Raw genomic sequence first — 72,089 nt, 5'->3', positions numbered from 1 at the left:
TATTAACTAGGAAGCTTCTAGAAAGTTCCAGGGGATTCCTTTCTAGAAGCTTCTAGAAACTTCTCTTCTAGAAGGTTCCAGAGACTTCCTTTCTAGAAGCTTCTAGAAACTTCTCTCTGAAAAGTTCCAGAGGCTTCTCTTCTAGAAGGTTCAAGAGGCTTGTTTTCTAGAAGGTTCTAGAAACTTCTCTCTAGAAAGTTCTAAGGAATATGTCCCTAACATCACCCCCTCCTTTAGCTTCGAGGTCTCTGAGAAGCAATGTTGTTGATCAGTACCAACGCAAGAAAATGAAGATCTGTCGCATAACTTCTGCTATGAACTCCAACTGTTGTTCACGAGGCAAGTGGTTCATCGATCCTTGAAGCAAACGGTAGTGGTCCACGCCTTCGACTTTTGACCAAGCATCAACTTCCGTGTCCTCATTGTGAAATTGTTCTGCAAATACGCCTTCTAGTTGACCATCGTAAGTAGGCTCGATCTCAAATACGATCACCAGTGATCGGTTACTCGGTATCCTCCGTCGTTATCGTGGTACATGTAGTTCTTCATCTCGGGGTTGCCTTCGTGAGCTACTCGATTGCGATACTCTGACTGGCATAGTATCTATCTCTTGGCTATCCATATCAAAAGACCAAATTACGATCTATCTTGGAGAAAATAACTACATCAATTATGAATTTTGCTGGTGCTCTCCCCTTTTCTTATATTGTTGGGAGAACAAGCTTCAGAAAGAAGCTATCATCGAATTGATTTAGGTTTATCGGGATGTCGTTGATGAAACTCTTGTACCTTTTGTAGCGCATTCGTAAGATTTTCAGTTGGCTCCCACGTTCGCTCATTAATGTCATAGCCACACCAATGAACAAGATATTCTAACTTTTGCCACCTTCGCCGTGAATCCAATACCTTTTCAACCTCGTATTCTTTGTGGTTCTTGATTTCAATACTAGGTGGCGGACATTGCACTCTTCCAGGAAAAGATGACTCTCGATAAGGTTCCAACAGAGAAACATAAAAGACTGGATGTACCTTCATAGAAGCCGGTAACTCCAGCCGGTATGCCACTGGATTAATTTGCTTTTGGATGATAAATGGTCCCAATCTTTGATAGTCCAACTTATCACATTGTCGCTTGGTCTTGATATTTCGTCGAAGAAGCCAAGCTTTGTCTCCAACTTTGAAAGTAAGTGCAAGATTCCGAAATCTATCTACAGACGTCTTATAGGATTCTTGAGCGGATTGTAATTGAAGCTTCAACATAGTTTGAAGCTCTGATAGTTGCTTTGCAAATCCTTGAGCTGCTGGATTGTTATTTGTTCACGGACTCAATAAATCAAGCTTCGGATGATACCTATAGTTCGAAAAGAATGGTGTTTATTGAATCGACGCATGGAGGATGATGTTATATGCAAACTCGACTAGCGGTAGATATGTAGTCCAATGGTCTTGCTAATAGTTGATGCTGCATCGTAAGTACTGCTCCAAGACTTGGTTCACCCGTTCCGTTTGGCCATCAGTTTGAGGATGAAAAGCTGAAGAAAGCTTGATATCTACCTTCAATATCCCAAAGAGAGATCTCCAAAACTTTGACACGAATTGGGTACCTCGATCTGATTTGATATCATCTGGTAGTCCATGATATCGATACACATTATCGAGAAAGAGCCTTACTGTGACTTCACTGGATGATGTCTTCTTACAAGGAACAAAGTGTGCCATCTTCGTAAGCCGATCTACCACGACAAAGATGCTGTCAAATGAGTTTGATGATGGCAAGTCCGTGATGAAGTCCATAGAAATTGAAGACCATGGTCGACGTGGAATTGGCAATGGCTGTAGAAGTCCATAAGGGCGATGCCGAGGATTCTTAGATCTTGAACAGATGTCACAAGAGAGGACAAAATCTTTCACATCCTTCCACATTTGGGGCCACCAAAAATCTCGGGAAATAAGCTCTAAGGTCTTCTTGAATCCAAAATATCCCGCAGCTGGAAAATCATGGCGAGATTGAAGAACTCGAAGTCGGGCTAGTCCTTTTGGAATGTACAATCGCTCTTCAAAGTATAAAAGATCTCCCTCCACCTTGAACTTGTCGTCATTGGTATGTTGCTTGATATCAATGGCTACTGAATCTTTAATGGTCATAGCACGTACCTGGTTTAGGAAGTCAGCATCAAATGATACAATAGTAGCACAAAGTTAAAATCTCTCTGGCTTCAATAACGTTGTACATTGTTGATCAAACGCTGCTTCTCCAGCCTTTGGTGCAAGATACGATCTCCTTGATAAAGCATCGGATAGTCCTTGCTGCCTTCCAGGTCGATAAGTGATAACAAAATCGAATCTAGATAGCGACATATTCCACCGAGCTTGACGTCGATTTAAAACTCGAGCCATCATGAAATACTCCAAATTCTTGTGATCCGTATGTACGATTACTGGATGTGCAGCTCTTTCAAGAAAGTGACGCCATTCTTCGAAAGAATCCACTATAGCAAGAAGTTCCTTATCGTGGATCTCATAATTGATTTCAGCAGCAGAGAACTTTCGAGAATAGAATGCAACTGGATGGAGCTTCTTATCTTCACTCATTTGTGAAAGCACAGCTCCCAAAGTAAAATCTGAAGCATCAGTTTCTAAATAGAAGGCCTTTGTAAAGTCTGGATGTACCAAAATTGGAGTTGTAGTAAATGCTGTCTTCAAATCTTGAAACGCCTTCTCCGCCAAAGGTCCCCATTCCAACTTATCCTTGCATGTTAATCGAGTGAGAGGAGCAGCAACTTGAGAATAATTCTTGATGAAGATCCGATAGAAGTTAGCAAAACCAAGAAAGCATTGTACGTCTCTAACCGTCTTTGGAACCTCCCAAGACATGATTGCTTCTACTTTCTTGGGGTCCATCTTCAAACCTTCTGTAGTCGCAATGAACCCCAAAAATTCCATCTCCGTCTGGTGAAATAAACACTTTTCTAATTTGGCATATAGTCCTCGCTTGCATAGTTTCTCCAAGACCAAACGAACATGCTCCTCATGCTCTTCCTTGTTTTTAAAGAATATTAGAATATCGTCCAAGTAGATGACAACAAAATTGTCGAGGTGTTCTCGAAAGATGTCATTCATCATATGTTGGAAAACTGCTGGAGCATTGATAAGACCAAAAGGCATGACATTATATTCGAAATGACCATACCTTATACAGAATGCTGTCTTCCACTCATCTCCTTCCTTGATTCATACGAGATTATAAGCTCCCCTTAGATCAATTTTTGTAAAGATCTTCGCACGTCCAAGTTGTTCTAAGAGACTAGAAATCAAGGGTAATGGGTAACGATTTTTCTTTGTTACCTTGTTGAGGCCTCGATAGTCCACACACATCCGTAATGATCCATCTTTCTTCTTCACAAATAAGATGGGTGCTCCAGCTGATGATTTTGAATGACGAATGAAGTTCTTGGCTAGATTCTCGTCGATGTACTTTCATAACTCTGTCAACTCCGTTTGCGATAGATTGTAGATTGGGCCAAAAGGTGGTTGTGCTCCTTCTTGCAAGTCTATGGCACAATCATATGGTCGGTGTTCCGGTAGTATGTCGGCGTTCTTCTTTTGAAACACGTCTTCAAAATCTTTATATTGCTCCGGTATACTTGCTGTTGAGATCTTCTCCTCGGTAGTTGGAGCCGCATAAATGACAAATGGAGTGCCTTCTTTAGATGATCTTATAAACGCTCTTGCTCCAATGAATAAGGATTTCTTTTTTCGAGGTTTTTTACTAGGTTTTTTCCTGGGTGGTTTTGTGGGAAAAGTCATCTTCCGCAACCTCCAATCTATCAATGGATTATGTTTTTCCAACCAAGAAAGACCAAGAATAATAGGATTTGATGGAGTTCTAATAATATTAAAAATAATATGACTACTATGGTCTTTAAACGTTACTTCTATAGGTTTTGATTCATGGGTGATGCTACCAGACAATAAAGGTCGCCCATCTATGACCTCAACATGAACAGGTTTTGATTTTTGTACTAAAGGGATCTTATGACGCTTTACAAATTCTTCGTCTAAAAAACAAGCAGATGCTCCTGAGTCTAGTAGTGCTAAGGTTCTCAGTTTTTGAGGGCCGATAAACAGAGGGATTGTAAAACAAAGTGCAAGTTGGGCAGAAAGAAAGGAACTTGATTGTTGTTGGGATATTTCATTGTCCAGCCGCACGGTTCCTACTGTGGCTGGGCATCCTCGTTTTCCTGAACAAATACTCCCCTATTCTTGACTATGCCTCGATTTTACTTTTTGGGGCAGTTTCCGACTTTGTGGCCTTCTCCACCGCAATACAAGCATAAATTTTCCTCCATAGGTCACTTTTTTTCTTCTATAGTAAGAGATTTGATACGTACCGCATCAATTTACATGTCTTCCACCTCTGAATGCAAATTCACACTGCTTGCCGACATAGTTGGAGCATGGCGAATTGTATGTTGTCTTGAGCATTGGTCTTGGCGACGTTGGAATAGGCGATTATTGTACTTCACAGCTTGGCTAATGGCTTCATTGAGCATTCGTGGATCAGGAAGAGTTAACAACAAATCCTTCACATCATCTCTTAAACCCCAATAGAATTGACTCATCAGCGCTTCTTCATCCCAATTGATGTCGCATATTAATTGCCTGAAATCCGAAGCATAGACTGATGTAGAACGCATCCCTTGTCATAGCGACCGGATCTTTGTTGTAGCCCATCGAACCTTATCGTGTTCACCAAATGCTTCTGCAAATGCTTCCAAAAAGGTTTCGAAGTTGTTTAATATGGATGATCGTTTCTCAAACAAAGGAGCAAACCATGATAGAGCTTGTCCCGTAAGTAAGGTTCCAATAAGCCCAACACGTGACTCCTCCGTTGGATATCGTTCGGGCTGTAAAACTGTTATCAACCTGATTTGATTGACGAATCCTCGAAACTTGGAACGTGTTCCATCAAACTTATCTGGAAGGCTAACTCGAGGCTCCTTATGTTGTAGAATTAGTGGTTCTTGTCGAACCTGAGGTAAAGTTGTTTCTTCAAGTACCAAAATTTGAGGCTGGTGTAGTTTAGATTGTGCTATCCCAGATACTCCATCATTATGAAGCCTTGCCACCACTCCTTCAATCTCTGCAGTTCTTTGTGATAACGTAGCGAGGGCATTCATAATAACACCTAACTTAGACTCCGAACTTTCTGTCATACTAATGTCTTGACCTCCGGCCATTCTAAAAAAAGGACAAAAATGACCCTATAAGAGGCAATATTGGTTTATAGGAGGGTAATCCACAACCTATAAAATGCCTTAAGAATTTCAAGAAGAGGGGTAATCCACTCTCTCCAAGAAGAATAAAACTCCAATATTGTAACAGAAGAAGTATCAGTTTAGAGGAGGGTAATCCACAACCTCTAAAAAATGCTAGTATACCTTCAAGTAGAGGGGTAATCCACACTCTACTAAGAAAGAACTAGCTCTGATATCTCAAGTTAGTGTAGTCTTGACAAACTGTCACGGACACAAAATACAGACTTGAAATCTAACAAGAAGTTCAAAAAGAAGTGGCAGAACTAGATTAAACAGATGAGTACAAGAACAACACCAGAAAGGTGAGCTAGAACTCCATGAGTTGTGTTGTCGAGATTGAAAAACTCTTCAGCCTCGATCCCTATATATACTCCTACTTAGGAAGCTTCTCGAGCTACTTCTATTAACTAGGAAGCTTCTAAAAGGTTCCAGAGGCTTCCTTTCTAGAAGGTTCTAGAAACTTCTCGAGCTACTTCTATTAACTAGGAAGCTTCTAGAAAGTTCCAGGGGATTCCTTTCTAGAAGCTTCTAGAAACTTCTCTTCTAGAAGGTTCCAGAGACTTCCTTTCTAGAAGCTTCTAGAAACTTCTTTCTAAAAGATTCCAGAGGCTTCTCTTCTAGAAGGTTCCAGAGGCTTGTTTTCTAGAAGCTTCTAGAAACTTCTCTCTAGAAAGTTCTAAGGAATATGTCCCTAATACCTTTTTACTATGGTGGAACGCCCTTCCAGTGTTAGAGAATCAAGAATTGTCCTATCCGAGAAGTTTGATGGCACCAGATCTAAGTTTCGAGGATTTATCAATTAAGTACAACTTGTGATTGAACTTCAACCCCAAAGCTATCCAACTCCAAGATCGCAAGTTAGATTCATTGATGCACTTCTTTCAGGTTCAGCACTATCGTGGTTTTCATCTTTTTTTAAATGACGAGATCCAATATTGAATAATCTAGAGGCTTTTCTAGTGGAGTTTTGATCCATGTATGGAGAACATGATGCAGTTCGTGTTGCAACCAATAACATCCATATTTTACGACAAGACAATCGATCAGTAATGTTGTATGCTTCACAATTTTGATAACTTGCAACTGATATCAAATAGGCTGATGTTGCACTTATTAGCCAATTTTTCTATAGATTATAATATGAGGTAAAAAAATTAATGCTCAACTTACCTGATCCTCAAACATTGAGTCAAGAAATTGACTTTGCTATGAAGTGCGATAATCGTCTTTTTAAATTTTGATGTGAAAACCGTATAAGTGGACCTCAACGTTACTATAATTCAATGGTAATACCAACACCTCTTCAACACATACATTCGGAAGTAGAGGATATGCAAATTGATGCACTACATTTCAAACCTCTTACTGAGCAAGAGAAGACTTGTCTTCATTAAGAAAGATTATGTTTATATTGTGGAGAACCAAAGCACACTGCTTAACATTGTCCAAAGAAATGACACAATCACAAAATGAAGAGTATGGCTGTGAAAGAAGATAATATTTTAGAAAACGAGTTTGTCCAGATACAATAAGGACTGTGTGATTGGAACCTTGCACAACATCTAGTAAAGGTCCTATTCTCTCCTCAGAGCCCTCTCCTTGTTTTATATTAAATATTATTTTAGGACCTACACATTACAAAGTCTTTGCCTTATTAGATTCGGGAGCCTCAACGTGTTTTTAGATGAAGAATTTACTAAAAGATATAGCATATCTTTAGTAAAGAAAACTAAACCTGTTCATGTAGAAGTCATAGATGGTCGTCCATTGTCTTCTAGAGATATTACTCACGAAACCCTTCCTATAGAAGTAATAATCAATGGTCATAATAGTTTTGTAGTATTTAATATCATTAGATCTCCCTCTAATTCAGTCATTTTAGATTTATCGTGGTTAGAAAAATACAACCCTCAAATAGATTGAATTTCCCAAATTCTTACTTTCTCTAAAAGTATAGCTAACAATGTAGTTAATCAAATAGAGAGTCATAAGTCCACTTTAATTAAAACCATATTTATAGGTGCAAAAGCTTTCTTACATGCTGCTATGAAAGAATTACCATATATTATTTATGCCACACTTGTTCCTACTGGTGAAAAGACTTCAAGTGGCATTTCAAGCCAATATCAAGAATTTCAAGATGTATTCAAAAAAAAGAATGTGGATATACTCCTGAAACATCATCCCTATGATTGCTCAATTGACCTTCAAGAAGGAGCACAACCGCCATTCGGACCAATCTACAGTTTATCACAAAATGAGTTGACTGAACTCAAGGAGTATATTGAAGAAAATCTAGCCAAAAATTTCATACGCCATTCTAAATCTCCAGCAAGAGCTCCAATTCTATTTGTGAAAAAAAAAGATGGATCATTGCGGATGTGTGTTGATTATCAAGGACTCAACAAGATTACCATCAAAAACAGGTATCCACTACCTTTAATATCTGGACTTCTTGATCAACTGAATCAAGCTAAGATCTATACAAAAATAGATCTTCGGGGAGCATACAATCTAGTACGCATCAAAGAAGAAGATGAATGGAAGACTACGTTTTGAACTAGGTATGGACATTTTGAATACAACGTCATGTCTTTTGGACTTATAAATGAACCAGTAGCTTTTCAACATCTAATGAATGATGTTTTTTGAGAGTTTTTGGACTATTTTGTGGTATGTTATCTAGACGACATATTGATCTATTCTAAGAATTCAGAAGAACATGAACTTCATGTTCATCGTGTGTTACAAAAATTAAGAGATGCAGGACTCTATGCTAAGATAGAAAAGTATATATTCTACACTACTCAAGTCGATTTCTTAGGTTACATCATTTCAAATGATGGACTTATGATGGATCTTAAGAAAGTTCAAACTATTATAAATTGGAAGATCTCAAAAACGGTAAGAGATCTCTAATATTTTTTGGAATTTGCCAACTACTATTAGATCTTCATCAAAGACTTCTCTCGAGTTGCAGCTCGACTTACACGTTTGACTTGTAAAGACAAACTTCAATGGAATCAAGAAGCGGAAGTTGCTTTTGAATCTTTAAAGACAACATTTATTTCTGCACCAATCTTTTATCGTGTTGATTTTTCCAAAGCATTCTTTATGGAAACAGATGCATCAGACTTTGCTCTAGGTGCGGTTTTATCACAAATGGGAACAGATGACAAACTTCATCCAGAAGCCTTTCATTTAAGAAAATTCTCAGCAGCTGAAATCAATTATGAGATCCATGACAAAGAACTTCTTGCAATTATGGATTCTTTTCAAGAATGGCATCATTATCTAGAAGGCACTTCTACTCCAGTCACCATGTACACGGATCATAAGAACCTCGAATATTTTATGTCAACACTCGTATTAAATCGTCGTCAAGCTCGTTGGAGTATGTCTTTATCAAGATTCGAGTTCATATCACTTATCGGCCAAGAAAACAACAAGGTTTGTCTGATGCCTTGTCTAGACGTTCTTATCTTGGACCAAAAGAAGGAGATGCAACTTTTGAGCAATAAAAAACTATTCTCTTGAAGCCGGAGCAATTTCATCTTCGAGCAATAAAATCAACATTGACTGTTGATTTAACTTTTCTTAAGCAAGTCCAGTTAAGTATGTATTCAGACCCTCTTATTCATGATATCAAGAATAATTCTTCTAAATCTAATGATCCCTCTAAATTTGAATTCAAGAACAACCTACTCTATTTCGAAGGACGTGTATATGTTCCAGAAGGAGACGCACGTTTACGTATTCTTCAAGCTTGTCATTACTTCCCAGCAGCAAGACATTTTGGATATAATAAGACTTTGGAGCTGATATCTAAAGATTTTTGGTGGCCTCAAATGTGGAAGGCAGTCAAAGATTTTGTACAATCATGTGATGTTTGCTCAAGATCAAAAATTCCTCATCATCGACCTTTTAGACTTCTTCAGCCATTATCCATTCCATAACAACCATGGTCTTCTATTTCTATGGACTTCATCACGGATCTTCCAATCTCAGGTTCTTATGACTCTATATTCATGATAGTAGATTGTTTTACCAAGATGGCACATTTTGTACCATGTACAAAATCTATCACAGGTGAGGAAATAGCTAAGCTCTTTCTTGACAATATCTATCGCTATCATGGATTACGCAAGGATATTATATTAGATAGGGGAACTCAATTTGTATCAAGATTTTGGCGGACTCTTTTCAAGATTCTAAAAGTGGATATAAAACTATCTTCGATATTCCATCCTCAAACTGATGGACAAACGGAGCGTGTTAATCAAGTTTTGGAGCAATATTTAAGATGTACCATTAACTACCAACAAGATGATTGGACAACTCTTTTGCCATTAGCAGAGTTTGTTTACAATAACACGGTCCATTCTTCTACAAAACAAACACCTTTCTTTGCTAATTATGGTTATCATCCACGACTTGATACTTTTGACTTTTCAAAAGTTGATAATCCTGCTGCAAAAGATTTGGCGATTCATTTATCAAAGCTACATGCAACGATGAAGGCGCAGTTAAAAGAGGCTGAAGAATAAGAAAAGGTCAATGCGGATGTCTATCAAAAGGAACAACCACCATTCCTCTTGGGTGATAAGGTATGGCTACTTTGCCGCAATATCAAGACCACTCGTCCTTGTGACAAGTTGGACTATCGAAAGTTGGGACCATTTTTTATTTCTACACAAATCAATCCAGTTGCATATCGTTTACATCTACCGGAGTCAATGAAAATCCATCCAGTATTCCACATGTTTCTTCTTGAACCATACAAGACAGTGGACATACCAAGAAGACGACAAGCTCCACCTCTTCCTATAGAAGTGGACAATAATGAAGAGTTTGAAGTAGAAGAAGTCTTAGATTCAAGGCGACGTCGAAATAAATTAGAATATCTTGTCCATTGGCGTGGATATGGTATTAGTGAATGCAAATGGGAGCCAATAAAGAATCTTGCAAATACAGCAAAGGCGGTGGAGGCTTTTCATCGACGACATCTATCAAAATCAAGATGAAAATCTTCTTTATTCAAGAAACAACATCTAGGCAAGATAACATTCTATTTTCAATCCTTGTTTGTAGCTTCTTTGTAGTTGTGACGTTTAGGAGATGGAGAACCAACAATTAGTGGATTCGACTCAAGAGCCTTCATTTATTGACTTATTGGATGAGACATTACGATTGTCACAACCTTCAAGATGACGAAATCGAGATGAAGATCTTCAAGAACGACATGTTCTTCCTCGAATAGATGGCGAGATACAATGCGTTTGGTATCACAATTTGGGAAGGGACTCCCGACGTTTGGTGATTTTACTAGAGGTAGGAACAACTCCTGATGGTGTTCCAAATGTTCTATACGAAGGAAGTTATGAAGGCCTCAATAATGATCAAATAACTGGGTGGTCTTCCCACCCTAGTATGGGACACTACCAATGGTTGAGAGGCCCTATCAATCATCTTCAAAGAGAACAAAGATGATAGTATGTAGCGAATACAATTTGTCGCATCATAGATTTCCTCAACATATGATGATCGCTCTTCGTGGAACTCTTCTCTAGAAGGGAGGGTAATATCACGGACATACTCATGTAAGCTAGTAATTACATATACAAATAGATAGAAGTAAGTAATAGTAGATAAAAGTAAGTTAATTCTATAGTAATTAATATAGAAGCTTCCTAGAAGCTTCATAGACATTACTTTGACTTCATAGGTGTCTTTAATTGACTTTTTGGTTTAGAAATGTGGTCAACAAGTTGGCCATGTGCCACACATGTTGTTAGCTTGAAGATCAAATTAACTATGTAGCACACACATAGAAAAATTTGCCTTGTAAGTCAAGGCATGTGTCCTATAAAGTCAACACATATTGAAGGTCCTATAGAACGTCACCACGTAGCCCCTAGTTAAATAGTATATATATAGAGACAAGAGTGAAGCCTTCTTCATTCTTGTTAACTCTTTTCTTGTTTCTAATCTAGTTTCGAGGGTCTCTAGTTTTCTTGTCTTTTGGCAATAGCCATTCTAGTTTCTCTTTCAATATACATACTTAATTATTGTTATCTTTTTTTGAGTGAAGACTCACTTATCTGGATTGTTTTTTCATCGAGTTCTTGTCCTTGACAATTACTCCCAAACTTCAACAATTCATATCTTCCAATTAGACTGTTTAAACATACTCAAATTTTACATGAAGTATTGATGTACTTCTAACAACTATCACAATGAATTTCAATTATAAATTTATTATGGATCTTAAGATATCACTAAATCCTAATAATAGCTTCAAATCCTAGTTTTTATACACTTGTATATAATTTTCTTTATATCTCACAAATTAAGTACTTAAATGCTACAAAATTTATATACATAGCTTTTTAATACAATAATCTAGCTTCTTTAAAAGATTTGAGTTAGAAATTTGTCCAAAAACTCAAGATATGACTCCAACCATTACTATGAATAAAATCACTTACTTACTACTTTTGATTTGAATGCACTAACTTCAACTTTCAATTACTTCTTCATTTGAACTTCAAATTCATCAAATAGTATATAAAAAGTATAGTTGAGAAAGTCCTCTCTTCAATCCAAGTTGTTGATCCTTTGTTACTCTCCTTAAATGTATGTTATGCTTCAAAGAGTGACATTTGATATGAAAATAATACCTTAACTTTGAGTGCCAATAACTCCTTCATACAAAGTTTGCATCCAGTCTTTATCCAAAAACCTAAACTTATTGTTTTTAGCTTCTAAAATTAAAATTATATCCAAAACAAAACCCTAATCCTTAATAAGGCCTTCAGTAGTCTGCTTGAAGCCCATTGGATATGGCCTTTGACCAATAGGGATGAAGATCTCCATCCCTTGCCATCATCCAACCATGCCTTGTTTTCTTCTTTGTCAATAAGCCTCTTACTTGTTTAAATTTTTATCTTTAGGCTTTAATCTCTTCTAAAACTTTATACTAAATATCTAAATTCTACATAATATAAACACTATAGTCAAAATAGATAAACCTCCAAATAAATTTTTTTATATCAAATTTCTTTGAATTTATTTATTAACCACTCTAATCTACATCAAGACTTACAATCATAATATATGTTTTAATTAGTTTTTTATATATTATAAGCAAGTACAGTATGAAAACATTCCTACCTTGAACCAGATGGTAAGACTCTTTATTAATAATATCTATCGTTATCACAAGTTACCAAATGATATTATGTCATATTATAGGCCATAATTTTTATCAAAGTTTTAGAAGGCAGTCTTCAAGATTCTTAAGGTTGACATCAATCTTTTTTCTGCCTTCCACCTTCAAATTGATGGCCAAATGGAGTAGGTCAACCAAATTCTTGAGAAATATTTGAGATATACCATCAACTATGAAGAAGATGATTAGACTTCCTATTTGTCATTGATGGAGTTTGCATATAATAATACAATCCATGCATCTACACAACAAATGCTATTCTACTTAAAGTAAAATCACCATCCAAAGTTGGATATGATAGAGCCTTGAAAGTTGACAAATCTAATATTTGTCGTTGGCAGAATTTGCTACGAAGATGGCCTAACTTCAAGCAACCATGAAGACTTACTTAAAAAAGGCTCAACAATGTTATAAGCTACTGGCGGATAAATTGAAGAAAAAACATCTTCCATTCCAAGTTCATAACAAAGCGTGGATTCTTCGGTGTAATATGAAAACCAATAGATCATGTGATAAGTTGGATCACTGAAGGTTGAGACCATTTGTGATTCAAAAATAAATCAATAATGTAACTTATTGCTTAGAGTTATCTTCATGCATGAAGATTCATCTAGTCTTTCATGTTTCACTTTTGAAAAGATATAAATAATTGAATATATCGAGTTGAAGATAACTACTACCTTCTATGATTGAAATCAATGATCATCTTGAATTTGAAGTAGAAGAGATATTAGATTCAAAAATAAGACATGGAAGGCTTGAATATTTAATCCATTAGTGCGGATATGATATCAAAAATTACACGTGGAAATCAATTGGCAACCTTGTAAATATACAAATGAAGGTTCAAAAGTTCCATTGATGACATCCATCTAGACCAAAAGTAGCAAAATAAAGAACAGTAGCTTAGTAAGATGGCTTCACCATAAAGATTCTTAGTTCTTCACTTCATAAAAAAAGAAAGGATACAACTTCTAAAGAGGCAATTTTTTCAAATATTTAGAACAATATAAGTCAATAGTTCAAGTTCACGACCATAGCCTATTTATATTTTTTTGGTCTTGTCTATTTTATGTGATATAGATAGTCAAGATAGACAACCTATCGATCATATCATCTCAATTAAGTAGTTCTTGGAAGTAATCCTAAGATGAAAAGCGACCTAAATCATGAAGACGTCGAAGGATATCCAGTAATAGGTCATTGGTAATTATGTTTGAGGTAGAACTTTCCTATGAAGGATGTCCAAAAGGAGTGTTTGCAAGACAATTCCATAACAAAAATACCAAAGTTCATGTTGGATCATAAGTAGAAGGCTTGAGGCACTATGGATAGCTACAAGGGCCTATGAACTATTTGCCTCGTAAAAAAAAATGGGAATATATAGTAGATATCATGCGATAGGTCTTTAACTTCTTGTGCATATACTGATTTGTAGCAACATTGCTTCTCGGAGACCTCAAAGTTAGAGGAAGAGGTGATGTCATAGACATACAATTGAAGAAGGTTCAAGAAGATTTTAGGAGGTTTTAGAAGGTTCTAAAAAGATTCTTATAGATCCTAGAAGATTTTAAAAGATTCCAAAAGATTCTAAAAGATTCTAATAGATTTTAAGAAGGTTCCAAAAGGTTCCAAAAGATTCTAAGAAAGTTCTAGAAGGTCATAGGAGATCTTGGAAGGTTCTAGGAGGCTTTAGATGATTTAAGAAGTTATCAAAGAAAGATCCTAGGCTTGCTTTGTTGCCAAGCCTTATGAAAACTTTTTAAGAAGCCTCCTAGAATCTAGTATATATAAGAATCGAGGCTAAGGGGATCCTCAATCTCGAAAATTCACTTCTTATGATCTAACTAGGACCTTCTTGCCTTATATCCAATTATTATTCTAATGTCAAACTGTCTCTATTTCTTGGTCTTAAATCCTTGTCTTATATATAGTCACTAATATTTTTTTAGCATTAATTTTAAGTGATTTGGATGTTTGTTGAGTTCTTAAAAGCTTTTAAAATAAAATTTGTATTTAAAGATTTTAGATTTTAAGAAATAAAAATATGCTTATATATTTTTAAAAATTATAAATTTTGTAGTAAATTTATAGGTAAAATTTTTTAATTTTGTTATTGTACTTGTTTTAAAAATAATTTACAAATTTGAGGTTAATTGAATGGTCGAATTAAAAGATATGAGAGTTTTATTAGATTAAAGATTTAGATATTTAAATTTTAGGATCAATGAAGTCTTTTATGAACTTAAGAAGCTTACTTCTTTGGTAAAAGCATTAATTTTTGAGAGCATATTAGATTTTAGTATTTACACATTTGTAAAATCAGAGAGAAATTGAATGATTCAACAAAGATCTATTGTTGTTGAAAGATCAATATTTAGGTAGGAAAATTAAAGGGACCAATATCTAAGGGTTTTAGGAGCTCTTTGTCTCAATTCATGACTTAGATTTTTTTCAAAATATTTGTGCTTGTTACATACTTATGGATTGAAATATAAGTAAAATTTTAATTAAAACTAATAATTCAATTAATAGCCATTGAAATTTTTAAATAGCTGTAGAGATTGGTTAAGATTTATTAAAGATTTATTTAGATTTATTTAGATTTATTTAGATTTATTTAGGATTTTATTATATTTTTTTATAAAAAAAATATTAGAATTATATTAGAATTTATTAATTTTTTATTAATTTTTTTTAGGATTTATTAGGATTTTATTAGGATTTGATATAATTTACTTAAAATTTATATTTTTAATATTTAAAAAGATTCTTTATTATTTTATAGTTTCTATTTTTGATATCTTTATAATTATTTTATAATTTCTTTATTTTTTTAATTTCTTTAAAAATTCTTTTAAATTTGATCAAAATTTAATTATAATTTTTAAGGTTTAATTGGAGTTTATTTAAGATTTTATTAAATTTTTTAGAACCTTTTTGTTCAAATTCCTATTTACTTTTTATAATTAGGTACTCAATGCATTATCAAGTACAGTTTCATATAACACAACAATATGTAGTATATAAACAATAAATATTCCAAACAAAAAATTCTTTATTTCTACTTGTATAGTCCTATGAAAGACCTTAGGATCAAAACAAAAGCTTTGAATAATACAAAATAATTTTAAACATTCAAATAAGTCCCATCTTTCTATTTCGAGATATTACAGTAAATCCTTGACTTTTGCACAAATTGTAAAGTATAAATATCAAAAATAATAATTATGCCATTCAAAAATTGTAACATGAGCACAGACTCATAAGTAAACTGGGTTCAATTAATGCTTATGATTCTTAAAATTAATGTATGCTCATTGTATTTTTAATCCAAAATATCTTTATTTTCTTGTACTATTTGATTACAATTCTATTTTAGTTCTTGTAATTTAACATTCATTATACAATTATAATTTTATAACGTGCCAAATTCAAGTATTAGCACTTTTGATATTCCTATCAATCAATGGGACTATCTTCATGGCAGCAAGCTCTCACCATAGGTGGATTAATAATCTATATATAATAAGATAATATATAGAAGGTAGAGGCAACATATGCAGATTGAACTTAAAGGGTGGAGATGAATCTTAGATTAAAACTTTTCTTCTTAAGATGGAAGAAAAGCAATGCAGGATCAACTTTGATGCGCCATCAATCTTAGTATAGAGTCTAAAAATTTGAGAATTGTGTGTTTTATTTTGCTTTGTTTACTATCATAGGTTGGTCATATCCTATTGTTGTATATAGAAGATATACATTAGTCAGTCAAATCTTAGCCTAATTTTTAGTAATCTTATGATTATAATAGTGATAATAATTAGTAAGACTATGAAATAGGCTTTTCTTATTTTAGATTGGAATTTTAGATTTCAACTAATACTATATTCAAAGTTATTACAAGCAAGTATGTTTTGGTTACTTACTTAAAATCCAAAATTAGCCATAGATATTCTAGCCTTCTTTGGATTCAAATTATACCAAGTTGGAATTCAAGTAGTGTCAAAGCTATTATTGCCAATTAATATTTGTGCTCCTTAATTCACACGTTGTGATATAGATGCTTAATTTGGGCCTTGTTTGATGCTTGCATAAGTTGGTTTTGAGGGATTTGACAAGTTGTTACTAATGTGGATTTTTAATAAAGTATGGCAAAGGAAATTTAGAGGATTTTTATTAGAGTTGTTGATTTTGTAAAGAGATTGTGATGTTGTAGACTAGTCTTTGAGCTTGAGATTGCATTTAATTTGAAGCTTAGAGAAGAACTTAAGGTGTATGGCACAAGAGGGGATACAAGTATAAATTAGAGTATAATAGTTTGAGAGATCTTCTTTCATGTATTTTAGATTTTTTTTTTTTGCATCATCAAGCAAGACGGACTTCTGGAGTATATAGAGTTGTTGTGACATAGAAGCATGTATACAAGAAAGAAATGAAGCCCATTTGAACTAACTACATTAGTTGAATTGCTTTGAAAAAATATATATATATATATATATATATATATATACATATATATATGAGCTCTTAATTAATATGTATTATTTGTAGTTTATAGTAGTGGATTTATATAAGCAACTTTATTTTTTTATATAGATGCAAGCGGATTGTCATTTGAATCTATAGAAGCTCTTGATCTACAAATGATGTAAGCTTGATAAAAGATTGCTTTTCAAATTATTTATTACAGAATAGAGTTGTACAAATATATAAAGTAGATGTTGATTATGGCCAAATAAACGATTGTTGCATATATATGTGGTGGCTGATTTTCTTTGTAAATATGTGCTTGAGTAATGGATATAAACTATGAAATGGCAAAAGAAAATAATATTTGTTTTATGTGCCTTAAAAGAGGTTCTAATTTCAAACTATATTTTTTTCTCACTTTCAATTAGTGTAAGAAGTGCTAATTTTTTAAGTAGAGCTTTATAAAGTTCTTTCTTCTAGAAAGAGATCTATGTATTAAAATCAAGATTTATTACTTAGATCCATTTATGTAAATTAAATTGTTTGATTTATAATCAAGTTGTAAAAAGAAATTGTATTAACCAATATGTTACTATCATTAAGAGAACCAATCTATATTATCTATCAAGTTTTTTTGAATAAGTAGATTTGGTCACTCTTGACCTTTTCTTTATGTTAATCTTACTAATAAAACTTATCATTCACTTAGACTTCCATATTAAATATGCACTTTGACTTGTGCTATGTTTTTTTGTACTATGTTATTTCTAATAGTTTTTTTATTTTTTGTTGATCATGTGAAAGATTTATATACATTTAGAATTGTTAGAAAATATGAAGAAATTAAGTTATCAATTATTAATTATTGAAGGTTTTTTTTATAGTGATATAGGTAATGCAAATAAGTTGCTTTATTATGAAGCCCAAATCATCAATTATATAATCCTCATCAAATCACAATTCAAAGTATGATGTTTTCAGATTTATATCTATGGTAGTATACTTCATGAATTTAATTGTACATATTATTTTTGTTTTTTGTATAAATAGCCTTTATTATTTTGTGTTATACATAGATACCTTACCAAATGAATAGAGTATCTCATTGAACTCATACAACCATCTTTTGGCCTAGATTTGATATTCTAATCTTAGCTGTGTTGTCTATTTAAATTAAGAGAAGGAATATTATAAAGGATCTTTTTGTTCACAAAATTTTTTGTTGAACTAATCCATATACTTGACAAAACACAATTTTTGTATGAACTATTTTTATATCTATTTGGATGAAAATCATCTATAAAATTTAATAACATGTATTTATTTTTTATTTATATTTATTAAGTAAATAACATCATATTCTTCTTACTTATATACTAAATTAGAAGTTTGGTGACATTGATATGATCAATGATGCAAGCTTGATGAAAGGTACACACTTTTTTTTTTAAAAAAAGTAGATAAGATGTGCAAATTTTTTTGTTCTTTCCAACAAAAGTGGTTGGAAGGCAAAATTCTTGTGTAAAAATAATAAATCGATTATTAATGTACATAAAAGGTTCTAGCATCCCAAGTTATGTGCCCTATTGCTTGGTGAGTGGTTTTGACCTATTTACACATACAAATCTCCAATATGCAAGCTACAATATGTATAAAGCATTTGAAGTAAAGGATTTTGAGATGATTATACTTATGTTTGATAATAGTTATTGTGGCTTCAATGACATTACTAAAATAAAGTTTTTTATTAAGTAATTTGTTAGTTACAATCTTCTTTGTAAAGTAGTATGTGTAAGTAGAAATTACATAGAAAGTAATTTTAACTATTTATAGTATATTAATTAATTAAACTTAAATAAATTTAAAAAAATTAGAAAATATTTAAATTTTATTTTAATTGAATGGATAGAGAGACATTAAATTATAAATAGAAGTTTGTATAAGTTATAGCTTATTATGATGATTCTTGGAATATTTTATATTTAAATATTTATATTTTGAATAGAAAAAATAGATGTATTTAAATGATTTAATAAAATAAATTATATAAATTTTATGGTATATAATTTTATTTTGTTTTTGGATTAAATTAATCATATAACAAAGTTTTTAGTGGTGAATTTTTAAGGATGGTGGTCATTTAAGGTTTAAGACTATGATTTAGGTTTTGAAGTGAATTAGAATTGGAAATTATACTTAAGCTTAATAAAATTTACATTATTATTATATATTAGAAATAGATTATTAGAGTATATACAAGGATTAAATATAAGTTCTACGATTATTTAGACTTAAAAGCTTAGTCTTTGAATTTTAAAGAGCTTGAAGAAGAAATAAGTTTAAGGTTGTTTATTACTTATTCTTGTAGATATCGAGATAAGTTGCCTCATGAACTTGCTGAAGTTGGAAAAAAGATTGTAAAAGCTTATAATGGCCTATCATTGAGCTTAAAAGTTATAGATGCATTTTTAAGAAGAAAAAAAGATGTTGAAATGTTGAATACAAGCTTTACAAAGATTAAAAAGAAGAAGAGAGTTAGATAGAATAGAATAGAATAGTAACTATAAGATTTGGAATATATTGAAAATAAATTTTAACAATTTAAAAGTTAAAGAGAAGAATATGTTTTAGGCCATATATTATTTCTTTTGAAATAATATATGTCTACAAGGTATTTTGAAAGAAAGATCATTACAAGTATAGATAAGAAATAAAGAAAAGATATTTAAAGATATAGAATATATGTTTAATATATTAATAAATCAATCATTGATAAAAAAAAAAATAGACAAAGATGGAATTATAAGAGTGCATGATCAGCTATAAGACATGCATAGAAAGATTGTTGAAATGAAAATGGAATATAAAGATACATAAACATAGATTATGAATGTAGAGGCATTTCATGAAATTTCAAAAAAAATGATTGTTCAAAGTCTGAAATCAATTGAATAATAAAATTAAGATATTATTATTTAAAAATATCAACATCAAAGTTGGAAACAGAGGCAATTGATTCCTAAGCAAAGTTAAGGAACGTTCATCTATTTGGTAAGTGTAGTCTTTTTTAAATTTTTTATACTTTTTGCTAATTTAATTATTATAAGGATTGTAAATTTTGAATTAAAATTGATTGTTAAAGCATTCATTATTACAATTTTCAATTTTTTATAAGGTTTTTTAAGAATTTATTTAAGATTTAGAATTTGATTAAAGATTTTTTAGGATTAATTAATATTTATTAGAATTAATTAAGATTTATTAGGATTTATTTAGGAATTAAGATTTGATTGGAATTTTTTTAGGATTTGATTTAAGATTTGATTTAAGATTTAAGTTTTGTTTAGGATTTACTTAGGATTTGATCTAAGATTACGATTTAATAAGGATTTGATTAGGATTTAGGATTTTATTAAGATTTTATTAAGATTTATTTTGGATTTCATTAAAATTTGATTAAAATTTAGGAATTCATTAGGATTTTATCTAAGATTAGTTTTTGAGATTTGATTAGGATTTAATAAAAGTTTAGAAAGGATTTCAGTATAATTTCATTAAAATTTGATTTAAGATTTTATTGGGATTTATTGAAGTTTATATTAAAATTTTATTAAAATTTAATTAATATTTCTATTTTTGATTTTTTAAAAAGATTTTTTTAATATTTTCTAAGATTTTTTTATCATATATATTTTATTAGGGTTAATTTATGATTTTTTTTTCTTTTATAAATTCATGACACTTCTTTTGGATTTAAGTAAAGATTTATTAGTATAGATTTATTTGGGATTTATTTAAAATTCTATTAAAGTTATTAGGGTCATCTTCTTGGAAGTTCTATTTTTTCTTCCATAACTAGGTATCGAGTGCATTCTCAAGCAAACTTTATGTAATACAACAATGTGACATGGGTTGAAGAGTTTTTAGAAAGGAATTTGATGGAATAAGGAGATAGAATAAAAGTAATGAGTCATTTATCAATTTTACTCATGAAGTATGATGTAGATTCTATTAATTCATCTAAAATCATAGCATATCTAAAACATTGTTGGATAGTATATAGAATTTATATTTGTGAATTATTAGTTGATTAATATTATGGATTTATTTTTAAAATATAAATATATATTATATTTGAAGATATTATAAATATTAGAGACATTTATTTTGTATAATATGGAAATTATTTGACATTACATATTAGTACAAATAAATGAAGTCAATGTGGATTTGACTTTATATGCATTTGAAGGTGTTTATTAGGTTGAAAACCTAGCCAAGAAGTTGGCCATGTGGTGCACATGTACAAAACTTGTTTTGCAAATTAGACACATGTTTCATAAGTTGAACATATTTCAAAGGTCCTATAGAATATTACTACATAGTTCGTATTTAGACAATATATATATAGAGGTAAGAATGAGACTATTATCACTTTTATCAATGCCTTTCTTGTTTATAGTCTTGTTTCAAGAACCTGTAGTTTTCTTATTTTTGGAAATAGCCATTCTAATTTCAATATTATACCATCTTTTAGTGACACAAAAATATATTAAGCCTTTAGTTCTTTGTGATTCATGTCTTTGTCAAAACCACCCGTATGTTGTAGATTTGATTGATCACCATGTCTTGTAGCCACTACTTTAATATTACATTATCTATTAATCAAAAGTAACTCAATACTCTAAAAATACCTTTGATAAATATGTCATCTTTCTAAATCTATATTATAATATACATCTATTTTTAATTAATATATTATATTTATAATATATTAATTAAATAATTTAACTCATATTACATAAAATCATCTAATATAAATAAAGCTAATAATAACATTGATCTTTAAAAATAAGAGAGTTTTTCAAATAGTCCATATATACTAATAAACTTAGAGTTAAGATCCATGTATAAACAACAATTGTTACCTACTCAAAAATCATTATTTACAAACTTAATCAATTTTCAAAGCAAAATTTTCACAATAATTTTTAATACTACTTATAGATAATATGACTTATACAACACCATTAACAAACTAAAATATAGAACCAAATTTTAATTTGAGTCATATTGTAGCAAAATATAATAAAAGAAATAAAATGCCATCTAATATTTCATGTGATCTTCTATACAATCACTTTAATAGTGGTCTACTTTGATCACAATTCCAAATGTATATAGAATCCTTTCTCAACCTAAGCAATCATTTGATGAAATCTATAAGACTCTAGAGTCTTTGACAAAACAATCCACTTCTAAAATTAAGGCAATCTAATGCTATTTTTTTTAATCAAAATTTAGAATCATTTCTTATAATTTTTTCTAATTAATAGTGATACAAGATTATTTATTCTATGATCCACAACTAATAGCTTTAGACATAGTCATTTACAAACTTAAGATATACAAGATAGTTTAAGATAGTTGAAATTGGAATATAATTATTCTTTACTACATTAATAATAAAGGCCTAAAGCATCCTCATTCACTCCTTCTTAACATCCAATAAAGAATATTTGACAATTCACTCATTGGCTTCAATAATATAAGGATGATATGGCATCTTACTAGAGAGGCTTGCTTCTAAATTATTTACAAATAATAAAATGATATAATCTATAGATAAGAAATTTAATCAAAGAAAAAAAATAGATTAGTGAAAACATCAAAATTTATTAATTCTGAAAATATCAATTGGTACAAGACATAAATCTTTCTTTCTTTTGGGTAAGAAAAAAAAAAAAAAAAAAAAAAAACTTAAATATCCAAAATATATCAAACAAATTATATTGACCTAGATCAAAGAAGAAAAATTAACAATCATGACGATAGGTAACTTTGTCACATAAAATTACACTCCCCACCAAAAATAAGAATAGGCCGCCATGAATTTAACCAAGAATTCTTCTATGTAACTAATTAGCAAAGAGAGGTATGCCATTATGTTTTAATCATAATAAAATAAAATAAAAATTCAACCAAAATCTCATGGGACAACACATGGCTGTAGGACATCACCCCAGTTGGATAGAATTTACCTCGCATCAAAACAGAAAGTGGGTGAAATGACATCACCCACCGCCGCCACCACAGGAGCTTGTGGGATTATTAAATGATGCACATCGACATCGACCCAGCAGGACCGCATGTCGCGACCAGAAATGGCGGCGGGGCATCCTCGTACTTGTAGGAGGTCGGAATGTACTTGAGAGCCCTCATCAGGTGTGGAGACCCAAACCTAGACCCCGGAGTCTGTAGGCTGTTTCAGTAGGCGACAGCGTCATAAGTTTGCAGCTTCCACCTAATCGACTGTCACAGTTTGCTTCGAGTCTCCGGGTTGCGTTGCTTCAGGTAATGTCGCTGTCGATTCTCCTAATTGTCATTGAGTGAAACATCTGCTTACATAATTCATCCGAGGTCGCGAATATTTGTCATCCACTTAATCTAGATGTACAGATCACTTAGGCCTTACATTCATATAGTCAAAAATTTATCCTACATTATTGTGTATTAAGGCACATTGTGCACGGTTAGTACAACTTGATTATTGCTACAACATCCCAAATATTATATCTCTTTGAGTGTATGTTATTGGTGGTGTGTTATGGGTCGATGTCCTTGACCCTAATGCAACTTGTTAGATCATCATCTCGTTAGTCCAGTTGAAGAGCCGAATGGGATTAGCGCCATTAATATGAGTCTTTCGAAAACCTGACAGGGGTGAGAATGTCAGACCAGCTTGTCACAGCTTTGTTGTTGTTAGCAACGAAGAGGAACTAAGGTGACGGCCGTATTATAAAACGAGCTTGGAAATTACAAGACTTTGTGACTTCTATGGTTTTCTATGCATTGCTGCCTTAATGCATGGCAACACGGTCTCTCTAATTGTTTCTGCCTGTAAAGTTAGGAGTTTAAGCGTGTTCAAGAGCTGATTTTTTGTCAAGAGCGTTTAAGCGGTTACAATGAACGCTGAGAGGAAGGTGCAGCCGGTTCTGCTGTGCTTCGATGCACCGAACTGGCTCCACTGCGAATTCTGGGGAGAGAATGCTGACTTCGAGTTCATGAAGGGTGATCCTTTTGAAGCCTTACGGGCTTCTGACGATGCTGTGGATCGCTTGGTGAGTGCTGCTTCCAATTCGGGTTATGAACTCTTGGTTGTCAGCAAACGCGCCGGACACAGTCTTAACAGAGACAAGAGATTACAACAGCGGCGTGATTCTGAGATACTCAATGAAAAAAAAGGAGTTTGTCTAAATGCCGTTAGTTTCCTGGAGGAGTCGTTCAGTAATCGCGGTGTAAGAGTGGTTATCCCTACTTCTGTAGAATCGACGGACGTGCTGGCAGCGTTCGCAGTTGCCAACGCTGCCAAGTTTGGTGTTGTTGTCAGTAGGAATCGTAATTTTTTGAGGTACAATGTCCCGATTCCCGTATGCCGGAATTTCACGGTAAGGAATGGTAAACTGCTTCTTGAGCTGAGCACAATGGATAATAATGACGACAATTCCTCGAGCAAATCGAATGGAGAGTTTCGTCGAATGTCTCGTCCTGTGCAGCCGCGCCTTGTCTTTAGTAAATGGAGATGGTGTGAGGGATTTTCTAAAAAGTACCGTCCGTCTGCGTTGCCAAATGGAGTGTTAAGTTTCGGCACTAGCAGTTCTTCCGACAGAAGGATGGGGAGCCTCCATGTTCTTGCCCGCCCTCTGCGTGCAGCGCTATATGCTATAATTGGGGAGAAAAAAGCCATCGAGCGGTTACCAGAGTGGAGTGACGAGAAGGAGGAAGTAGTGTGGACCGTGAAAGGTGTGGACGCCGATCCTGCACTCACGGAATTGCTCAACGATCCACTGGCTGTGGTCAATTGGCTAGTGGAACGAGACGTTCCTGTTTTAGACACATTGGAGTCCTGGCGTGCCAAGGAGCGCATATTCAACACATGCGCCCTGGCGGCTGAACTCGTTGCAGTGGCCTCACAAGGCGCATGGACAATGCACAAGTGCATGGAATTGTTTTCAACGACAATTTCCTCCATTAAATGCAAATGTTCGTATGCGCAGTTTTTAGAGTCATCATCAGACAGCATTACCGAGGCAAGTCTCCTCTTACCAGATTTGCAAGATTGAGTCGCAGATTTCGTGCAACGATTTCGATAGGGTCCTTTTCCCTTAACAGAGCGAAGCGCTCACGAAAATTTTGTGCTTCTCGTTTGCATGTGTTTTAAATTGTTCACAACGACAACTCATATGCTTTCGCAGAGCAACGTCATGGAACCACCTTGTTGTAGAATACTCTTCTTGGAGTAAATGACTTACGTATGCGCATGATGCCTACAACCAGGAACCGAGCAAACTCGCGGAGCAAGTGAGTGCACTAGGGGAGTGAATTGAGTCGAAGTTGACCGTGCTGGAACTGGGTTGTGAAACTACAACCTTCTCTGGATCTAAGTCAGAAGCTGACCTACCGAAACACGGACCAGATTAGCAGCAAGCTTCTGCCAAGTCTTCTAAAACAACTACTTCTGCTTACACTGTCGAGTGGGTGAGGGTGTGCAATAGTACCCCATTTTGTAGGATAGCCTGCAGGACAATTTTGCAGAGATTCAAGAGTTTGTTTGAATTCTAGACTATGCCAGATATCGAGCACGTTCTTGCTTCAGGTCGAATGAGTCCACATGAACTGTTCATGGCAAGTAGGTTTGGGTTCAACCTCTGAATCTCCACATTCGAGACCTGAATCTCGCAGATCTCAATCGGTGATGATCAAACAATCTATTGGCCATGGTTTAAGGCATTGTTGCAACTGGCACTTTACAATGCGAAACTGGGAACAGTGCTCGTTGTGTGGGCACAGTCCGTGTTTTATTTTACTTGAAATACCATACTACTTTAAAAGATAATCAGTTTTTGCTTTAACCTCCTTTTGCACCAACCGTATCAACCACTGTGGGGTTTCGAGGGGTGTTTGTGAGATCGTAATATTGAGAAATCATGTCTCCTATTTATTCAGGCAACTCATGTTTTACAAATTTCCTAGAGCGCATACAAAAAACGAGGATTGTGCACGCACTTTCATATTATAACTTTCTCTTTAGTCAATACATGCATTTGGAGTTTTGGGATTTTCTGAGGTGGAGAACACGGTGAACCAAGTCGCGAACTGGTTGAAGCAACGGCGAAGAAGCCCTCTCGGTGATGTCCGAACCTAGTCAGAGTGCAGCAGTGGCTCACGTGGCAGGCTTGCCCATCCTGCGATTCGACCAAGACGCCGCGGAGGCCTTCGTCGCGATTTCCGATGCTTGCTGCGCCAATTCTCGGCATTCTTGATGTCGCGTTTCTACGTGGAGGAGCGAATTCTATAAGCGATCTGGAGCTCAGTAGTCTGTTCGGAGATCAGCTCGTCTACGGCAAGTTGGTTAGTAACGCTCTGGGTATGTGAGAGTTTGGGTGCAGTCCGCATCAGGGTGTGGGAGTTTGGTTTTTGTTGTTGGGATGTGTGCGTTGGAGAAGAGAGATGGCGACATGGATTCGAGCTGTACAGGTGCTGGGGAGGAGGGTGGGAACGAGGCCCATGGTGATGGAGGGGGAACGAGTGACTGTTAGGAGGTTGATTTCACAGTCGGCCAGAAAGGATGGGGCATTGGATGTGGGTGCGGTTGGGGTGATGCAGCAAGGGTGGTCTTTCTCCAACCGGAGTACGTTTGATTCTTTGATGATGTCGCCAGGGCCGCAAAGAGGCGTGCAGCGGCGGGGTGTGTTCATTCGAGTGGAAACTACCCCAAATCCGCAGTCGCTTATGTTTTATCCTGGGAGAGTTGTGATGGAAGTTGGTAGTTCTGACTTTCGTAATGCCCGTGCGGCTATGGCGTCCCCTTTGGCGAAAGCTCTCTTTGATGTAGATGGTGTCGTGAGGGTCTTCTTTGGCGCCGATTTTGTGACAGTGGCGAAAGCCCAGGACGTGTCTTGGGATATTCTGAAGCCTGAGATTTTTGCCGCCATTATGGATTTCTACGCGACTAAGCAGCCTCTGTTTTATGGGTCTCACTTGGGAGCTTCTGACACTGCTACCGATGAGGATGATGATGACACCGTAGCAATGATGAAGGAGTTGCTTGAGACCCGTATCCGCCCCGCTGTGCAAGTTGATGGAGGCGATATTGAGTACTGGGGGTTTGATCCAGAGTCAGGGATAGTGTCGCTGAAGATGCAAGGGGCGTGCAGTGGCTGTCCAAGCTCAGCTGTCAACTTGAAGTCGAATTGAGAACATGTTGCTGCATTATGTGTCAGAGGTGAAAGGTGTTCAAGAAGTCCATGACGAGGACTCAGACGAAGAAGCAAATGTGGTCGGCTGAATTGGATCTTTTCCACTTGCATGCCTTGGAGACGATTACTGTGAACGGTTCCCAGATATCTCTCGTGCTCCTAACAACTTCCTTTTTGAAAGATTAGTGAACGATCTGACTTGTCCTTTTTATCTGTTCCAAGTGGCAAACTTGAAAGTTTGTAGCGTGTACAGTTATGGCAGTACTGCTGTGATCAAACTGCTGAACTCCGGCAGGTTTTAATTTCTCAGGGTAGGATCCAACTTTGTGAATATGCAAGAGCGTCTTTCAGAGTAAATCAGCTTTTGTTGGTCTTACTCTAAAACTAGATTTGCCGAAAAATCTGAATCGATCAGATGTACTGTATATTGAGAAAATGCAGCAGTAGTGCTGCACTAGATCACTATTTCCTACGTAGCTATGGGGTGAAATACAACAAACGAAATAATGTTCAAGGATTTGGGCTTTATCGGCTTGGTGGTAAGCAGGAACCCGTTGCAGATTTGGCAGTAGAAAAATAGATTGGAGGCTAGTTTGTATGGAAAGAGGGGTTTAAATCACTACCCTTTCGAACCTTCTGTAAATGAGTGATTTAACCTAAATATTTTACGCTGATGGCATGCTCTCAGTGTTCTTAATCAATTTTGAGTGAGATATGTTGTGATCGGTATACACTTGAACTAGAGTTCATGTGAATTAAAATTAGAATCATCTCTTATTGTTACAATCGGCTCCAAGTACTTCACAGCAGATGCATAAAATGGTTTTCATTCCCTTTTTTCTGGTTTCTCAAATGGACAAAAAGATATCTATTCCCTCTAGTTCAAGTTCAGTATCATGCAAGGATGCAATGAAGGTTCTCCCAGCGTATGCTTGAACATACTGCAGCTTTTTCTGAATTACTGCTTATTTTGTGCCAATTATACTAACGACCACTCTAACTCTCACATCCTCACACCAGCTTTGAAGCATTTGAAAGTTTTCGAGCTGTAAAACTTTCTTTTTGGTCTTGGTGCTAGCAATATGATTGGGGTCTAAGAGCATCAGACTAACGGAAGACAGAGGAGCAGTCTCTCAGTTTTAAACCTTCCTCTAACGACATGCGTACAGAACATGCACGTTTCACTGCCTGCTCATTGTAATACTTTTCTCCAAACTGGGACGGAATTGTAATCAATTAATCATCATCATCAAGTTTGTGACGATCGTCATGTGGGAATCGCCCTTGCTCACTACTTGTCGTGCACCAGAGTTTCCTCCACCGTGATCGACTCTTGGAAGCTCCTACAGTCAACTGCCATCTTGTCGAATTAACTCTGATGATTCTCGTCGCTACTGTTATCATCTAAGACGAAGGAAAAATAATAATAATAATAATAATCAACTACTTTTCTTACTCAGCATCAAAGATCCATCACCGTGAATACGAACCCAACTGTAGATCGAGAATGTAAGAGATCAACTCAGCTCCAAAATGCCAGACCTACAATTCACGCGATTGGAGATGAGCGTCGTTCCGGTCAATCCAACTTCATTAACAGACTCTCTCAAAGGAAACAGTACAAATTTAGATACAATGAGCAAGATAGAGGTCCACAGCGATGTGCCTCATGAATGGCATCAAAATGTAAAGAAATGAAACAATGGTGAACTAGAATTAAAGCTTCTGATTCAAAGCCATTCAAATATTGTGCGCAACAAAATATGGTGCCATTTGAAGATGGAGAATTTGAAAAAATATCCACTATAGAATATCAAAGCTAATATAATTTAAAAAATACTATAATATTGTACTTACTAGCTAGATGTAAACTTCCTAAAGAACCAAATATAATTTAAAAAATACTATAATATTGTACTTACTAGCTAGATGTAAACTTCCTAAAGAACCAAATGTCGAAGGGTGATTTGAATTTCTTATTTACAAATCAAAGATAACCACAATACATGAGGCCTAGGTAATTTCATTTTGTAGTATTCAAAGTTTCAAAAATGGTTAAAAAGAATGCTCAGTCTAACTTAGTACTTAACTGAAAGAATAAGATTTATATAGGATTTGCTATTACAAGGGCTTGTTACAACTAAAGAGCAATTATTTGTGAACTAGAAGCAAAGAATAGATCTAACAAAAACAAAGAGATGGATTTTCATACTTCACTACTTATTTGTATTTTGGTGAAGGATATGAATGGATTATGGAAACAGCAATAAATACAATAAAAAAAATTGAAATGGAAATGGTTAATTATGCATTAATAATTACTAATTCTTTAGACTTTATAGCAAAAATAAGATTAGAATAGAAAGTCGCTACAAGTCTAGGTAAATGATTGAGGAATTAATACAAAATTTCTTTTTTATGTATAGGTGCTAGAAAAATCAAGTGAATTACCACTATAGATAGTCCTTGCAAATGGAAAGATATCCTATTTTCTTCTATTAGAAAGTACTTGTTTAAGTATTAAATTTTATTTAAGTCCTATTAGATAAAAAGAATTGATGATTTATAAGATAGAAGTTATTTTAAGTACAAATAATGTTAAAATCTATATTGAGAGTATTGGTAGCCTCACAAATATATGATTGGTTGCTTATAGAGAAGACAACCATGACAATTGAATATACTACCAGATGTCTTTAGAGGTTGAAAAAGAAAGTATGTTGCATTTCCAAAAGCATAGGAGACAAGATGACTTAGTCAGAGACCATGATTTTTATAAAGATTCAACTTTGTGTACTCTTCATAGATTGTGGAAATATAGCTCTATACTTTGAAGCCATTTAAGGCCTAGAAATTGAAAAAAAGAGTTGTGGTTAGGTCTCATAATAAGCTAAAAATAATAATAGATTATAACTTATTGCTGTCAAAAGGTGTATTTATAATTATCACAAAAGTGAATAATAGATATGCTATTATCAAGAATACATGGATATTTTTAATATCTCAACATATTTTAAGAGCATGTATTATATTACTGTGATTTTTTTTTTTTATAATTTCTCTATAATTACATCTAATTTTTCTAAAGTAATGGCAATATATTTAAGTTTTTTTTTGAGAAAAGATAATAATAAGGCAAGATGTTAATTTAAATGTAGGTAGTTTGCAACTTTCAAAAATACTCTCAAAATATAATATTACTTTTAAAAAAATAAAGTTATTTATTTATTTATTTATATGAATATATAAATTGATAAATTATTAAAAACATAGCTTTGCTAAGATATTAAAAATATAATTGTAAAAAATCAAAATATCAATAAAGAAAGAATGAATATGAAACAAAATTAGATATATGACAAGATATAAGAATAAAAAATCAAAAGACTTAGATTGTTAGAAGATTTATTTTAAAGAGACTAAGATTTTTTCTTTTTATTTTTCTTTTTTTTTGCTATTTTTTATAAACTTTAGCATCAAGATTTTCTTAAAGCTTCTAACAAATATTATAAAGATCACAAAATATTGCAAAATACTAAAGAATTTTTAATTTAAGCTTTCAATAGATTGAGATTTTTTTTTGTATCTATTTTAATATCAAATAATAAATTATAAAATTTTAATAATAATAATTTAATATATCTTATAAAAATAATTATAAAGTATTTATAATTATAATTATAATAACTAATAAAAGATAATTTCAAAATTCTAAAAATAAATATATGGTTATTTGAACAAAAAAGAGTATTAAGTGAATAATTCAAAAAAAATAATATAAAAAATAGATGCCACCATATGCATAATTATATGAATTGCGATTTAAAATTCTAATCTTTAGAAAATAATATATTCTATTGCTACCTAGAAGATGAATGATTTGATTCTTCTAAGTAGTTTATTTTGACTCTACATATAGTCTTATAAGATTCAATCTATGTCTATATAATGTGCTACTTTTTACAATTGCATAAGGTGGTACAATCTTTCATGTATATAGAATCTTTGCTCTACAAATGGAAAAGGAGCCTTCATTTATTAGAAGTTTTTAAGATTGATTCTTCTTTACTACTCATTGCACTATAAACTTTAATAAGCAATATGAATGTTGTCATGCTAGAAAGTAGCATAATATATAAAAATAATATGAAATATTATGAAAGTTTGGATTTTAATTAAAAATTAAATTAAATTAAAATTAAATAAATATGATAAAAAATTTATCTAATTTATTTAAATTTATAGTTTAAGTTTTGTAATTAAAGATAGAAGATATAAGATTTATTAGTAAGAAGTTTAGATGGGCTTTGGAATAAAAAGTATAATATTTTGATTCCTAAGCCATTCTATGTGGATGGATAAAATGGGTGATAGAGGACTTCATTTCTATTGGTTGAAAATCATGCTCAATGGCCTTCAAGATATTATCTAGAACCGCTTTAAAGTTTGAGACCACTTTATAGCAATCCATTCGAGGAAAGGCACTGCATTCAAATTTTGGAGGTTGGATTCAAAATTTTATATTTTGGACTAGAATTTGGATTAAAGAAATGTGTGATTTGGAGTAGTAATGAGAGAGTTATGGTTTTTTGAAGTTAGGATGTGATTTTGGTAACTACTATTATTCTTTTAAGCATATAGAGAGTTGTAGAAAAGCTTTGAAGAATTGGAAAGTGAAGTTCAAAAGCGGACTTAAAGAGCTACATTTCATATAAAGCAATTGATATATTCTAATCTAAAAAAATAAAAAAATAAAAAAAATTATTCAAAGTTAATATTCAAAACTGAGATTTGTAACTAAGTTGTTTTTAATAGATGTTTTGGTTTTTATCATATCTTGAATTTTTGAAAAAAAATTGGTTCAAAATTTATTTAAATATAAATGACTATATTAAAAATTTGTACCTAAAAATTCATGGTATTTGAGCATTGGATTTTTAAGATATGAAGGAATTAGTTCGTGGTTGCCTAAAAATTAACATATTTAAAATGTGCTAGAGATTATAAAATATTAGAAGTCTTGAAATGAATTTATAGTTGAATTTTTGTATAGAAGTAGTCAAGGATATAAGTTAACTTGTGGAGAATTTTGAATCCAACTAGACATTTAGATTAGAAGTTATTAAATAATACTGTGAGGGTAAATTTTTTCTTCACTCCAAATTACAAGATGGTCTCAATTAAGAGTTGTTTGTAATTGATGGTAAGAAGTAGAAGTAGCAATAAACAAGAACAAAAGAAGGACAACACCAAATAAGTGAAACAAGTGCAATCAAGCAATTGTACACTACAAAATTAGTCACGGTCTGTTCATTGGATTTTCACCTAATAAAAAGTAAAAAGTAAAAAATATTTTAAGATATATAATTTTTTATCTTTTCAATGACATAAAAATCATGTAATTCCAAGTTATTATGAATAAGTTATGATAGATTAAAAATAGAATGTAAATAATAGAAAAGTTAAGTAAATAATTTTTACCTCAAGAGTAACTTGCTTAAGAAATCAGGAGTTCGAACCTCACCAAGGCTCACAAGTAGTGTATATTGGTCTTTTAAAGAGGCCTTGAGGCCTTAGTCTTATCTTCCTACCTATATCCAAGGTGGTACAACCTATGTGGGAATTGTGCACCTCTCTTCTTACAAGGACTATACTAGCTGCTGGTCCTCCTATTTCTAATAGTAAAATTACTTTTTTTGTATTTTTGACTTCACCATGGTATCCAAAAACATCCAATTAGCCTAGAAACCTTGTATAGTCTTCAAATCTTGTTTCATTTCTTCATAGTGGCTCTTAAGGTTGTAAAACTCAATTTTACTAAGGTCTTGAAATTTTCTTTAAAATTCATAAAAAATCCTAAATAAATTCTAAATAAATTCTAAAAAATCTTAAAATATTTTTATAATGCTAATATCTATAAAAGGTTATATTTTTCTATTTTTATGATTTTTTATAGCAATAAAATCAATTTAAATCCACTAAAAATCCTATTTTCTACATACATAACTTAAAAGACATGAAGTTCTTTTTCATGCTTCTTTTAACTATTAATTAATCATTGATAGGATTTTTGTAAGTAATACATGTAAATATGAAGCCAATATAGAAATTTGTCTCAATTACTAATCATTAATACTCTATAATGAGTAAAAATACTAAACTAACTAAGATAATTGCCTCCAAGACTTATTAAGACTCTAATATTGTAATTTTTCTTCTAATAAGTCTTTTATATTTATAAATACTTCAAAATTCTAACAAGTATGTGAATAGTCAAAAAGACTCTTTAGCCTTAGTATTTATCTCATTAAATGACTCAATACTATATTTTTAACTAATCCACCAATTAAGATCAATTAGTGGAACTCACAGATACATTTATGGAAGGAATCCTCATAAGAGTAGAAGTGATTTTAGGATATCTAGTCACATCTTAGATATTCTTATGCATCTTAGACTTGTGTATTTGATGTAATTGTCTTCTTGAAGAGAAGCTATAAATTATATATGTATTTTATAATCTTGCAACTTGTTTGATTGATTAGTGACAGCCAAAGGCCTAGTGCTTTCTTGAGGCAACTCTCTCTACTATGACAACATTATGTTTCTCTTACTATTTTGTGTTTACTTGCCACTTAACAAGTTGAAAGCCTTAAGTGCACACATTTTGTACATAAGAAACAATCTTCCAAGTATGGTATATAGAATTGCTATTTAGAAGTGTATGAAATCAAAACCTATTTTTTGTGATTTCTTCAAATTTTCTTCTTATTTATAAGAATATTATATGGAATTAGCAGTGTTACAAGCTTCTACTTTTGTTAAGATAATGAATTACTTTTTGTGAAGATTTGAATACTTATTAATTTAAGTAGTTATCAAATAAATAAGTATATACAAATTAATGTATTGTCATTTTATAGATGTATATCCACAAATAAATAATTAAATAATATTATCTTTATATAAGATAATACAACTTGAAATAAGATAAAATTGATTTTATAACCATATTTGACATGCATTCACATATTTATCTTTTATATATTATTTTTAAAAATTAATTATTATTTTTAAATATATATATTTTAAATTAAATTAAAATATGCCATTATAATTTTAATTTTTTTAAAATATTTATTTTTTTATTTATTTTATAATTTTAGATACATATTTAATAATTATATTAAAATAGAACTAAAAATAAAATTTGACATAATAAATAAATCAATCTATCAATAAAAAAATATTATTACCTTTGTGATTTAAAAAATAAATAGAAAACGTGATTATGACATGATTATTCTATAATACATCCTAAAATTAACATCATATCTTGCAAAATTAAATAAAATTTTAATTAATTTATTTAAAAACTTAATTATTCATTAATCAGTTTTCACTTATTCCTTCTCACGAAACATTTTCATTTGTTAAGTAATTTAAAATTAACTCAACACTCGAATATAGCATTTTACCTCATTAGTCAAGACATTGTGCCAAAATTTAGCCTCATTGCTAAAATTATAAGATTTTATAACTTTAGCAAGACATTGTGCCTAAGTTGAGTTCTATTGGCATTGGTTTGTGAAAAAGATTTATAATTTAATCTCATAATTGTTTACACTGGCTTCGGCCAGCTTTTTTTATGTGTATTTCTGTCAGTCGGTACTCTTTTAACTTAGTTGTATGGCACTATTGAGCAGCATGCCGAGTGAAGATAATAGTTCTAGTGTTTCAGAAAACCCACATCAAGATCACTAAAACAAACATCATACGAGTTGGAGCTTGAGGTACAATATGTACACGATATCTCCACATTGTTCGTGTCGCAAATGTGGAAAGCAGCTCTGGGAAGCGTTCGTTTATATTGAGGAAGAATACGTTCATCAAGGGTTTCGTTTTAGGCTTTCCAAACGGACTTGATGTGCTCGGAACTCTTTTCTTATTTCTTCTCGAATTTCATCGGAGAATCCAAGAGGAGGTAGGTCATTAATTGAGCTACTGGGAGCAGAAACTTCAGAAGGTCGTCCTGGGTAGCTTGGAATAGGAATACCTGCAAGTCCCATAGTTCAAGAACAATTAATAACCGCCTCAAACACCTTGTCAGATTTGTACAGCAAAGAGAAAGAATGTATGGTACAAAATACCAGGTTACAAAGCATAATTTGCTTTCAGTCACATAGCCAAGCCAATTCCAATGCAAACATGCTTTCGTGAGCTTATTTGAGAGGACATCTCTACAAATCTCAGGTGGACTTCACACGGTGTCAGCTGCCACCATCAGCGATCATCCGCGTCAATACCACTTCTGTTAAAACAAAATGCAGCGATTATAGGGAAGGATAGTGAGCACATCGAACCTTCACATGCCTGATGAGGTTTAACGTGGAATTTGCAAGCAGCCGGTAACCCGAGAATCTGCTTCATGTCGAAACCTTGCGAAATCGTGGCGGCGTAACACAGGCACTCCGGTGAGAGTAGGAGCTCGCTTAAGGCCATGCAGCAACCGTGGGACACAGGATCAGCGCCTGGGCCCTTGATCGAGTCAGAGCATGGAACAAGCTCCAGAACCGCCCCATTGCATCTCTCTATAACTCCCGCTTCTACCGTCGCTGTCATTGCTGCTCCTACCTGCATGCATTCAAGTTGGACCACATCCCTCTTACAAAAGATAGCAGAAATAAAACATACCAAAAGTCTCCACATTACTTTAACATTTACTCTGCAAGATTCTAGAAAGTGGAGGCACGAGGACAAAACATAAATGATGCATTAGAGTCCCAAATGTGCTTCCCTTTGAAACCACAGTATTAGAACAAGTTCAAGTTAAACGAAGTTTGAAGAAACTTTCGATTTCTAACTTAACACAGAAGTCAAGCATACGTCTACTACGTAAATTTAATTTGGAATCGTATTTTAAATCAATTATTGAACTTCTGTGTCTCCAACTTGTCGACTGTGAATCTTTTCCTTAACATGTGTAGCGCTGTGGCGAAAGTGAAAGCGAAGGTCAGCGACCGATCTAAGGATCATGACATGATGTTGACACGAACCTAATAAACCATCACAGCGTTGGATCCTCATCTATCAACCATTCTCAACACGACAGAAAAATATAATGTAACAAAATAAATCCACCGTCTATATATGACGCACAGCAATGGAGCGGGAAATCGAAAGTCCAAGTTAAAAGGCAAAAACAAAGAAACAAAAAGATTGCCATCATCTTCAAAATTTTCAACACTCACAGCGACGCCGATGAACAGGACCTACTCCTTCAACACGAAATAACCATTACAATGCACAAAACTCCGATATCTAATCGCAACTTCGAACAATCAAAACTGAACCGCAAGAGTATGAGACACAAGCTGGATTCCTCCTTTCCTTGCGCCAGAAAAGCCCAAACGCTCGCAGGACTATCCAATGCAATTGAAGTCATGTCCTCTCAATTCTTCCCAAACTGCAGCAGACGAGATCTTACCAAGACTAAAAGCAAAACGGCAGACATTCTGTGCATCATCTTCCTGCACATGGTTTGCATGATCCAGTCGTTGGAATGTCTAAATGCAGAGGAAGGGAGGTTGATGCAAAATGCGAACAATGCAGTCGAAATGGCGCCATACTTATGAGAATCTAAGCGGTAGAGGAAGTGGAAAGGTAGGGTGTGAATCGTTGGGGGTCCGGTAGAAATAACTACTTTCCACCAAACCCTCCCTCCGCTATAGAACGGCAGCTGCTACTTACAGCAACAAAATAGCAACAAACAATCAAACTAGCGAACACACAAACAAATAAACAAAAAGGCGTAGATCTCTGCATTAGGAATCATGTTTCTGGATCCTTCGCTCCACTTCAATCCATGATGGGTTTTGAACATCATTCTAAAATGTATGAAGGGTTTAAGGTTTTTAGAGCATCGAATTGAATTTCTAGACAAAATGAGTTCGAGGTATCATCTATATTGGGATTGAATTTGTGGTGCCCAGAGTTAACTGCAACTGCTCTGTGTCATACAAACTGGAATAGACCTTGCTTCCGTTGTGCATGCGCACCTTGGTCCATACATCTTATCAGTTTAGACTTCATAGTTTTGGAAATTCCATTCCTGCATTTATAGAATCAAAGTGTGATTGATACTCAGACCAAACTGAGTTATATTTTACGAGAATTCTTGGGTATAGATTCATGATGTTAAGCCTGAAATTGTAATTGATGGCAAAATTTGAAGTATGGAATTAATTTGGTATATTTTATTTTGTACGTATAAACACAAATCAATGTAAAGTATATGACAAAAGTTTCATTTTTTTTTTTTAAAAATAATCTAGTGACTTTGTTATATGTCTTTGGGAAGTCTAGTTTGAGAAACACAAAACCTTGCTTAGATTTTATTGTTTATGTTGATGTGTTTTGAGTTGAAAAAAATATTGTTGAGATTGTATTTTATTAAAAAAAAAAAAAAAAAAAAAAAAATGTTATTTTTTCTTGTTAAGTGTTTTATTTTTAACTTAGATACTGTGTTGTAAAGTATTAGAAGACATTTTATGGGTAGTGTTGGGAAGAATAATTGGACGTCAATTATCAAAATCATGACTTATTATTATCTTTGACTTAATAACAATTAATATCCTAATGGTTCTTTAAAAAATAAATAAAAATATAAAAACAAAACTATTGATTTCTTCTCTTATCCTGTTACTTTATGATTTTTCTATAAAAGACTGAAAATATTGATGAAATTTTTTTATCTAAAAATTTAACTTTTAATTAAATTTTTAGTTGAAAATTATATTTTTGTAAAAAATTGTTAAAATATGTATTTATTTCCACAATAAGCTTAGATAAATAAGAACTGAGACTTTGTTACCATAACCTTATATAGTCCTTAGTATAACCATAGTATAACTTAGAAAGTAATAGAATGCATATAATTTGTATAATATTATTTTTAAAAGATGATATCTTTTATTCATTCAATGATTTTGTGATTACAAAAATTTAATTCTTTTTTCTTCCAGAGGAATTCATTGGTTATAAAATCATGTTTAACTATCTATCAAATCTTGATTTTTATTTAAAGTCCTCTTTAGGTTTTTTTTAAAGAAAATTAATTAGCTTAAATTTTTCTAAGCCTATTACAAATACTACTATGTTTTAATGTCAAATATGCAAGCTAATTTGGTATGTCAATTCTTGTTTTTTTATTATATTTATTTTTTATATGGATTATTGTTTTTGTATATCTAATTGTGATTTTTTTATTTAATATTTTTAGATATAAGAAGACATATTTTTTAACTTTTCTAATATCACTATTTTTATTTTTTATTTTTTCAAGTTAAGAATCATAGATTTACTATAAAGTCTTATAAAATACATTATTGATTTCATATATTTATATTTATTTAAAGAATTTAAATCTTATAATATTTTTGCTAAAAAACCTTTGATTTTATAAAAAATACATGAATTGAAGGTCTTCAAAACATTAGTTAAGTATTTAAATTAATTATATTGGTCTTGAAAATAGGAATTGACTGATGATCAAGAGTTTTTTTAATATATGAATGTGGATAATACAAATTTTAAGCACAATGTCTTTTATTCAAATAGATAATTGAAAAATATTAGAAAATAGATGAGCTGGAAAATTAAGTAAAAAAAACATGAAATTTGTACAATTAGGTTGACAGTTGTATTATTAATTTTTTTCTTAATATAATCATTGAATAGAACCAATTATTTTAGAATAAGAAATAATATAAAATCTAGTTTATACTTCAAAGTTTTGGTGTGAAATTTTTTAATTTTAAAACTTTAATTTAATTATCAAAAGTTTATTATTAAGTAGAAAAAAAGAGCTAGTATGAATTAAGTTTAAATAATGAAATAGATTAGGTATAAAAAGAATTAAGAAAAAAAAAATAGTTAGGAAACAAAAGTAGTTAGTATAAATAGAGAAATGATTATTTGCCAATGTATTAAATGCACATGGTGGTTAAAAATACTTTTTTATTTAAAATTTTTAAATAACTAAATAAAATAACAAGAAATAATTTTATCAAGATAGTGGATACAAATAGCAAAAAAATCGTTATATAAAAAATATTTTTTTCTATAAAATTATGTAAAAAAAATATATTATAATATATCTTAAATAAATAATACATTGATCAGTTATTAGTAGAAAGACTATCCACATTAATTGCTAGCATTTTTAAAGAAAATTATAAGAAAATTAAAGATAGAAATTAATTCATATGCTTGTACATGGAAGGAATTCTGCACTATTCTCTAGTAGTAGAAAATGGAGTGTTTATGCTTTTTTTCAATTTGATTTTCAATTGCTAGAGTTTGAACTTAAAGTATTATTATTAGATGTTAAGATTAAATATTATATTCACCAAAAGAATAGTTAGACAACAAAACCATCTCCATAAAAAATGTATGATATTAAGCAAAGAAAAAAGCACAAAGACTTATTAACAACCATCTAAATCCTAAGGTTTCTTTAATAATCCTATTTTCTAAATTTTGGTACTTTAAATGTAATTTAGTATGCAAATTAATAGTTTGGAAATTCAATAAAAACTTTGATGCAAGTTAGAGAGGCTTATTGACTACCTTCAATTGTAGTCAAATTATTATATATATTTTTAAATACCAATCCACAAATATTTAATTTAACAATACTCTCTTATATTAAAGTTGATTAGTTATAGGCAAAATCCATGATAAGAAGGTTATTTCACCAACTATTAATTTGAGCCATACAAAATCTAACTATACTTTAATAGAAATAAAAAATAAAAAATAAAAAATTGTAAGGTATCAAGAACATAAATCATAATAAAACTTTGAAAAAATAATATACTCTTATGACTTTCAATGTCAGAAAGTAGTCAAATTAAAGATAATTATAAGATGAAAACTAAAATAGTTATTGCCAAATACAAAAAACTAGAGATTCTTCAACTAAGACAATAATACAAAAAAGGCAGTGATGAGATTGAAAAAGACCTCATTCTTACCTCCAATCTTTACTATCTAACTAAAGAGCTACGTGGTGGAATATTGTAGGCCATTTGATATGTGTCCAAATTGTAGATTATGTATCTAACTTGCAAGGCAATTTTCTAATATATGTACCACATAGCCAACTTATACCATAAGTGACTAGCATGTATAATGTGTAGCCAACTTATAAAACAAGTACTTAATATGTGTAATACACGACCAAATTGTTAGCCAAGTTTACCACCTTCAAATCACCTATAAACACTTGGAAAGAGAAATCTGCATCTATGCAACTTCTAATAAGCTATTCCACAAGTTATTAAAAAAATTACTTACTTCTATTGAACTCTTCTTATCTTTACTAGTATCAATATGTCTATGACATTAAATATAAGAAGTCAAGAAGTTAAGAACTTTTATACTTAATTGTTACATCAAATATATCTTGTTTACGTATAAAAATAAATAAAAAGATTTAAAAAAAAATTAAGATTTCTTTTTAATATGGACTTTGATAGCATAAATATTATTTGCAATTGATGAACATAATATTATTTCCAAAAAATATTTACCTAAGATACTTTATTAAAATAATATTGTATGGATGTGGTTATTTATTGCAATAAGTAAGAGATTATTTTAATATTTATTTCATCCTAATATTTGAATGTTGTCACAACTTTATTTAATGGTTTAATCTTTTTTTTAAAGAATATAAAAATTAATAATTAAAAAGATGCATAATCAAATTTTATGATTAGACATGATATTTGGACATTGACATAAATTGGTTTTTAAGATTGAGATTAAATTGTAAATGTTTTGGACAATGGTAAATTTAATTATGAAAGTATTGTAAAATACTTAAATCATATTAATATTTTTTTATAATACATATAAATATTGTTTGTAAATTTTTTAACTACCATGTAATAATATCATATCAGATATATATATATATATATATATACACACACACACATATATATACACACATTTATTGCACTTAAATTTATTAAATTAGATAAAATTTAAATGATAGTCGAATTTTTAATTTATATATATATATATATATATGGTGTTTTCATTGCTATCTAAACCTGGTTTCATTATTAAATAAATAAATAAAATATTAAAATTAAATTTTACTATCAGTTTGATTTAATAAAATATTTATTCATTTATTTATTTATATTTATGTTAATATGTATTAAAAATATCAATATAATTATTGATCAGAATAATATATAAATATACATATATATATGTATATGTTGAATTGATTGCAAGTTGTAGTAGATATATGACAATGCATTGTCATTTTTATTTTATATATATATATATATATATATATATATATGTGTGTGTATTCACATATATACAGAATATATGCAAATGTGACTTTGAAAAGAAAGAAGTTATTATGGTGCAAATATTTACCATTATAGTTTATAAACTCTACCTGATCCATCATTTTGATCTGTTTTGTACAGTATTCATAATGTTATTAAGGAACATGTTAAAAACTTGTTAACCAGGAATCAGTGATGCTCAGTCAAATTAGTCTCAGTCAATCACAGTATGATTCCAACACGGTGTATTAGTAGCAAAACTAATCTTGCCTATTTATGTAACAATGACTCTTATTTTTGTTTAATTTTCCTAAAGTGTAGACTGGATCCACTGTACTACGATAAAATCTAAATGAAGTAGAAAAAAACAGCCAATTTTGTGTAACCCAAATCCTGAAGACAGACTGTAAATTTTTTGAGGTTGTTTCATTTAAATTTTTTGAAAATTTCAAATTCAGAAAATGTACATTCATTAAAATGTGCATTTTAATGTATTTTCACTGTCCTTCAGTTCTCCTTTCTTCTTCTCTGTCTTCTTCTCCTCGGTGATTAAAAACCGTGTTCCAATGTTGTTGCATTTTAAAGTACATCATAATCAAATTACATGTTATGAATTTTTTACCTGAAAAAATTAAATATAAAATATAAAATATAAAGTAGACTTTGAGGTTACTTGTTTGCTCCACAATGACTTTTTCAAGATGTAATCGTTCATTGATCCTAATTTTAAACTCATAATTTTCAAAAATGAAATAATCATCCTGGTGAGTAAGCAACTAGAAATAAAAATAATACCATGCTTGTCAAAATGTTTATATATATATATATATATATATAAATACAGTGATATTTGTCTACGTATTTGTGCATCTGTCGCGTTTACTTTTTCGTTGTAATATTTGCAAAAATAAAACAAGCAAGCAGGTGAATTGCCGATGTCACGGGCACACGTGCAGGCACGTCCCCTAGTCTACGAAAGACACGACGACAACGTGTCATATACTTTGCTAATTACGAATACAATATCTTCCAGGTATTATGGAGAACTGAAGCCACGAGGGCTACGGTTGGTTTTCTCCGTCCGTTAAGAATAGTTAATCCTTACACCGCTGGAGTGGGGGTCACGTTCTCCAGAGCTCATTGCAACAGCTTTTTCTCTTTTCAATAAATGGAAAGAGAATATAAGTGAAAAAATACGAATTACCGCAACTGGGTGGCGAACACTTTTTCCCATTAGTTGCAGATTTATAAATTAAACTTCACTTCTCCACTCAACGTCGTGCTTTTTCACATACCATGCTTGTAAAGTGCACCACCTATTTCCACTAAAATCTTACCAAGCTCAAACAAATACTTAAAACTCAAAGCATGAATGTATGTATGTATGTAAAATGTTTCCTCTTCATTTAATCCTCCAAAAATGAATCAAAATTGTAGGAACTGGGTTTGTTTCTTGGTGCATAAGTAAGAATCTATAATTTCTAGTAATTAATTGATTTTCATTGATCTTTATTGATTAACAAAAATACTTGACATAAGTCAATTGGCCCTAAAAAGTTAGGCAAAACTGTTGAGATCATTAAATAAAGTCGGCGCTCTCCATAATATTTACTGTAGAATACAATAAATACTATAGCTACAGTATTTAAAGTCTAGTAGAGAAGTATTGATTATCCTCTCCCCTTTCTCTCTTCTTGTATATAAGACACAACCAGATCAACAGATTTTAATGTGTGAAGCTCTCTCTCCTTAGAAACCCTCTTGTGTGTATGACTTACTACTACTTTTATATATGTGTATGACTTACTATTTCTCTTGTGTCTTTTTAAACGTTCTCAACACGTGTCACGGCCATAATCATGTAAGCTAATAATTACATATAGAAATAGGTAGAAGTAAGTAAAAGTAGATAAAAGTAAGTTAATTCTATAATATTTAATATGGAAGCTTCCTAGAAACTTCTTAGACACTGCTTTGACTTCATAGGTGTCTTTAATTGACTTTTTGGATTAAAAACGTGGTCAACAAGTTGGCCATGTGCCACACATGTTGTTAGCTTGAAGATCAAGCTAACTATGTGGCCCACACGTAGAAAAACTTGCCTTGTAAGTCAAGGCATGTGTCCTACAAAGTCAACACATATTGGAGGTCCTATAGAACGTCGCCACGTAGCCCCTTAGTTAGATAGTATATATAGAGACAAGAGTGAAGGCTTCTTCACTCTTGTCAATTCCTTTCTTGCTTCTAGTCTAGTTTCAAGGGTCTCTAGTTTTCTTGTCTTTTGGCAATAGCCATTCCAGTTTCACTTTCAATATATATACTTGTTTATATATATTTTGTTACTTCTCTTTGAGTGAAGGCTCACTTGTCTGAATTATTTTTTCATCGAGTTCTTGTCCTTGTCAGATTGACAAGAGTACACCTACAATATCAGAGCTTTTTCTAATCTTGATTAAGAGTGGATTACCTCTTTTTCTTGATAAGATATAAGCGTATTAGAAGTTGCGGATTACCCTCTTCTAAACTGATATTGTCTTTAGTATTTTCTTTGTCCGCAAATCCTCTCTTCTATTTGTCTTCAGCGATATTAGACATCTTCCCTCTTCTAAGTGTTATCATAGCACAACTTCTTGAAATGAAGAGTGCAATGGCACAAATGCAAGAGCAATTGAGGGAGTTAATACTTGCAATGCATCAACTCAATTTACCACCACAAGGAGCAACAAGATTGGCAGGAAGTGAAGATATAGAAATGGTTGGAACTGCTTCAACATCTGCACTAAACCATGTCTTTTCTCCTATGGTGGAACGTCCTTCAAATGTTAGAGAACCAAGAATTGCCCTACTCAAGAAGTTTGATGGCACCAGATCCAAATTTCGAGGATTTATCAATTAAGTGCAACTTGTGATTGAACTTCAACTCCAAAGCTATCCAACTCCAGGATCACAAGTTAGATTTATTGGTACACTTCTTTCAGATTCGGCATTATCGTGGTTTTCATCTTTTCTTGAACGACGAGATCCAATATTGGATAATCTAGAGACTTTTTTGGTGGAGTTTCGATCCATGTATGGAGAACATGATGCAATTCGTGTTGCAACCAATAAGATCCGTATTTTACGACAAGGCAATCGATCAGTAACGTTATATGCTTCACAATTTTGACAACTTGCAACTGATATCAAGTGGGATGATGGTGCACTTATTAGCCAATTTCTCTACGGATTACAATATGAGGTAAAAAAATTAATGCTCAACTTACCTGATCCTCAAACATTGAGTCAAGCAATTGACTTTGCTGTGAAGTGCGACAATCGTCTTTTTGAATTCCGATCTGAGAACCGTACAAGTGGACCTCAACGTTACTATAATTCAATGGCAATACCAACAACGCTTCAACACACACATTTGGAAGTAGAGGATATACAAATTGATGCAGTACGTTTCAAACCTCTTACTGAGCAAGAAAAGACTCGTCGTTGTCAAGAAGGATTATGTTTATATTGTGGAGAACCAAAGCACACTGCTCAACGTTGTCCAAAGAAACGACGCAATCACAAAATGAAGAGTATGGCTGTGAAAGAAGATAATATGTCGAAAAATGAGTTTATCTAGCTACAATAGGGACCGTGCGGCTGGAACCTTGCACAACTTCTAATAAAGGTCCTATTCTCTCCTCAGAGCCTTCTCCTTGTTTTACATTAAATGTTATTTTAGGACCTAAACATTACAAAGTCTCTGCCTTGTTAGATTCAGGAGCCTCAGCATATTTTTTAGATGAAGAATTTACTAAAAGACATAGCATATCTTTAGTAAAGAAAACTAAACCTGTTCATGTAGAAGTCATAGATGGTCGTCCATTGTCTTCTAGAGATATTACTCATGAAACCCTTCCTATAGAAGTAATAATCAATGGTCATAATAGTTTTGTAGTATTTAATATCATTAGATCTCCCTCTAATTCAGTCATTTTAGATTTATCGTGGTTAGAAAAATACAACCCTCAAATAGATTGAATTTCCCAAATTCTTACTTTCTCTAAAAGTATAGCTAACAATGTAGTTAATCAAATAGAGAGTCATAAGTCCACTTTAATTAAAACCATATTTATAGGTGCAAAAGCTTTCTTACATGCTGCTATGAAAGAATTACCATATATTATTTATGCCACACTTGTTCCTACTGGTGAAAAGACTTCAAGTGGCATTCCAAGCCAATATCAAGAATTTTAAGATGTATTTGAAAAAAAGAATGCGGATACACTCCCGGAACATCGTCCCTATGATTGCTCAATTAACCTTCAAGAAGGAGCACAACCGCCATTCGGACCAATCTATAGTTTATCACAAAATGAGTTGACTGAACTCAAGGAGTATATTGAAGAAAATCTAGCCAAAAATTTCATACGCCATTCTAAATCTCCAGCAGGAGCTCCAATTCTATTTGTGAAAAAAAAAAGATGGATCATTGCGGATGTGTGTTGATTATCAAGGACTCAACAAGATTACCATCCAGAACATGTATCCACTACTTTTAATATCCGGACTTCTTGATCAACTGAATCAAGCTAAGATCTATACAAAAATAGATCTTCGGGGAGCATACAATCTAGTACGCATCAAAGAAGGAGATGAATGGAAGGCTGCGTTTCGAACTAGGTATGGACATTTTGAATACAACGTCATGCCTTTTGGACTTACAAATGCACCAGCAGCTTTTTAACATCTAATGAATGATGTTTTTTGAGAGTTTTTGGACGGTTTTGTGGTATGTTATCTAGACGACATCTTGATCTATTCTAAGAATCCAAAAGAACATGAACTTCAAGTTCGTCGTGTGTTACAAAAATTAAGAGATGCAAGACTCTATGCCAAGATAAAAAAGTGTATATTCCACACTACTCAAGTCGATTTCTTAGATTACATCATTTTAAATGATGGACTTATGATGGATCCTAAGAAAGTTCAAACTATTATAGACTGGAAGATCCCAAAAACGGTAAGAGATGTCCAATTTTTTTTGGGATTTGCCAACTACTATCGGATCTTCATCAAAGACTTCTCTTAAGTTGCAGCTCCACTTACACTTTAACTTGTAAAGACAAACTTCAATGGAATCAAGAAGCGGAAGTTGCTTTTGAATCTTTGAAGACAGCGTTTGTTTCTGTACCAATCTTGTATCGTGTTGATTTTTCCAAAGCATTCTTTATGGAAACAGATGCATCAAACTTTGCTCTAGGTGCAATTTTATCACAAATGGGAACAGATGACAAACTTCATCCAGAAGCCTTTCATTCAAAAAAATTCTCAACAGTAGAAATCAATTATGAGATCCACGACAAAGAACTTCTTGCAATTGTGGATTCTTTTCAAGAATGGCGTCATTACTTAGAAGGCGCTTCTAGTCCAGTTACCATTGTCATGTGATGTGTTTTTCAATTTGGAAATACACCGGGTATCTAGCTGTAGAGAGTTTAGGTTTCCTTTGTATATAATGCCTTAGCTCCCAAAAAAAAAAACTCTTTGTTTTGTATAAAAACTCAAAATATATTAAAATTCTTCAAAATATATTTCTTCCCGCCAAAGACTTTTTTACATCAGACTTTGGAAATTCATATATGTTGATCCAACCGTTCACTTAATACTTTAGCTCCAAATCTAATAGCAAACGTGTTCCCTTCTTCATCATTTTGTCGTAAAGCCCAACCAACAGCTATTGGACTAGTATCAACTGTAAGTATCACCGATTTGCCATCCTCATAACTTATCCTTCGCAATACATGTGGAGAAGATAATAATTGCTTTAGCTTTTAAATTATTTTTGTATGTTTTTTCTCCCATTTAAATCTCTTCCCTTTTCGTAGCAAACTATAAAGAGGATTAGCTACATGTGCATAATGAGGAATCCATACTTAATAAAATATGCAAGCTCCTAAAATCCTACGTACCTCTGTTTGTGAGCTACAAATATCCTTCATTCGTTGTATGGCATCCACCTTATTAGGATTAGGTTTGCGACCAAACCATCCACATAAATGCCCTACAATAACAACTTCTCGAACTCCAAAAGTAGATTTAGCTCTTGACAGTGTCAAGTGAACCTCCTCCAGTCGAGATAAAATTTTGTCACAGTCTAAAATATGATTAGATACAAATTTACGGCACCCCTTCTGATCTATTGTTTCATCTTTTTCTTCTTCTACACACCCTTTTATTGGAATATCATCTAAGAAGGGCATAGTCTTTTTTAGAATGAAATCACGAAGAACCTTATTCATCCCATTCATCATATGAGCTACTGAGTTTGTTGCTCCTTGTGTCAATGTACACATCTTAACCAACCCTAAAGGTGTCCTCATAGTAGTAACATCTTTGCTTCCTTCAGCTAGTTGAAATTGATCATATCTAGAATAAAGATCTCGAACAGAGTAAATAGCTCTACCAGCAAATACCTCAGCAAATTCTCCAACAATTGGTCCAACTCCAGTATTTCTAATAGTTACTTGATTTACTGGTTGCATATCTTGAATAAACCGTAGTGTTCCATTTTTCTTTGGTACTGTAAACCAACGACTGGAATATGGTGCAAATGATGGCTCGAGGATCTTCATTTGTATCTTTTATTTTAAAAGCTTCATAAGTTTAGGTAGATGTGCTTTAGGCACTGAAATTGGTCTTAAATCCCAAAAAACATGTGGAACTGTAAATATAATCATTGGTGCCACAACACTTGGATCAACACATCCAATTTCTGAAGGTTCAAAAGCAAAGGCCTTTCCATGCATACTTAACATTTTTCTAAATTCCATTTCTTCAACAAGCAATAGGAAATTTGTAGATCCTATTTTTAGCTCATTAAGTGTGTTCTTAGTAAACTTATGGCCAATTTGTTTAGGATCCCATAAGACCTTCTCCTTCAAAGCTTGTTGAACTTGATGATTGGAATCACTAGGTAATGGTATAGCTACTGGTTTTATTTTTCTCTCCACAATCTTGTACTTAGTTTCAACTTCGACTTTATAATCTTGAAATGCTTGTATAGCTGAGTAGAGCTCTCTTGAATGTACTTGCATCACTTGATCTTCATTTCCTTGTTCAACCTCTAAAAGCTCTTCCATAAAATTTTCTAAACCAGTCTCCATATATACACCTATTATCTTATCATCTCCATCAAGCACACCCACTCTTTTTAGGTCTTTTTCAGATTTTTGCACAACTTTTTTCTCCCACTTTGGTAGATCATCAAGTTGTGTATAGATAGCAAATCCATTCTTAGATAATTCTATAACACCTGTACAAAAGGTACTTTCTTTTTCATGCGAGAGTACCTTCTTTGATGTACCACTACATTCCCGCTCTATAGTGGTACCCTACAAAAATCCGTAAACTCTTCACTAACCCTTGGTAGTAATTCACTTCGTAAATAATTCCGATTGCGCTCATGGTTTGCAGGTACTGTTAGAAATTGCACTCCCTTTTTTTCAACTTGACTTCTAATATGGGCACATGCTGATCCATCATCCAAAACTTTGGTCTCCATCCTCACAGCTGTAATATATGGTTGACCAAGAATCACCGGATATGAAGTAGTGTCTTGAACAAAAAAAATTTGTTTTGTGGTCACATTTCGAACCTTTACCTTCACATTAGGGCAAGCACCATAAAGATCTCCTCGTGTATTATTTGCTGTCCGAATCACCCATCCATGGTTAATATCAATGGGCCACCTTCCATGTTTATAGACCTCTTTTGACATAATATTAATTTCAGATCCATGGTCAATGAGAGCAATTACTAGTTCTTCCAAGTCTTCCATTTTTACTAAAGTCTCTGTGGTGGCTCTTGCCCAATGTCCCTTGGTATAGTGTCTAGGGCCCTTGTCATCATCCTTGTATTCATCCAAATCAAATTATCCCTTTTTATTGATACAACATTTTGCCAATTCATGCTCCTCTTCTTCAGTCAAGATTGTATCCAAAGCATTAGATACAGCAGATTCTCCTGTCAACTACCTCTTTCGCTTAATAGTGTCTATGATGACTTCATCAAACTCTCTCTTTGCAATGCCTAAAATTTCTCGTAGAGTAAATTCAATTTTGGCATTCAATACTCTTTTTTCCAAGACTCCTTTCAAATCTGTGGCTGCCTCAATATCAGATTGAAGTTTATAAGTAATATGCTTACTCTTCCATTTGTCTTTATCAACCTCCATTCTTTCTTCCCATTTTTCTTTTGGCAGTGAAGCATTTTCAGGATGCAAAATTGATGGCCCAACCTTGGATGGTCTATTAGCATGTGGTATAGGCATTTCTTTATTTTAAGTTGTTTCAACATGCCTTTGAAATCTCCTCTTGTTTACTGGCTCTTCAAAATTTTCTTTTCTTTCATTTCTTCCCCTTTTCACCTCCATTAAGGCTTCATGTTGAGACTTTGCCAAATAAGCATGTACGGACATAGTATCTACAGGGTCATCCCATCTTGTAGCATTTCTAATTATTGTAGCTGTATTAAGTAATTCCTGCCTTGTTATTTTTCCTTTATTCATGCTGATAATAGCATGATTCCATAGATCCCTTGTATTTATATACTTATCAAAAACATCCTCTTTCTCCCTTATAGCCTCAATGCCATAAATAATAGCTTCTCTTGATGCCATAGCCTGTTGAGATATATGCTCTTCCAAAACCTTCTTCATCCCACCCTTTCCAAAATTGGTTTTGAGAAACTCACCTATATCTCGCAACGCAATTTTTCCATCTTTCCACAAAATTACTCCTTGTTGTAAAATATTGGCAAAATCTCCACACTCCTTTCGAGGATGCTCTATACTATTACACCAAATACATCGTTGTATATACCCTGGCTTTGATATAGATTTGTTCTCAGATAATCCTTCTTTCTCCTCTAGCTTTGCTAGTTTGATTTGTAAGTCTTTCATTCCTTTTACCAACTCATCAATTGCATCTTTCTGTGGTGCAACTGTAGACATAGGAATTGGAATAGTATTTACTAGAATAGCAAGTTCTGGCTGTTACTTACGAGATATTGTAGTTGGTGGAGGTCTAGTCTCTTGCCTTACTACCACCTTACCCCTCCGATACTGTCTTTTAGCAAGTATGCCCACAGCTTCAGAGACTTTCTTCCAATCAGTAGTAAGTTCATTGTCCTCTGTATTATCCTCCAATAATAATTCCAATTCTCTCTGTAAATCATTTCCAGCTGATTGAAGAAATAACTCCACCTTATCATTTTCAAGTGTAAGCTTTTCCACTCGAGATAATTGAAGAAATTGTCTCTCAAATTCTCAAAGTAACTCTGTTGCAATCAACCCTTTGTTGGATTTATTAACCCATTCCATAAATGATTTCCTTGTCACCCTTTCTGCATCCTCCAAAGAATACTCTTCTTTTAGCTGTAGGATAAAATCTTCCCATCTGTCTCCATGAGTTTTAATAATACCCTTTATATGGTCACAAAGCTCTGGTACAACTGCAAGCTCAAATATAAGGATCATATCTTTTTCTGGCACCTTATTGAGCTCCATCTCCCGAGAGTAATACTTAAGATACTTGGAAATATTTCTTCCATCAAATTGGTCCAAAATTCCAACAACAGATTGCAAGGCTTTCGTAGCCATTGCCTCCTTGCATTCCACTGCATGCTGCTGTTGCATAAAAAGTGCAAATGCTTGAAACATTTGACTTGTAGCAGGATCCAATTGCAATAGAGAATCCCCAATGTAATTCCTACCACCACTTCCTTGCCCCCCTTCCATAATAGAAAGCCAAAAATATTTCTTCAAAACTCTCTACCCCAAAAAATTTCACGTCGGGTTCACCAGTTCTATCGTGTGATGTGTTTTTCAATCTGGGAATACACCGGGTATCTAGCTGTAGAGAGTTTAGGTTTCCTTTGTATATAATGCCTTAGCTCCCAAAAAAAAAACTCTTTGTTTTGTATAAAAACTCAAAATATATTTCTTCCCGCCAAAGACTTTTTTACATCAGACTTTGGAAATTCATATATGTTGATCCAACCGTTCACTTTGTTTCACATTTCTACCTAAGCTAGATGCTATACATAACTTGTACCACAAAAAAATTGAACCGTACATCTATCACCGATCGTTCGGCATCTTAAAAACCCTAGCAGGTGCACAAAACCCTAACTTACAAGCACCCGAAAACTATTTTCCTTATATCTCCTAAACCCAAGCTCCAAATCACACAAAACTTACAAAAGAAAGCTTTCTAACAAGGTTACACACAATCTTGGAAATTTTGAGCTAAAACCTCATCAAATTGTCTAAGATATAGCTCAAATCACAAGCACAAGTAATTCGGGCTACTTACTACCCTTAGATATCAAGCGCTGACTTCAACTGCCAATATCTCCTTCATAAAAGCTTGGAATTCGATAAACAGTATGCACAAACTGTAGCCGAAAAAGTGCTCTCTTCAAATCCGGTCGCCAATCCTCGTTTGCTGTCTGTACGCGTGCGGTATGCTCAAAAGAGTGACAGTACGTCGAAAACTTACACCTTAACTTTGAGCGCCTATAACTTCTTCATATAAATCCCAAATGACACAAATTTTGCACCAAAACCAAATCCAAAAACCTAAACCTTCTGACTCTAGCCTCAAAAACTCGAATGGCCGCGAGAAACTAACCCTAATCCCTAATATGGCCTCGGGCAGCCTCCTCAAAGCCCATTGGTCATGATTTTTGACCAATAGGAATAGAGATTTTTATTATTTATCTCCATTCATCCAAATTGGTGCCCTAATTAATCCTTTTGCTACCAAAACCCCTTTCTTCATCCCTTTTCTTATAAGAATTTTACAATGAGTCTTTTTAACACCAGATAAAAAATCCAAAAGAAGTTTTCAAAGGTCACCAATATCTAACAAAGGTGATTCTAATTATTTAGAAGTCACTATGAACTAAACCAATCTTAAAAGCCACTATGAAAAAGAAATCAAAGTTATAAAAATTCTATAGTAACCTTTTTAAACAACCTCTTCTCAAGATAATAACCAAATTATATTCTATAATCAACTAAAATCTAATAATATGGCTCTTACCATATTATTTAATAAATTACATATGAAGTAGATAATTACATTATTTTCATATAGTAACCGAACCACAACACGACACCGTGTATACGGATCACAAGAACCTTGAATATTTTATGTCAGCATGAGTATTAAATCGTCGCCAAGCTCGTTGGAGCATGTCTTTATCAAGATTCGAGTTCATCATCACTTATCGGCCAGGAAAACAACAAGGTTTATCCGATGCCTTGTCTAGACGTTCTTATCTTGCACCAAAAGAAGGAGATGCAGCTTTTGAGCCACAAAGAACGATTCTCTTGAAGCCGGAATAATTTCATCTTCGAGCAATAAAATCACTATTGACTGTTGATTTAACTTTTCTTGAGTAGGTCCTGTAAGTATGTCTTCAGACCCTCTTGTTCATGATATCAAGAACAATTCTTCTAAATCTCATGATCCATTTAAATTTGAATTCAAGAACAACCTACTCTATTTCGAAGGACGCCTATATGTTCTAGAAGGAGAAGCACGTTTACGTATTCTTCAAACTTGTCAGGACTTCCCAGCAGCAGGACATTTCGGATATAATAAGACTTTGGAGCTGATATCTAAGGATTTTTGGTGGCGTCAAATGTGGAAGGCAGTCAAAGATTTTGTACAATCATGTGATGTTTGCTCAAGATCAAAAACTCCTCGTCATCGACCTTTTGGACTTCTTCAGCCATTATCCATTCCAGAACAACCACGGTCTTCTGTTTCTATGGACTTCATCACGGATCTTCCAATCTCAGGTTCTTATGACTCTATATTCGTGATAGTAGATCGTTTTACCAAGATGGCACATTTTGTACTATGTACAAAACCTATCACGGGTGAAGAAACAGCTAAGCTCTTTCTTGACAATATCTATCGCTGTCATGTATTACCCAAGGATATTATATCAGATAGGGGAACTCAATTTGTATCAAGATTTTGGCGGACTCTTTTCAAGATTCTTAAAGTGGATATAAAACTATCTTCGGCATTCCATCCTCAAACTGATGGACAAACGGAGCGTGTTAATCAAGTTTTGGAGCAATATTTAAGATGTACCATTAATTACCAACAAGATGATTGGACAACTCTTTTGCCATTGGTAAAGTTTGCTTACAATAACACGGTACACTCTTCTATAAAATAAACACCTTTCTTTGCTAATTATGGTTATCATCCACGACTTGATACTTTTGACTTTTCAAAAGTTGATAATCCTGCTGCGAAAGATTTGGCAATTCATTTATCAGAGCTACATGCAACGATGAAGGCACAGTTAAAAGAGGCTGAAGAACAACAAAAGGCCAATGCGGATGTCTATCCAAAGGAACAACCATCATTCGTCTTAGGTGATAAGGTATGGCTACTTTGCCACAATATCAAGACCACTCCTCCTTGTGACAAGTTGGACTATCGAAGGCTGAGACCATTTTCTATTTCTGTACAAATCAATCCAGTTACATATCGTTTACATCTACTGGAGTCAATGAAAATCCATCCAGTATTCCACGTGTCTCTTTTTGAACCATACAAGACAGTGAACATACCAAGAAGACGACAAGCTCCACCTCTTCCTATAGAAGTGGACAATAATGAAGAGTTTGAAGTAGAAGAAGTCTTAGATTCAAGGCGGCGTCGAAATAAATTAGAATATCTTGTCCATTGGTGCAGATATGGTATTAGTGAATGCACATGGGAGCCAATAAAGAATCTTGCAAATGCAGCAAAGGCGGTGGAGGTTTTTCATCGACGACATCTATCAAAATCAAGATGAAAACCTTCTTTATAAAAGAAACAACATCTAGGCAAGATAACATTCTACTTTCAATTCTTGTTCGTAGCTTCATTGTAGTAGTGTCGCATAGGAGATGGAAAACCAACAACCAATGGATTCAACTCAAGAGCCTTCATTTGCTGACCTGCCGGACAAAACATTACGATTGTCACAACCTTTAAGACGACGCAATCGAGATGAAGATCTTCAAGAACGACATGTTCTTCTTCGAATAGATGGTGAGATACAACGCGTTTGGTATTACGATTTGGGAAGGGACTCTCGATGTTTGGTGATTGTGTTAGAGGTAGGAACAACTCTTGATGGTGTTCCAAATATTCTATTTGAAGGGAGTTACGAAGGCCTCAACAATGATCAAATAACTGGGTGGTCTTCCCGCCCTGGTATCCGACACTACCGATGGTTCAGAGGCCCTATCAATCATCTTCGAAGAGAACAATAATCAGAGTATGTGGCGAATACAATTTGTCGCATCATAGATTTCTTCAACATATGATGATTGCTCCTCGTGGAACTCGTGCCTAGAAGGGGGGGTTATGTCACGGCCATAATCATATAAGCTAATAATTACATATAAAAATAGGTAGAAGTAAGTAAAAGTAGATAAAAGTAAGTTAATTCTATAATATTTAATATGGAAGCTTCTTAGAAACTTTTTAGATGCTGCTTTGACTTCATAGGTGTCTTTAATTGACTTTTTGGATTAGAAACGTGGTCAATAAGTTGGCCATGTGCCACACATGTTGTTAGCTTGAAGATCAAGCTAACTATGTGGCCCACACGTAGAAAAACTTGCCTTGTAAGTCAAGGCATGTGTCCTACAAAGTCAACACATATTGGAGGTCCTATAGAACGTTGCCACGTAGCCCTTAGTTAGATAGTATATATAGAGACAAGAGTGAAGGCTTCTTCACTCTTATCAATTCCTTTCTTGCTTCTAATCTAGTTTCAAGGGTCTCTAGTTTTCTTATCTTTTGGCAATAGCCATTCCAGTTTCTCTTTCAATATATATACTTGTTTATATATATTTTGTTACTTCTCTTTGAGTGAAGGCTCACTTGTCTGAATTATTTTTTCATCGAGTTCTTTTCTTGACAACACGTTATCAGCACGACTCTCTTTTACACACTATCACAATTTTTTTGCTCTAGTCTTTGACTCTTCAAACATGTTGCTATCCTTGCTCAGTGTGTGCCTCATGATCTTGTTTTTTTTTATGGTGTCTCACACATTAGCTGCTTACTTAGAGCACTTGATCCTATCCAACTCTCTGCTTGCTTGTTTAGAATAATTGATCCAGTATAACTCCACCCCAGCTTGCTCCCTGCTCCCTGTTGCACCTTGCGATTGTCACCGAGCTGTCGCTAAACCCACCGTTGCCACTGCTGCCACCTTATTGCTGCTGATGCTGTCGCCCGCCACCGTCGTTGCTTTAATGCCACTATCGCTCGCCGTTGCTCGTCGCTACTGTCCGCCGCTGCTACCATGCCGCCTTACTGTTGCCACCCTACTGCTGCTTGCTGCCGCCATCTTATTGCTGTTCTTTTGCCTTAATCCACAATCTCCTTTAAAAAATTAAATTAAAATTAAAATTATATATTTTTGTTTTTTTTTAAGTTCAAGTTTATCATTTTATTTGATTTTATATTTTAAGGTATGTTTTATTCAACTTTTCTACTTGATTTTCTATTTTCTTGACAGATTTATTTATAATGAGTGCTTCAACATCTTCAACTACTTCTACTATGGTTCCAACTATTACCAGTGCATCCCATTATTTTCAAGCTCTTTTATTTCCACCATTGATTGTGGATGGAAACAATTATCTATTATGGGCAAAAATTACAAAAGTAAATTTATTTACAGAATAACTCTTGGATGCTATTATGTTTGAAGAATCTCCTACAATAAGTATTTCTATATCTCCTACTATTAGTTGGAAAGTACTTCTTCAAGTTCGTCGTCATCTTATACCTGCATTACAATATCAATATTTAGAAATGAAAGATCCTGCAGAACTTTGGAAGAATCTTAAATCTAGGTTTGATCATCAAAAGACCATTTTTCTTCCACGTACATATCATAATTGGACACATTTCCGTGTCTTAAATTTTCCAAATATAAATGCTTTCAATAATGAAATGTATAGTATTGTCTCACAATTACGATTATGTGGACAAAGCATTTCTGAAGAAAAAATGATTAAGAAAACTCTCTCTACATTTCTTCCTGTATTTGCTCTGCTTGCACAACAATACAGGAACATGAAATTGCAGAGTCATTCTAATCTCATATCCTATCTACTTCTTGTGGAGAAGCAAAATGAGCTACTCTTGCACAATGTGGAAGCTCGTCCTATTGGAACTATAGTTCCAGAATTTCATGCACTTAATATTTCAAAATCTAAGAAAAAATTGTATAAACATGGAAAACGTGCTCATAAGTATCAGGATAGTTATAGTCAAGATCATTTCTACTCATATAGAAAGAATAAATGTTCTACTATTAATTATAATAGAAAACAAAAATCAGAGATGCGTTCTTGTCATAAGTGTGAAATGATTGGACATTTAGCACATGCATGTTGTACTTCAAAATATTTTATTAAAATATTCTAAGAAAATAAGAAATTACGAGCTGAGGCTCGTGAAGTTCATACCATAGATGTGTCCATGGATTCAATTGGTGTTGATGGCTTAGAGGCTTATATGAATGATAGAACTTCTAATGATGAATCAAATGATGCGCTCAATGATTTTGCAACAACACATACTATCTTGCGAGATAGATGATTTTTTATTGAAAAATCTTTAATTTGGCAAACTAAAAATATGATGACCATGGCTGGAGCAAATGCGTTTTGTTTCCAAGAGGGCACATCAATGGTAAAATTACCTGCGAGTTCTATCATAAAATGTAAACATGTGTTGTTTGCACCCTCATCATCTCGGAGTCTGATCAGCTACCCACATGTACGTATTAATGGTTATCACCTCTCGACTGCCACTTTAAATAGAAAAGAGGTTTTGGTTTTTGCAAAGAACCATAAAGTTGTTAAAAAAGCTTTTGCTATAAAAAATGGTTTATATCAAATTGTGATTCGGCCTCCCATTATATTTAATTTTACATCATCTATCTCAGAGAGTCGTGTTTCTCTCTGGCATGGACGATTGGAATATCCAAGATCCACATTCTTTAGAAAGATCATTCTATGTATAACTAGGTACAATTTAATGCTTGTAGATGTAGACTCTATGGAATTATGTCGTACATGCGTGCAAGGTAAAATGATTACTCAGCCTTCAATTTGGAAACTTCTACAAGAATTACCACCAATGCTGGAAGGATTGTGTGGTGATATTTGTAGTCCTATTAATCCAATATCAAGACCATTTCGTTATTTTTTGGTCCTTGTTGATGCATCAAATAAACAATCACATGTTTCATTATTATCAACTTGAAACATAGTGTTTGCCAATCTTGTATCTATACTTATTTATTTTCGGGTACATTTTCTTGATTATCCTATAAAAATATTACGTATGGATAATACAAAAGAATTCACATCAAAGTCTTTTGAAGACTATTATACTACAATAGGAATTGAGGTGACATATTATATTCCATATGAACATGCTCAAAATGGACTTATAGAGTCATTTATAAAGCATATACAATTCATTACATGGCCACTCCTCTTTCATGCAAATTTACCTGCATCTATATGAGATCATGCAGTTTTACATGCTGCAGCATTAATACGCCTCCGCCCTTCTTCTCTTGAAATTTTTTCACCATATGAACTTATTTCGGGTCGTGTTCCAAATATATTTTACTTACGAATATTTAGTTTCCATGCTTGGATTCCAATACCAGAACCTCAATAGCGTACCATTGGAGCTCATCGACAAGAAGGCATATATGTTGGTTTTGATTCACCAAGCATTATTCATATTATTGATCCATCAACTGGCATATTATTACGTGCACATTTGTAAAATTGTCGTTTTGAAGAAACTGTATTCTCATCTCTTCAAGGAGGAGTATCCAATCAATAAAGAAATAAAGTACTCATATTTGAAGCACCAGAAACATTTACAATGAATCCCGATCCTAGGACATCTTTGGCAGAAACTGAAGTTGCTAAGATTTTGCATCTAAAATGGTTTGCAGATGAAACACCTGATGGCTTCAATGATGTACCTAGAATTACAAGAGTTCCTATTAATGAGGCTCAAAATTCACTTGCTCAGATTACAATGCCATTGACTACAATACCTCAAGTTATAACAACAACAACAAAAAGAACTCGTGGATCAGATAAGCAACCACGTAAGAAGAAAGCTATAAAATTGACTAATCTTCATATTATTTTTTAAGAAATTGCTACACATCTTATAGGAATATCAATTCATGATGATATATCCATGCATAATGTACCTTCAATTCCTATGAAAAACAATCTTGGAATTGGAAGGAATAAGAACAAGTTGAGTAAAAAATTATCTATTCTATATTGTGCTACAGATGATATTTGGGATAGACCATCTATTATGGTAGATGAATCATTTGCATATATGATTATAGAAGCCCTTTTTTGTAAAGAAGACGATCTTAAACCTCAAACCATCGAAGAGGCGATGCGTCACTCAGATTGGTCAAAATAGAAAACTGCTATTGAGGTGGAGTATGCCTCTTTGCATAAGAAGAAAGTCTTTGGTCTAATTATAGACACTCTTACATCTTGCCCTGTGGGATATAAAATGGTATTAATATATAAGCGAGATGCTCAAGGCCAAATAACCCACTATAAAGCTCGTCTTGTTGCTCAAGGATTTACTCAATAATTTTGCAATGATTATGAATCCACATATTCTCCAATCATGGATTCAATTACATTTTGATATATTATTGGAATGACAGTTCATGCCACCCTTGAGATGTATCTGATGGATGTAGTAACTACATATCTATATGGTTCTCTTGATGCAAATATTTATATGAAAGTTCCACCTGGCTTAAAAATAAGAACTTCAAATCAACCCACTCTAGGAAAATACCGTGGTATTAAATTATGTAAGGCCTTATATGGTTTAAAAAAATCCAAATGCATGTGGTATCAAGGTCTTCAAGATTATTTAATTACAAATAATTTTATAAGTGATCCACTAATCCGTTGTTTGTTTATCAAATGAGATAAAATTGGTTTTGTGATCATTATTGTATATGTTGATGATCTTAACCTAGTGGGCACTACATCTGCATGTGTTACAGCTACAAACCTACTTATACATGAATTTGAGATGAAAATGGTAGGAAAAATAACTTTCTCCATTGGTCTTCAGATTATGCATCTAACAGATGGTAGCATTTTTCTCTACCAACTAACGTATTTTAGATGAATCTTGCAAAGATTTAATATGATTGATGCTTATCCATTGTCCACACCAATGGTTGGATGTGGTTATGATGGTCATGATCTACACCGTCCATGCGAGGAGGAGGAGGAAATATTGGGAGACCAATATCCATATCTTGCAACGATTAGAGTACTTTTGTATTTAGCTATATCTACAAGACCACATATTGCATTTGCAGTTAGTGTTCTTTCAAGACATAGTACACGTCCAACACGACGACATTAGAATGGCATCAAATATTTATTACATTATTTAAAAGGTACTGAAGACTTGGGATTATACTACACACAATCCACAGATCCAAAATTGGTTGGATATTGTGATGCAGGATATAAATCTGATATTGCAACAGCTAAATCTCAAACAAGATATGTATTTTTAAGACATAGAGCTGCAATATCATAGAAATCAATGAAACAAACAATAACTGCAACTTCATCCAACCATACAGAAATTATTGCTTTACATGAAGCATCTCGAGAATGTATTTGGTTGCGATCAATTAATAAATTCATTCAAACAATATGTGGATTTTCATATGATGAGTCTCCAACTAACTTGCATGAAGATAATAGTGCTTGTATTGCACAAATGCAAGTTGGTTTTATTAAAGGTGATGGGACAAAGCATATTGATCCAAAGTATTTTAGTTATATCCATAACTTGATTATTGATCAAGCACTTATAAGTAAGAAAATTGAATCTACAAATAACCTTGTTGATCTCTTCACCAAAGCTCTCCCATTAAGCAACCATCGTCGACTTACTTATGGCATTGGTATGCAGCGACTTGCTTTTCTTGAATAAGAAAGTTAATGAGCTCTTTAAATAATTAAAGAAAATGATGTGTCAAGGACAAGAACTCGATGAAAAATAATTCAGACAAGTGAGCCTTCACTCAAAGAGAGATAAATAAACAAATATATATATTGAAAGAAAAACTGGAATGGCTATTGTCAAAAGACAAGAAAACTGGAGACCCTTGAAACTAGACTAGAAGCAAGAAAGGAGTTGACAAGAGTGAAGAGAGCTTCACTCTTGCCTCTATATATACTATCTAACTAGAAGCCAAGTGGCGATATTCTATAAGACCTCTAATATGTGTTGACTTTCTAGGCCACATGTCTTTGCTTGCAAGGCAAGTTTTCTATGAGTGGACTATGTAGTTAGCTTGTCCTTCAAGCTACCAATATGTGTGGCACATGGCTAACTTGTTGACTAAGTTTCTAACCTAAAAGTCAACTACGGACTCCTATAAGGTCAAAGCAGCGTCTATAAAGCTTCTAGGAAGCTTTTCTAGAAGATATTGCATAATTAACCTACTTTTATCTACTTTTACATACTTTTATCGACTCTTGTAGGTAATTATATATATATCCGTGACATTATCCCCCCCATCTAGGGACAAGTTCCACGAGGAGCGGTGATTATATGTTGAGAAAGTCTAATATGCGGCGAATTGTATTTGCTACATACTCTGATCTCTATTCTCTTCGAAGGTAGTTGATAGGTCTTCTTAGCCATCGATAGTGTCCCATTCCAGGGCGAGAAGACCACCCTGTTATTTGATCATTATTGAGGCCTTCATAACTTCCTTCAAATAATATATTTGAAATACCATCAACAGTCGTTCCTATCTCCAGTAATATCACCAAACATCAAGAATCTCTTCTAAGGTCGTGATACCTAACGCGTTGTCGAGGTAGAGAGAGTTTGCCTCAAGAAAGCGCTGGGCTTCTAGCTGTCACTAAATACTCAATCAAGTTTGAAATATAAGGGTAAAAATTTTATATATATAAACTCCTCTCCTTTGGAGCAATTACATCAATATACAAGCCTTAAAATCCAAAGAACACCAAAATACTTGATAAGGTGTTATAAAAAACTTATATATCCTTATGAGGAATTTTTCCCGAAGTTCAACAGCTCATAACATACGATCTAACCGTCTAAACAACTCCAAATTTTACATAGAGTATTGATATATCTTAAGCAACTACTACACCAAAATTCAACCGTAAATTCGTCTTGGATCTTGTGATATCTTGAAAAACCTAACTATAGCTTCAAACCCTAGTTTTTTTACACCCGTGTACAACTTCCTTCATATCTCACAACATAATTATACAAATACTATGAAATTTTGATCTAAAGCTTCTTAACCCAATTACACACACTTGTGGAAATTTTGAGCCAAAAATTCGTCCAGAAACTCAAGATATGGCTTCACCCATAACTAGCAACAAAACGATATACTTACTGCCTTCAAATTACAAGTGCTGTCTTCAACGCCTCATAACTCCTTCACCCAATCTTAGAATTCACTATACAGTAAGTAGAATGTGTAGTCGAAAAAATGCTCCCTCCAAATCCAGTCGCCGATCTTCCGTTGCTCTCCGTATTCGTATGTGATGCCCAAAAGAAGTGACAGTAGGTACGAAATTGACACCTTATCTTTGAACATTCATATCTTTTCCATAAAAACTCGAAATCACACAAAATCTTCAACCAAATTATACCCAAAATCCTAAACCTTCTGACACTAGCCTCAAAAGCTCGAATGGCCTCGAAAGAGGAACCCTAATTCCTAATATGGCCTCGGGCAGCCTCCTCAAAGCCCATTGGGCATGGTATTCGACCAATAGAGATGAAGTTCTTCACCCCTTGCCTTCATCCAACCATGCCTTACTTTCATCCTTCCCAATAAGCCTCTTTCTAGTTATATTTTCATCTTTTAACTCCTCCCTTCCTTTAATCTTTATACTAACTATCTAAATCCTATATAATATAAACTCTATGATCAAACTAGATTAACTTCCAAATAATTTTTCTTATTTCAATTCATTTTAAATTAACATACTAACTATTCTAACTCACATTAAGACTTATAAATATATTACATGTTTTCACTAATTTTTACATACTGTAAGTAATTACAGTACGACAGCGTTGTATCTCACCATCTATTCGAGGAAGAACATGTCGTTCTTGAGGGTCTTCATCTCGGTTGCGTCGTCTTGAAGGTTGTCACAATCGCAATGTCTCATCCCGTAAGTCAACAAACGAAGGTTCTTGAGTTGAATCCGCTGGTTGTTGGCTCTCCATCTAATTAGCGTCACAAATGCAAAGAAGTTACAAACAAGGATAGGAAATTGAATGTTATCTTGCCTCAATCTTGTCTCTTTTATAAGAGAGATTTTCATCTTGATTTTGATGGATGTCGTTGATGAAAAACTTTGACTTTAGCTGATGCATTTGCTAGATTCCTGGATGGCTCCCATGTGCGTTCACTAATATCATATCAGCGCCAATGAACAAGATATTCCAGCTTATTTCGGCACTGCCTCGAGTCTAATATCTCTTCCACCTCAAATTCTTCATTATTATCTACTTCTATAGGAGGCGATGGCATTTGTCTTCTTCCTTGTATATCCACTGTCTTATATGGTTCAAGAAGAGACACGTGGAATACAGGATGGATCTTCATTGACTCCGGTAGATGTCACCAATATGCAACTGGGTTGATCTGTTCAGAAACAAAAAAGGGGCCAAGCCTACAATAGTCCAACTTGTCACAAGGTCGAGTAGTCTTGATATTGCGATGAAGTAGCCATACCTTATCACCCACATTGAGTTGTGGTTGCTCCTTACGATATAGATCTGCGTTTATCTTTTGTCGTTCTTGAGCTTCCTTCAATTACGTCTTCATTATTGCATGTAACTCTGACAACCGATTTGCCATATCTTTTGCTGCAGGATTATCAACTTTTGAAAAATCAAAAGTATCAAGTCGTGGATGATAGCCATAATTGGCAAAGAAAGGTGTTTGTTGCGTGGAAGAATGTACCGTATTATTATAAGCAAACTCTGCCAATGGCAGAAGGGTTGTCCAATCATCTTGTTGATAGTTGATAGTACACCTTAAATATTGCTCCAAGACTTGGTTTACGCGCTCTGTTTGTCCATCAGTTTGAGGATGGAAAGCCGAAGATAGCTTTATGTCTACTTTTAAAATCTAGAAAAGGGTCCTCCAAAATCTTGACACAAATTGAGTTCCCCTATCCAATATGATATCTTTAGGTAATCCATGATAGCGATAGATATTATCAATGAAAAGCTTAGCTGTTTCTTCACCTGTGATAGATTTTGTACATGGCACAAAATGTGCCATCTTGGTGAAACGATCTACTATCACAAATATAGAATCATAAGATCTTGAGCTTGGAAGATCTGTGATGAAATCCATAGAAACAGGAGACCATGGTTGTTCTTGTATAGGTAATGGCTGAAGAAGTCCGTGAGGTCGATGACGAGGAATTTTTGATCTTGAACAAATATCACATGATTGTACAAAGTCTTTGACTGACTTCCACATTTGTGGCCACCAAAAATCTCTTGATATGAGTTCCAAAGTCTTATTATATCCAAAGTGCCTTGCTGCTGGAAAGTCATGACGTGCTTGAAGAACACGTAAACGTGCTTCTCCTTCTGGAACATATAAGCGTCCTTCAAAATATAATAGATTATTCTTGAACTCGAACTTAGAAGGATCATGAGACTTGGAAGAATTATTCTCGATATCATGAACAAGAGGGTCTGAGGACATACTGGACTGGATTTGCTTGAGAAAAGTTGAATCAACAGTCAATGTTGATTTCATTGCTCGGAGATGAAATTGCTCCGGTTTCAAGAGGACCGTTCTTTGTTGCTCAAAAGCTGCATCTCCTTCTTTTGGTGCAAAATAAGAATGTCTAGATAGGGCATCAGACAAGCCTTCTTGTTTTCCTGGCCGATAAGTGATAATGAACTCGAATCTTGACAAAGACATATTCCAATGAGCTTGATGACTATTCAACACGCGTGCTGACATGAAATACTCGAGGTTCTTGTGATCTGTATACACAGTGATTGGACTAGAAGCACCTTCTAGATAATGATGCCATTCTTGAAAGGAATCCACGATCGCAAGAAGTTCTTTATCGTGGATCTCATAATTGATCTCGGCTGCTAAGAATTTTCTTGAATGAAAAGCTATCGGATGAAGTTTTTCATCTGTTCCCATTTGTGATAAAACTGTACCCAAGGCAAAATCTGATGCATCTGTTTCCATAAAAAATGCCTTGGAAAAGTCAACACGATATAAGACTGGTGCAGAGACAAACGATGTCTTCAAGGCTTCAAATGCTGCTTCCGCTTCTTGATTCCATTGGAATTTATCTTTACTAGTCAAGCGTGTAAGTGGAGCTGCAACTCGTGAGAAATCTTTGATGAAGATCCGATAGTAATTGGCAAATCCCAAGAAACATTGGACATCTCTTACTGTCCTTGGAATCTTCCAATCCATGATTGTTTGGACTTTCTTAGAATCCATCATGAGACCATCATTTGAAATGATGTATCCTAAAAAGTCAACTTGAGTAGTGTGAAATACACACTTTTCCATCTTGGCGTACAATCCTGCATCTCTAAGTTTTTGTAATACTTGACGAACATGTATTTCATGTTCTTCGACATTCTTAGAATAGATCAAGATATCGTCTAGATAGCAGACGACAAAATTGTCTAAGAATTCACGAAATACATCATTCATGAGATGTTGAAAAGCAACTGGTACATTCGTGAGTCCAAAGGGCATGACATTATATTCGAAATGTCCATACCTGGTTCGAAACGCAGTCTTCTATTCATCTCCTTCTTTGATCCGTACTAGATTATATGCTCCTTTTAGATCTATTTTTGTATAGATCTTAGCTTGATTCAACTGGTCAAGGAGTCCTGATATCAAAGGTAATGGATACCTATTCTTGATTGTGATCTTGTTGAGTCATCGATAATCAACACACATTCGTAAAGATCCATCTTTTTTCTTTACGAATAGAATTGGAGCTCCTGCTGGAGATTTTGAATGGCGTATGAAATTCTTCGCTAAATTCTCGTCAATATATGTCTTGAGTTCAGCCATCTCATCTTGCGATAAACTGTAAATTGGTCCAAATGGTGGCTGAGTTCCTTCCTTGAGGTCGATTGAACAATCATATGGGCAATGCTCAAGAAGAATATCTGCATTCTTTTTCTCAAAAACGTCTTGATACTCCTGATATTGACTTGGAATGCCACTTGAAGTCTTTACGTTTTTAGAAATAGGTGCAGCATAAATAGCAAAAGTTGTTCCTTCTTTTGCTGCATGTATAAATGCTTTTGCACCTATCAGTACAGGTTTTACTATACTAGACTTATAATTTTTTACTTGGTTGGTAGAACTATTAATAACGCTTTGGAAAAAGTCAAGTTTATGCGAATTCCAATCTATTCGAGGGTTATATTTTTCTAGCTAGGATAAACCTAAAATAATTGGATTGGACGGGGATTTAATTATGTTAAAAGCTATGTAGCTATCATGACCGTCTATTGTTACTTTTATAGGATGAGTTTCATGATTGACATCTCCAGAAGACAAGGGACGACCATTTATGACTTCTACATGTACTGGTTTAGATTTCTGTACAAAAGGTATTTTACGACTTTTAACAAATTGTTCATCTAAAAAACATGCTAAGGCTCCCGAATCTAATAAAGCAGAGGCTTTGTAATTCTTAGGTCCTAAATATAAGTCTATTATAAAATAAGGAGAGGGTTCTGAGGAGAAGATAGGACCTTCATTAGGAATTGTACAAGGTTCCAGCTGCATGGTCCCTATTGTAGCTGGACGAATCCATTTTCTGACATGTTGTCTTCTTTGACCGTCATACCCCTCATTTTATAGTTGCGTCGTTTCTTTGGACAATGTTGAGCAATGTGCTTAGGTTCTCCGTAATATAAACATAATCCTTCTTGATGACAACGAATCTTTTGTTGCTCAATTAGGGGTTTAAAACGTACTGCGTCAATTTACATGTCTTCTACTTTCGAATGTACGTTTGGAAAAGATGTTGATGTTGCCATTGAGTAATAACGTTGAGGTTCCCGTGAATGATTCTCGGATCAAAATTCGAAAAGTCGATTATCACATTTTACCGCAAAATCGATTGCTTGACTCAAAGTTTGAGGATCAGGTAAGTTGAGCATCAATTTCTTTACTTCGTATTGCAATCCATAAAGAAATTGACTAATGAGTGCAGCATCATCCCACTTGATGTCAATTGCAAGTTGTCGAAATTGTGAAGCATACACTGTTACTGAACGATTTCTTTGTTGCAGAATTCGGATCTTATTTGTTGCAACATGAGTTGCATCGTGTTCACCATACATAGATCAAAACTCTGCCAAAAAAGCTTCCAAATTGTCCAATATTGGATTTCCTTGTTCAAGAAAAGACAAAAACCACGATAATGTAGAACAAGAAAGTAGAGTGCCAATAAACCTGACTTGTGATCTTGGAGTTTGATAGCTTTGCGGTTGAAGTTCAATTGCCAATTGTACTTGATTGATGAACCCTCGAAACTTTGATCTCGTACCATCAAATTTCTCGGGTAAGGCAATTCTTGGTTCTCTAGTGCTTACAGGATGTTGTACAATTGGAGAAGGAATATGATTTGTTGCAGATGTTGAAGCAGCTCCGATCATCTCTATATCCCCACTTTCTGCTATTCTTGTTCTTTCCTGTGTTGGTGAATTGAGTTGATGCATCGCAAGCATTAACTCCCTCATTTGCTCTTGCATTTGTGCCATTGCACTCTTCATTTCAACAAGCTCTGCCATAATGAAACTAAGAAGAAAAATTTGTTTGATACTGCTCAAGACAAAAGAAAAGAAAGACTTGATAACAAAGAAGATACTAAGAACAATATCAGTTTAGAAGTGGGTAATCCGCAAACTTCTAATATGCTTATGTCTTGTCAAGAGAAAGGGGTAATCCACTCTTACTCAAGAAAAACAAAGCTCTGATATTGTAAGTGTACTCTTGTCAATCTGTCAAGGACAAAAACTCGATGAAAAACAATTCAAACAAGTGAGCCTTCACTCAAAGAGAGGTAAATAAACAAATATATATATTGAAAGAGAAACTGGAATGGCTATTGCCAAAAGACAAGAAAACTGGAGACCCTTGAAACTAAACTAGAAGCAAGAAAGGAGTTGACAAGAATGAAGAGAGCTTCACTCTTGCCTCTATATATACTATCTAACTAGAAGCCACGTGGCGATATTCTATAAGACCTCTAATATGTGTTGACTTTCTAGGCCACATGTCTTTGCTTGCAAGGCAAGTTTTCTATGAGTGGACTACGTAGTTAGCTTGTCCTTCAAGCTACCAACATGTGTAGCACATGGCTAACTTGTTGACCAAGTTTCTAACCTAAAAGTCAACTATGGACTCCTATAAGGTCAAAGTAGCGTCTATAAAGCTTCTAGAAGCTTCTCTAGAAGATATTGTACAATTAACCTATTTTTATCTACTTTTACATACTTTTATCGACTCTTGTAGGTAATTATATGTATATCCGTGACATGATGTTGTATTCTTTTTCTTTCATCTATGGTTTTGTCCTTAAATAAAATAAGGTTTTCCTAAATAAGGTTTTAATGAGGCAACAATTATTGATCTTGCAAGATCACAGAAAAGTATAGATCATTATTCTATACAAATTTTATATTATGTAAATATTATGATGAGGGAGGAGGAGTGTTGAGATCATTAAATATAGTCGGCGCTCTCCATAATATTTACTATAGAATATAGTAAATATTATAGCTACAATATTTAGAGTCTAGTGGAGAAGTATTGTTTATCTTCTCTCCTTTTTCTCTTCTTATATACGAGACACAACCAGATCAACAGATTTTTATGTGTGAAGCTTTTTCTCTTTAGATATATGTGTGTATATGACTTACAATTTTTCTCTCTTTGTACATATGTAAAAATTTAACAATTTTTCTCTCTTGTGTGTATGACTTACTACTACTCTTATGTGTGTATATGACTTACTATTACTCTTGTGTCTTTCTAAACATTCTCAACAAAAACAAAATCACATGGCCACCATGATAAAAGCAAATTGTACGACACTACCAAAGATGATTTCCATCTTGCCATCAACATGCTAACTTTCATGATTAATAATGTCTAACAAGTAATATTTTTTCTACAATAGATGATATCAATTAGCAATATATATATATATATATATATATATACATACATACATATATACATATGTACAAAGAGAGAAAAATTGTTAAATTAACCCATGTATTTACTAAATTGACCCACCCATCAACATTGTGTGAGGATCTAACCATTTTTTCATTGGTTTTTGACCAATGCAGATCCAATAGTAGAGAATTTTTTGACAATGTTTAGGATGGGTATATTGATTTAGTAAATGCTTGGGTGAATGTAACAATTCCCTATATATATATATATATATATATATATTTTTTTTTCTTGAAATTGAGTTTTTTTTTAAAAATCATTGATATTCATTCTTGTGGGTGAGCTCTAACGCCCCAAAGGACTACCATTGTTTCCGTGTACTGTGTATCGTAGACACAGACCATATCTCGTGTTGGTTGTTTTAGAGTTTAGGGTTCGGTGAGGGAGAGGGTTAGTAGTTTGAAAGGCATTGAAGACGGATGACCCGGTTCAATGCACCGTTGTTATGCACCGGGACATGATTTCGGTGTTTCTATAAATACATACATGACAGATTCTCTGTACCGCGTTGTCAGCTCTCCGGGTTCTAAATTCATATCGAAGAAATCGCGTTTCGGGACAACCCGCGGTGCTCGTGTTGGCTCAGTATCTCGTCGCGAGGTGACTCCCAGTAGGTTTAACTTTTTTCATCGCATTCGATTCGGTTTTATTTCGAGCTGTCCACCGAGTGTTTTGGAAGGGGAAGACGGGGATGACCAGTGGAGAGCTTCACATGCAGAATTTAGTTAGACTGAATCGGTTTTAAATAACGCTTTTCCAAGAATATGGTCTGCTGTACGACAGCTTGTGATTTAAATTTTTGTTGGGTATTAGTTCACAAATGCAGGGGAAGTCAACAAATAATCATCGTGAAATGACATTCGCAAATTTTTTTCTGTGTGTGATGGAGAATGAAAGGCGATCGGGTTTGGTTTTTGAGTTTGATGACTGCTGGTAGCAACTGCTTTCAATCGCTACGGATGCGCAGGTTCTCCTGGATGGATCTAGCGGAGCCGATTGCCTAAGCGGTGGGCCAGAGGCAACATGGGATTATCGGATCCTCGCCAATGGTCCAGAAGGTGAAGAACGAAAAGAAGTTTCAAGTGGAAGAAAAAAAAACAGGAGAGTGTGTTTTGATAATAAGCTTTTTTGAGTCTCCGAGAGCAACGCCGAGAAACAAAGGCACTGGGCGCACACGTAGCCACACCCACTCCTAGATCGTTCGTTCGTCGTCCATCGCTACCCCCTCTAGCCCTTCTGTTTTCAGGAATCTAGGGTATTTGCGGTGCAAATCAGGGGACACGGTGCGTTGTATGACAGGAATCTAGGGTATTTGCGGTGCAAATCAGGGGACATGGTGAGTTGTATGACAGGAATCTGCTGCCACTGCAACACGGATCGCCTCTTCGTAATATCCGAAGCAAATGGCTAGGGTGACATAATGATTTACAAATCAATCCACCTACAACGCAACCCACGAGAAATATTTTCCCGAATCGTGATAATTGTGGTGGTGAGGGCCGCGTATTCTTGTTCACCAGAGTTTAATTTTAAATATTGTTAAAAAGTCACATTGCACTGTAGAAAGTCGGCCGTGTTGTCGTTTGTTCGTTCATCCGTCACCTGGGCCAGTTCATATTCCTCGCCTCTTGAAAGTGGTTCAGTGGAAGGCAGGCTTTATCTCCCAGTTGCGTGCTGCTGGTGTCGAGGCGAGAGTTGTGCGCGTGCTCCATGCCGCTCGCCGCTGGCTGCGCAGACAACAGACTCACCACCGAATCCGTCTCGAGTGGCCTGCACAGATCTTGTGGGAGATTTAGCTAAATTTTTGTACTTACGATTGTTTGTATGAATTTAGTGTGGTACTCTCCGGCGAGCGTGGGGCATCTTTGTTTTCTTCGCACAAGGTGCAGAGCGAAGCAGCTTCGGATTTTGTCTCATTTTGGTGGCGAGCTAGTTACCTTATACTGCAGAGTTGGAGTGAATGCTAGCCACAGCAGGAACGACCTTCTACCATGCGTTATCGATTGATATGAATCTGGGAGCGGCAATTCTCTCCCTCGTGATGCCATTGTCAACACAGCTGCGCAGTCGTCTGCAGTGACTTTTGAGTCGTGCTCTTGCCCAGCCTTTCTGCTAGTCGCATTTGCATTTTTCCACTAGGTAGTGATTGAGATCAACCTCTAGAACGAATCCTTGAAGGAATCCAGACAGGTTGCTGTTGTAATTGGGGGAGATAGCGAGATCGGGAGGGAGACAGAAATGACCCCAGGATTTAATATACCACCTTCTCTTCCTTTACATAGTATTCACAAGGGTGTCGTAGCCTTCTCGTGAATCTTGTGGTCATCACTCACTCTTCATTACTTTGCACATTAATGCATAGCTGAAGTTTACATCTCCTCCCTAGTCGTGTCTGCGGACTCTGCCTTTAAGCGTGACTGTTCTCGTTATCACTACTCGAAGACACCATTTGAAGCGATCCTTCCGTAGCAGTTGCTGGGAGACAACTAAGATTCTGAAAGTGCTTTCAAGCTTATCCTTGTGTGCGACGCACATTCTAGTCTATTTACTGGTAATGCGTCCACTTGAGGCGTTCGAGCTCGTTTGACTTCTCTCCAGTGCTAAATAAATGACAACTTGATTGAAAAGTATTGTTTCCACGTGCAATTGTCGTGTAAGACAAAGATGCTAGGAGGACGTGAGGAAGTTGAATGGTGCAGTCGAGGTTGAATATTTGTCTTTGAATTGATTTTGCTTCACGCCGCTGAGGTGTAACTGATACCGAAACATGTGATGATTGCGGACGTATACAGGTCGATAAAAATGGTACTCTGGGTTTTTGGCTATGGCTCTCTAATATGGAATGCGGGTTTTGAATATGAGGAGCGTGTGGTAGGGTTCATCAAAGGCTACACACGTGTTTTCAATCAAGGTAACTAGGGAGTCGCATTGTGTTAAGGAGATTATTTCCACCATGACGGCCCCTTGCAATTCTACT

At 33.9% G+C, this 72,089-nt stretch overlaps 4 protein-coding genes and 1 pseudogene across 4 annotated transcripts in view; 4 read left to right on the top strand and 1 right to left on the bottom strand.

The window, feature by feature from the left end:
- Window positions 1-23,296: 23,296 nt before the first annotated feature.
- LOC112287932 (uncharacterized) lies at window positions 23,297-25,918 on the top strand. Its single transcript, XM_024531579.3, has 2 exons — window positions 23,297-25,112; window positions 25,360-25,918. Exons 1-2 carry the CDS (start codon window positions 23,988-23,990, stop codon window positions 25,402-25,404), a joined length of 1,170 nt encoding a protein of 389 aa, XP_024387347.1. The 5' UTR covers window positions 23,297-23,987; the 3' UTR covers window positions 25,405-25,918.
- A 401-nt stretch (window positions 25,919-26,319) lies between these two features.
- LOC112287934 (nifU-like protein 4, mitochondrial pseudogene) lies at window positions 26,320-27,982 on the top strand (annotated as a pseudogene).
- Window positions 27,983-34,865: 6,883 nt separating this feature from the next.
- LOC112287374 (uncharacterized) lies at window positions 34,866-51,431 on the bottom strand. The gene is made up of 5 exons (XM_024530316.2): window positions 51,033-51,431; window positions 50,742-50,858; window positions 36,769-37,023; window positions 35,645-35,915; window positions 34,866-35,337 (listed from the first exon to the last, which is right to left on the bottom strand). The coding sequence occupies exons 1-5, from the start codon at window positions 51,429-51,431 to the stop codon at window positions 35,171-35,173; spliced, it is 1,209 nt and encodes a 402-aa protein (XP_024386084.1). The 3' UTR covers window positions 34,866-35,170.
- Window positions 51,432-69,461: 18,030 nt separating this feature from the next.
- On the top strand, window positions 69,462-71,742 carry LOC141045879 (uncharacterized). Its single transcript, XM_073536989.2, has 2 exons — window positions 69,462-69,712; window positions 70,080-71,742. The coding sequence occupies exons 1-2, from the start codon at window positions 69,545-69,547 to the stop codon at window positions 70,242-70,244; spliced, it is 333 nt and encodes a 110-aa protein (XP_073393090.1). The 5' UTR covers window positions 69,462-69,544; the 3' UTR covers window positions 70,245-71,742.
- LOC112288003 (gamma-glutamylcyclotransferase 2-3) overlaps window positions 70,766-72,089 on the top strand; it is a 2,701-nt gene continuing 1,377 nt past the window's right edge. Inside the window, exons 1-2 of the mRNA XM_024531731.3 lie at window positions 70,766-71,663; window positions 71,905-72,023. Of these exons, the coding sequence (XP_024387499.1) occupies window positions 71,915-72,023 (109 nt within the window). The 5' untranslated portion in view covers window positions 70,766-71,663; window positions 71,905-71,914. The remainder of the gene's footprint in view (window positions 71,664-71,904; window positions 72,024-72,089) is intronic.

The sequence above is a fragment of the Physcomitrium patens genome, chromosome 10, assembly GCF_059467195.1.
Source record: "Physcomitrium patens ecotype Gransden chromosome 10, ASM5946719v1, whole genome shotgun sequence".
Classification (NCBI taxonomy): Eukaryota; Viridiplantae; Streptophyta; class Bryopsida; order Funariales; family Funariaceae; genus Physcomitrium; species Physcomitrium patens.
Note: the sequence above shows the minus strand (reverse complement) of the source record. Positions and strands in the feature narration are given on the sequence as shown.

What these genes read in the sequence shown, in the direction of transcription:
- LOC112287932 (XM_024531579.3), top strand. Translation starts at nt 23,988, where the DNA reads ATGAACGCTGAGAGGAAGGTGCAGCCGGTTCTGCTGTGCTTCGATGCA. An exon ending in CATCAGACAGCATTACCGAG is followed by an intron (nt 25,113 to 25,359) that starts GCAAGTCTCCTC and finishes GCCTACAACCAG; the next exon opens with GAACCGAGCAAACTCGCGGA.
- LOC141045879 (XM_073536989.2), top strand. Translation starts at nt 69,545, where the DNA reads ATGCACCGTTGTTATGCACCGGGACATGATTTCGGTGTTTCTATAAAT. An exon ending in GCTCAGTATCTCGTCGCGAG is followed by an intron (nt 69,713 to 70,079) that starts GTGACTCCCAGT and finishes ACGGATGCGCAG; the next exon opens with GTTCTCCTGGATGGATCTAG.
- LOC112287374 (XM_024530316.2), bottom strand. Translation starts at nt 51,431, where the DNA reads ATGGAAGGGGGGCAAGGAAGTGGTGGTAGGAATTACATTGGGGATTCT. An exon ending in CTTTGGAGGATGCAGAAAGG is followed by an intron (nt 50,859 to 51,032) that starts GTGACAAGGAAA and finishes AATGATTTACAG; the next exon opens with AGAGAATTGGAATTATTATT. An exon ending in ACCTCATCAGGCATGTGAAG is followed by an intron (nt 35,338 to 35,644) that starts GTTCGATGTGCT and finishes TGGGACTTGCAG; the next exon opens with GTATTCCTATTCCAAGCTAC.